Source organism: Myxocyprinus asiaticus, chromosome 3 (genome assembly GCF_019703515.2).
Source record: "Myxocyprinus asiaticus isolate MX2 ecotype Aquarium Trade chromosome 3, UBuf_Myxa_2, whole genome shotgun sequence".
NCBI lineage: Eukaryota > Metazoa > Chordata > Actinopteri > Cypriniformes > Catostomidae > Myxocyprinus > Myxocyprinus asiaticus.
The window spans coordinates 52448522-52520610 of record NC_059346.1 but is presented as its reverse complement, the minus strand read 5'-3'; the positions used below and the strand labels follow the sequence as shown (position 1 = coordinate 52520610).

The 72089-nt window shown below is 38.3% G+C and overlaps 5 protein-coding genes across 6 annotated transcripts; 3 read left to right on the top strand and 2 right to left on the bottom strand.

Annotated features, from left to right (window-relative positions):
* The first annotated feature begins 5056 nt into the window (after positions 1–5056).
* On the top strand, positions 5057–8633 carry LOC127426983 (V-type proton ATPase subunit G 1-like). The gene is made up of 3 exons (XM_051674239.1): positions 5057–5263; positions 6124–6224; positions 7896–8633. The coding sequence occupies exons 1-3, from the start codon at positions 5182–5184 to the stop codon at positions 8067–8069; spliced, it is 357 nt and encodes a 118-aa protein (XP_051530199.1). The 5' UTR covers positions 5057–5181; the 3' UTR covers positions 8070–8633.
* Positions 8634–11875: 3242 nt separating this feature from the next.
* On the top strand, positions 11876–37419 carry slc31a1 (solute carrier family 31 member 1). Of its 2 annotated transcripts, none has more exons than XM_051674173.1 (5): positions 11876–12022; positions 30735–30868; positions 31220–31292; positions 33335–33503; positions 35841–37419. In XM_051674173.1, the coding sequence occupies exons 2-5, from the start codon at positions 30752–30754 to the stop codon at positions 36040–36042; spliced, it is 561 nt and encodes a 186-aa protein (XP_051530133.1). In that variant the 5' UTR covers positions 11876–12022; positions 30735–30751; the 3' UTR covers positions 36043–37419. The 2 variants fall into 2 exon arrangements, with proteins under 2 accessions (XP_051530133.1, XP_051530125.1); XM_051674165.1 differs by lacking the exon at positions 11876–12022 and adding an exon at positions 27066–27212.
* cdc26 (cell division cycle 26 homolog) lies at positions 37377–42208 on the bottom strand. Its single transcript, XM_051674252.1, has 3 exons — positions 42132–42208; positions 41538–41643; positions 37377–40121 (listed from the first exon to the last, which is right to left on the bottom strand). Exons 2-3 carry the CDS (start codon positions 41616–41618, stop codon positions 39936–39938), a joined length of 267 nt encoding a protein of 88 aa, XP_051530212.1. The 5' UTR covers positions 41619–41643; positions 42132–42208; the 3' UTR covers positions 37377–39935.
* Positions 42209–43988: 1780 nt separating this feature from the next.
* prpf4 (PRP4 pre-mRNA processing factor 4 homolog (yeast)) lies at positions 43989–53012 on the top strand. The gene is made up of 14 exons (XM_051673931.1): positions 43989–44139; positions 44342–44512; positions 44832–45018; positions 47106–47190; positions 47299–47378; positions 47510–47603; positions 47711–47805; positions 48023–48081; positions 48221–48344; positions 48425–48514; positions 48775–48897; positions 50315–50422; positions 50513–50631; positions 52482–53012. The coding sequence occupies exons 2-14, from the start codon at positions 44350–44352 to the stop codon at positions 52673–52675; spliced, it is 1521 nt and encodes a 506-aa protein (XP_051529891.1). The 5' UTR covers positions 43989–44139; positions 44342–44349; the 3' UTR covers positions 52676–53012.
* A 150-nt stretch (positions 53013–53162) lies between these two features.
* rnf224 (ring finger protein 224) lies at positions 53163–66653 on the bottom strand. The gene is made up of 3 exons (XM_051674183.1): positions 66422–66653; positions 65158–65368; positions 53163–54970 (listed from the first exon to the last, which is right to left on the bottom strand). Exons 1-3 carry the CDS (start codon positions 66499–66501, stop codon positions 54689–54691), a joined length of 573 nt encoding a protein of 190 aa, XP_051530143.1. The 5' UTR covers positions 66502–66653; the 3' UTR covers positions 53163–54688.
* Between the last annotated feature and the right edge of the window lie 5436 nt (positions 66654–72089).

Sequence of the window (72089 nt, the reverse complement as noted above, 5' to 3'; positions counted from 1 at the left end):
TTTTTCAGGGTCAGGTTTGACACCATCAGCAGTTAGCAGGTGACCAATGTAATGGACCGAACTGACTCTGAACCTGCATTTGTCAGGGTTGAGTTTCATGTTAATGGCACGAATTTTGTTCAGTACCTGTCGCAAATGATCGTCGTGTTCTTCATGCGTCCGGCCCCAGATGAGAATATTGTCAACTCAATTTCACAAGGCTGTCCAGCAAACAATTGTTCCATTGATCTCTGAAAGACCTCACTGCCTGTTGAGATTGTATTGGGCTCAAGATGGCGCCGAGTATGGCTGCTGCGTTGCGAGCTCCGACGCAACATGGTAGTGTTTTGTTTGTTTTGTTTACAATTCTTATGTTTTTTGTCTTGGATGTTGTCTGCCTTATTGTCTACGACAGACAAACACTTTTGGACATTGGTTCAGCAATTACACACCATAAACCGGACTTCAAATTCCTCAATGCTGACCCGCTGTTTACAAACACGCAAGCGGAGCCCTTTGTCTGGTCTGCACGGCTGCGGAAACGCAGGAGGAAAAGGGGAAATATGGCGTTCTCATCAGAGTAAGACGCTGCACAAATCGACCCCCGCTACCCAGTACTCTACTGGCAAATGTTCAGTCTCTGGATAACAAGCTCTGTGAGATGAAAGCGCGGATCTCTTTCCAACGAGAGACGAGGGACTGCTGCATTATCTGCCTTACAGAAACTTGGATATCTGCGGAGATTCCAGACTCAGCCATTGAACCTGTGGGGTTCTCCATGCACCGAGCGGACAGAGCGAAAGACCTCTCAGGTAAAAGCAGAGGTGGTGGTGTATGTTTTATGATCAACAAATCCTGGTGTGATCAGAGGAACGTACATTCTATCAAGTCTCTCTGTTCTCCTGATCTGGAATTTCTCATGCTTCTGTGTCGACCATTCTGGCTAACGAGGGAATTCACAGCGGTCATTATCACAGCTGTGTATATCCCACCACAAGCCGACACAGACCGGGCACTCAAGGAACTGTATGGGATTATAAGCAAACAGGAAACCGCGCACCCTGAGGCCGCATTCATTGTGACCGGGGACTTTAATAAAGCCAGTTTCAAATCAGTCACACCAAAATACCACCAACACATTAGTTTTAACACACGAGGGGACTGGGTTTTGGACCATTGCTACTCTCCCTTCCAGGATGGCTACAAATCCCTCCCCCGCCCACCATTTGGCAAATTGGACCACTCTTCCATTCTGCTTCTGCCCGCTTACAGGCAGAAACTGAAACAGGAAGGACCCACCCTCTGAACGATCCAGTGCTGGTCGGACCAATCAGACTCTACGCTACAAGACTGTTTTGATCACGCAGACTGGGAGATGTTCTGGTCCGCCTCTGATGACGACATCGAGCTTTACGCTGATATCGTAATGTGTTTCATCAGAAAGTGCGTAGAGGACATCGTTTCGACCAGAACAACACGGATCTATCTGAACCATAATCCATGGATTAATAGCGATGTTCACACGGCACTTAATGTGCGGACCTCCGCTTTTAATTCCGGGAAGGCGGAGGAGCATAAACAAGCCAGTTATGCCCTCCGAAAAACTATCAGAACAGCAAAACGCCAGTACAGGAACAAGATTGAAGGACAGTTTAACACCACCAACTCTAGAAGCATGTGGCAGGGAATTAACATCATCATGGACTTTAAAGGGAATAAAAACTCCGCCGTGAACACCACTGCCTCTCTCCCGGATGAGCTAAATACTTTTTATGCTTGTTTTGAGGGAAATAACACCGCCCTCGCGGAGAGAGCTCTTACAGAGGTTAGTCCACTCTCTGTCTCTGTAGCGGATGTAACCCGATCCTTCCGATGGGTGAATATCCGCAAAGCCACGGGTCCAGACGGCATTCCGGGCCACGTCATCAGAGCGTGCACGAACCAACTGGCTGGTGTTTTTACAGACATTTTCAACCTTTCCCTCTCTTTGTCTGTAGTCCCCACATGCTTTAAAACGTCCACCATTGTGCCTGTTCCAAAGCTTAAATGACTGGCATCCTGTTGCTCTGACCCCCATCATCAGCAAATGCTTTGAGAGACTAATCAGAGATTACATCTGCTCTGTGCTGCCTCCATCACTAGACCCATTGCAGTTTGCTAACCGCAACAACCGCTCCACTGATGATGCCATTGCATCTACACTACACACTGCTCTCTCCCACCTGGAAAAAAAAACACTAATGTGAGAATGTTGTTTGTAGACTACAGCTCAGTATTCAACACCATAGTGCCCTCCAAGCTTGATGAGAAACTCCGGGCTCTGGGCTTAAACAGCTCGCTGTGCAGCTGGATCCTGGACTTCCTGTCAAGCAGACGCCAGGTGGTTAGAATGGGCAGCAACATCTCCTCATCACTGACCCTCAACACTGGAGCCCCACACTGCTGTATTCCCTGTACACACATGACTGTGTGGCAACACATAGCTCCAATGCCATCATTAAGTTTGCTGATGATACGACGGTGTTAGGTCTGATCACTGACAATGATGAAACAGTCTACAGAGAGGAGGTGCACACTCTGACACACTGGTGTCAGGAGCACAACCTCTCCCTCAATGTCAGTAAGACAAAGGAGCTTGTGGTGGACTTCAGGAGAAGAGAGAGAACACAGTCCCATCACCATCAATGGAGCACCAATGGAGAGAGTCAGCAGCTTCAAGTTCCTGGCCACATCACTGAGGAACTCACATGGTCCGTCCACACTGAAGCCGTTGTGAAGAAAGCTCATCAGTGCCTCTTCTTCCTGAGATGGCTGAGGAAGTTTGGAATGAACCGCTACATCCTCACATGGATCTACACCAGCACTGCACTTTATTACTCTTATATCTCACTGTCTCTGACTGTCATAAATTATATTATTATTATATTATATTCTCTCTTAACAACACACTGGCAACTTACTATCAACCGACAGCCTGAATGTCAATACAGTACAATACAACCTACTGTATATTTTATATATACTTTATATACTATTTTTAGTGTATAATGTGTATTCTATATTGTGTGTATTATATACTGTACATTGTATTTTATTATTTGTATATTGTGTTATGTGTAATTATGTGTATATTAGACTTTAATTGTGTTGTGTAAATCTGATGTTTATTGTAAATTGGTATATGTCTCATCACTGTCACGACTACTATGTTGCTCGGAACTGCACCCAAGACTTTCACCCACTGTTGCACTTGTGTATATGGTTGTGTGACAATAAAAGTGGTTCGGTTTGATTTTGATTTGAGGAGACTCACTATGATCTCGTCATCCGGGGTACCGGTGACTTAAAGAGAAATACCACATAACTCTACACCATCCATTACATTCCCAGTCTCCTTAGCTTTTTTAATATTTTACACTTTAACACTAACACAAGTGCTTAATCTCTGCTTGGCAGACCCTTCCTTGGGCTATACATGTCCATCTGGTGGTAATTCCCATCTTCACTATGTACATACAGTGTACAGGGAGCTGTGTTACTGTTACGCCCCCTATCTGTTATATACGTTTATGACACGACACCGATCTCGTGCAGTCACGTGATTTTCGCCAGCGCTCCATCATCATCACAGCGTGACGCTCAGTCAGCTGACGCTCAAAGTTTAGAATCTGATATAAGAAAGACTCAGGTCAATAAAGAAGTATTAATTGGAGTGTTTTTAGATGTGGAAAAAGCGTATGATGTGGAAGGAAGGACTTTTAATCAAACTGGGTAATATGAATATTAATGGAAAAATGTATAATTGGATTAAGGATTTTTTAATTGATAGAACCATTCAAGTAAGGGTGAATACATCATTCTCAAAGATATATGCAATCTGAATAGCTTTGGATGGAAAGCAAATAAAGAGGCTCAACAAATTGGAATAAGTAACTGTGCTGTTTGCCCTACTGTAGTATTGCCAGCAACACCCCCATGGCTATTCCCAATGCCTGCAGTTGACTTTCAGTTTCTAGTGAGTATAAATGATAAAAACAGACAAGAACCTAAAGAAACAATAGTACATAAATATTTGGATCAGAAATATGTATCAGTAATATACAGATGGATCTAAAGATCCTGAAACAGACATACAGCATCAGCAGTGTATATACCAAGGTTTAGGAACAAAATAGCAAAAAGAACATCTAATCATATATCAGTCCATAAACAGAATTGCTTGCAATATTACTGGCAATTCAGTGGGTGGAAGAGATCAAAATACCTGAAGTGGTCATATGTTCGGACTCTTTTGCAGCAGTATTAAGTCTAAAGAGTGGAAAATCATCAACTAGGAAACTAGGATATCTTTTATCAGATATTTTACAAAGTGTGTTCAGAATACATCAAACAAGAACAACAGTTATCTCATTTGTATGGGTACCCGCTCATATAGGGGTAGAAGGAAATGAAGTGGTGGATCAAATAGCAAAACAAGCATTAAAACACTCAGACATAGAGTTGAATGTTCCAATGAGTAATTTGGAAATAAAAAGGCTCATTAAAGGATATGTAGCAAAGAAAATGGGACAGTGAGAATAAAGGACGTCATCTATATAATATCGAGAGAGTAGTTGGGAGCGAGAGGAGAAGTTTTGGGTATAGAAGGGAAGACAGTATAATATCACGTCTCAGAATTGGGCATTCTGCTCTTAACCAGTCACTACATATGATTGGAAAACATGTATCCAGATGTTGTGTCAGATGTGATCTTCCTGAAACAGTCGAGCATGGTTTAATAAAGTGTAAAGGTTATGACAATGAAAGACTACAACTTGTAGAAGCACTTTGAGATATAGGAGTTAATCAGCTTTCACTGCAGAATTTGTTAAACAAAGATACAACTGTAAGAGTGTTCAACATTTTTTTAAATATCTCAGACACAAAGTTAAGGGTTAGGATTTAAGATGAACATGTAGTTTGTTGGTTCCCTTTTATATATATATATATATATATATATTAGTTTTCCCTCTACGTCAATGCTCCACACTCCATCCCAGTAGGTGGAGGAATATGCACCAAAAGCTGGTTTGCCAACCGCCATAAAACGTCCAAGAAGAAGAAGACGCTCGCGCACTCAGTCGACCTTCTCCACTGCTGGAGATACACACAGCAAAACACCAGCATCCTCCGCAGTGTTTCACGTACACCCCGTATTCAAGCATGGCGAGCCAGTCTCAGGGCATCCAGCAGCTGTTGCAAGCCGAGAAACGAGCGGCAGAGAAGGTCGCAGAAGCCCGTAAACGTAAGTGTTGTTTTTGCATGTCATCGCTTCAGACTGGAGCTCAGCTAGCACGAGCTAACTTCCTCTTGATCATAATATTTCCACTATACTTAGATTTGAATGATGAGGCTTCTCTTTATTTGCCTTTTGCCTCTGCCTCAGTGGATGTCAGGCTGGCCAACTGCTATGACCAGGGCCGTAGCCGGGTATTCTGGGGCCCCTGGCTTTATATTGCTTTGGGCCCCTTTCCTATTAAAAAAATACAGTTTAGAATTTGTTGTGGGGCCCACCTGGACCTGTGGGCCCCTAGAATCATTACCACCTTTCACCCCTACGGCCCTGGCTATGATTAATCATTTTACTGAATATTTGAAAAACGTCCTAACTGCAGTATTTCTTATGGCCCATTTACAGTGGGGACATTTCTAATGGTGACTCATTTTTAACATTTATAATAAGATGTTACATAAAAACATGCACTTAGGTGTGGAATTTTACACGTTTACACAATGATATACCTGTTATAAATGAACTCTTGTCCTTGCCTTTAAAGAATTTAATAGCTGCGTTCAATTCAGTCTTTAGTTTTGCTTCTTGTTTCTTGTAGTGAAGGAAATTCTGACAGTATTCAAGATCTCGTATGCTGAAATGTCACTGTGACATTGACTCACTGCTCATTCACACAGTTCCTGTTTAGAAGATTTTCTGCTGCCAGTTTAGTTCTCATTTCCTACATGCAAGAAATTCCCTTGCAAATAAATATGTTAATATGTAAATGTTCAGTTTTCAACACAGGGGAAATCCTGAGTATACATATTATTTTTCTTTACTATTAAAGTTATATTTCAATAATGAGCATTTTGTGCCTTTTTTTTAAATAGGGAAGAATCGGCGTCTGAAGCAGGCCAAGGAGGAGGCGCAGGCCGAGATCGAACAGTACCGCCTGCAAAGGGAGAAGGAGTTTAAGACTAAAGAGGCTGCGGTGAGATTTATTTGTGTGGATTCAAGGATAATTGTTTATCCAAATGTGTACTTTGAGTCTACAGTTTATTAGGCAAAACCATTTTGGTTCAGTGCTTTAAGGAAAAGATTTTTCATGGTTACAAGTGCCTGGTTATTGGTGGTTTAATGATGTCTTTTTACGATCATTTCAGAACCTCTACTATTTATTACATTTTATATGAGACCATTAAAGTCTTTCAGTTTAGATCGTTTTAAAGTCGCTCAGTCATTTATAGCAAGATTTTTTTTTTTTTCTTTCAGATTAACACTTTCTATTGATTCACACATTTGAAACAGAAAAGCAAAACATGTATTCATAGAATCAACTATAACCCCCATTATTCCCTTTCCCCCCTCCAAATCCCACTCTGACCCTCAACAAATATCCCTGTGGTCACAACTTATTTAATAAAAAAATGGGGCTGCTATTTGGCCTTTTTGGATGATATACACATTTAAAATTGCACTTCTCTCTCCACTGCCCCTCCCCGAGAGCCCTCCAAAAAGGCCAAATAGCAGCCCCATTTTTTCTGTTAAATAAATCTAAGTTGCCTAGCCTTCTACATGACATTTCCTCGAATGTCGCTACCCTCCCCTAAGAATAACCTGTCTGCCGATCATAACACTGGCCAGGACCCAATTTTTTATGCATTTATCCCTTATATTAATGACCACCCCATTGCCTAAAATACAGAGTCTGGGGCAAAATGAAATCGGAGTGCCCAATACGTCACACACAAAACTCTGAACCTTCAACCAAAATTCTTGGATCTTAACACACCACCAAAAAACATGGGTTGTGTCTCTATCTTCTGATTGGCATCACCAGCAGGTGTGTGTGTCTTTAAGACCAAGCCTCTACAATCTAGAGGGGGTCCAACTGAATCGATGTAAAATCTTAAATTGCAGGTTTTAATGAAAAAAGAGGTTTCTTACCAGAGGCACATTTGCTGGCTCTGCTCTTGTAGAAACACTTCACGGAAATCAGCGTCATGTTGTTGTGTCACTTGACTCAATGCACCAGAAGTTTAACCCTTAAAAGAAAGTCTAGATGTGAACAGTATTCAGTTGGTTTAAATTAATTTAAAGTATGTGTTGCATATAGCGAAGCCAAAATACAACATCCACGCATGTGGACGCGAGGTTACACGAGGTTAAGTACTCCCTGAGATTTTAAGAACAGTAACATTACAATAAATACAACATATAATTAATTTAATAACTTTAGTTTCGAAAATAAGAGTAAAATAAAGCAAATGTGCCACTCTGTGGGTGAAAGTGATTTTTACTATGGGAGCATACCTATTGAAACAAACACCCTTGAGTGACTTATTGCTTTTACAAAATGGTGACAACACCAATCTGACAAAAAAACACTAAAGACAACAAAAAGTTATATTTTTGTATACATTTAAAAAATTATGTTTTTTCACTTTAATTTTGCATTGACATTTCTATAACAATCTCATAAACCCCATGCATTTCCGTCATGAAGCCCTAGGGGTGTGTGCACCCATGAAACCCTGAACACCATTCTGTAATTTGAAAAAAGTAACTCATACATTACCATTAGTATTAGTTCTGGATCAACTGAGGATAAGGGAAAATATGCTATCCTTTAAAGCTAATGTCCCATTGTATTGTCCATTAGGCCCTAGGATCCCATGGAAACTCAGCTGTTGAGGTGGACAAGGAGACCATAGATAAGATGAGCTGCATCCAGAACAGTTATCAACAGAACAAGGAGGCTGTGCTTGCCAACCTCCTAAAGATGGTGTGCGACATTAAGCCAGAGATCCACGCCAACTACCGTGTTGCTGGATAAACACGTCCAATCGGCACATCCATTACAATCCTTAAATGCCCACAAAGCACTGAGACAAAGACTGCCACTGGACATAACACATTACAATATTAATACCTGATGATAAATGGCTGGATTCCAGCATATACACACAGATTATGATACCATCCTCTGACCAGTAATTAATGGCGCATGTACATTTTAATTGTTTTCTGCATTTTTTGCTTGTAAATCATTGGTATGGTCCAGTAAAAGTCTTTGTCTCTGTGATCTTAGTTAACTGTTGTATTATCGAGTTTATCAGAGTGAGTTTCTTTCTTTGTGAGTAATACATTGTGTTTGTGTGAGTGTCTATATCTTGATGCTACTGTATGTTGTTAATTTATAAGTAATCAGATGTTATTGTTTTATCTAATCGATGCATACAATATATAATTTTTTGTGACTAAGCTCATAATTGGCATCTTAATGTAGTAATAGCTATTAAATTTGCTCCACAATTCCTTCCTGTGCTCTTGTTCTGTATATGTAGGTGACATTCCATTCTGAAGAAAAAAGTAATAAATGTCTTGTTGTACACATTAATCAATTGCGCCATTCATTTTCAATTAGAAATCTCTAGACCAGTCTCTCTGGACAGTGCTGGTCAATTAGTGGATATATTTAACTCTTATCTACTTAATGCTTATATCAGAGAGCTGGTTGTTTATAGGTTTTCATTACAATTGTAATTGGAAATGACCAATGCTATGTGCCACAAATGAGCTATAATGGTTTCTGCCATCACAATGAATTTCAAAACCTAAAATTAGACCTGCTTTGGCCTTTTTTTCACAGGCACTCATACACAGGGGCGATGGACCTGAGTAACGGGCCTTCACTGGCAGTGTTGCCAACTAGTTTCAATGGAAAATAGCTAAAGCCTGCTCGAAAAGTTGCTAAATGTTGCTAGATGACGTCATACGCTAATTAGCATATTCGTGACGTCTCATTTGCATTTTTCATGGTGTCCGCCCTTTACATGTGTTTGCTTCTCTGTGCTTACCGTACATACTGTAATACCCTATTAATTCCCTATATCTATCAATCACAAAAAGTCGCCAGATTTGTCGCTAGGCGCTTTTGAATAAAAGTCACTAAAGAGGTCTGAAAAGTCGCTAAATCTAGCGACAAAGTCGCTAAGTTGGCAACACTGTTCACTGGAGGGGGGCCCACAGAAAGGCTTCATTGATATTCCATTATTTTATCATTTGTTTTATATATATATATATATATATATATATATATATATATATATATATATATATATATATATAGTAATATTCTATTGGTTGGAATAAAACAAAGCAAATCTCTGTTTTCCACCTGTAAAAATGAGGAGCTCCCCTATATCTGCCTTGTCTCCTCCCATGTTAGTGACCCCCCTGGTTCATCAGCGGTGTGCGGTCCAAACTGAGTACACATCATGATGTCATTTGCTTACTCCATTAATGTGTAGCTACTTAGGTGAATATTTGTTTGATATTCATGTAAACATGGTCCAAAATTAACACCTAGCACGTGCCAAATTTGGTGATAAAATAAAAGGGAAATATTTACCAGGTGGTAGTTAACATTATTAGCAACTGCATCATTACATGCTTTTCATTTAACAGCAAATAAAAATCAGAAGCTTGCTTAATAAAATGACAATTTATGCATGTAAACAATAAACATGCAACAAATACATGTGCAAAATAATAAATGCAGTTTCAAGACATTTATTGATGAAATATAATGAATTTTACAATGTTTCAAAAGCTAAAATGCAACAAATATGATGAAAAACTGACAAAATATAATTTGTAAAAGTAATATTTTCAAATTGTACCAAAAAGGTTACCTAGAAGGTCCCTTCATAATTAACAACATGAGCTGAGACATAATTATATATTTATATAATTATAAATACATAATAATTATTTTATATTTAAGTTAAATGGAAATTGTAACAAAATATACCTAGAATCTGGAAACCTGTCACAACACCCAGGCCAGCCCTAATTTTAAGTTAATTTTGCACCCTGTGTAAATATCAGTTAAACAGTTAAGACTTTCGAAAACTACCCAAGAGCAGAAATGTCTCAGGATAGACCGAACAACCTGGCACTCATCTCATTTCAGAAATGTGATGGTGACTTTGCCAAAAAGAAAACTAATTTACACTTGTATAATTTATTTTTTAGTAGGCTTTTTTATATAATATTTAGCTTGATTCAAATAATATTTGCGTTTGAAAATAAAAATGTGTGAAATAGCACTGTTAAATATCCATCTTAAATGTTTATACTGGATTTTATCCCCCACCACAAACCCAAATTGGTCAGGGGGCCCTAAAATAGTTCTATGCCCAGGGCCCAAAATTTTGTGCTACGCCCCTGCTCAAACCATAAGACAAAGAATTGAAAATGATTACAGTACTTGCCCATTTTACTTCCATATTCTATTACGAGATCTATTAAGTATATAAATGAGAGATCACAGGGTCAAATGGGGTAACCTCCTGTGATCGCTATAATGTGGTTCGTTCTCGGTGGGGCGCGTGGTGAGTTGTGTGTGGATGCTGTGAGCAACGTGCTCAACAAGCCACCTGATAAGATGCACAGGTTGATGGTCTCAGACGCGTAGGCAACTGGGATTTGTCCTCCACCACCCAGATTGAGGTGAATCACTACAGGACCAGGAGGACTTAAAAGCACATTGGGAATTGGGCATTCCAAATTGGGTGAAAAAGGGAGAAAAAAAAGAAGAAGAAAAAAAAATTAAATAACAGAAAATCCATTAATAAAACTACTCCTGGAATAAAACATTTTATATAAATAACAAAAATACTAATAATATATATAGAGTGAGAGAGAGCGCTTTTCAGATTGTAGTCTAAAAACCCGAAACCTTATTTTTATGGTTTTGTTTTTAATTTGTTGCTACATAATGTGTCTGAAAATATATGTGAAACATCAAACACTTCACTAACATCTTGAACAACTTGCCATGTGGCAACGGAAGCAGAGAAAGTGCTAATTAATTGCGTCATACCACGTGAAACCTCAAAGTGAATATGCCACAAAAAGCGACGGAAGTCTTTCAAAATAGTAGTTGTCTTTAAATTTTCTCTCTCTATTTTTTTATTTTTTTATTGAATATAATGGACAATCTCCCAAATACTATCCTCTTTCTTGGTTGATGTATATGAAGGATTGGTGGAGAATGCTGATAGAGAAGTTTTTTTTTTTTTATTATTTTTATTTTATTTCTTTAATTTTATTTTATGGAGAAGTTATTCGATCATATTACAAATGCAAGCAGGCTTTAATTCTGTATTTTGTAACGATTTAAAAAAAGATTCCGGGTTTAATACAAGTTAGGCTCAATTAACAGCTTTTGTGGCATATTGTAAATTTCCACAAAAAATAATTTAAACTCGTCCCGCCTTTGTTAAAAAAAAAAAAAAAAAATAGTGGTTACAGTAAAGCACTTACAAACAGTGTTAACTGACTGGCCCCATTCACTTTTATTTCTGTTTAAAAAAACAAAGCGGGACATAATTTTTTGTGGTGCATTGTGACATTATGCTCCAAATGCTGTTGACTGAGCTCAGCTTGTACTGAACCCGGAATATTGACTAACTAATAATATTAAGACATTGTAAGAAACATTTTGTGTGTATATTTATTTATTATTAGTTTAGTGATCAACCGAGAACCTCCTCTGATCCGTTCCCTCAGAGACGTCGGGACTTTTATTGTGAATTATATTTGAGTTTTGCAGTTGACTTCACACCTTATTCGTGACGTCACATGATTGGTCGGAGCATCTACTGCTGGTCAGTGGTCACAGTGCAAAGATCAGATGAAATTTCTCCTCTCATAAAACTGATGGTGCGCAGTCCATATCAAAGAAACTAATTTGTGGACTACTCGCTGCGTGTTTTAAGGGTGAGTTTAAATGTCTTCTAGCAGCTCGGTGATGTTAGAAATATTTTCCCCCGTGAGAACTCTTGCGTGACCTCTGTTAAAGACATTAATACAGTATAGCAAAAAATAAAATAGCGACTTCACAAACGTTATGATGTGTGTATCATTGTGGACAGCAGCAGATGATTGCGCATTGTAAATAAGTTCAAGAGTCTGGTGAAATTGTCCTGAGATTCAGTTATGTTTCAGAGATTCACATCGGTACTATAAACTGTATAATATGTTAAAATAGTTAGGAATTCTTGTTGGTAATGCAGGTCATTCATGATTATTAGAATCAGAATTCATTTGCTTTTCAGCAACTTGAGTTTGATATGAAGCTCAACTGACTGTGTTGAGAACCTCTGATAAACTCAGTAGGGAGAGAGAGTGCATCAAACATAATTTAAAGCCCAACATTTAAAAGAAAAGATTTTGTCATCATATACTCAACCTCATGTTGTTCCAGACCTGTATGGTTTATATGTCTTCCGTGGAACAAAAAAGATGTTTTGAAGAATATCCTAGCTGCTGTTTTCATTACAATGAAAGTGGATGGGGACTGGGGCTGTCAAGCTCGGGGGAAAAAAAAAAGCATCAAACTAAAAAGTAGTCCATACAAATCTAGGGCCCTATGATATTCCGCAATGCGGAAAGCACGGACGGAATTGCTGAATCCAGTCATAAAACAGAATTAAATAATAAACGTGGAATGTAAGGGAATTTGACATATTTGGGATCAGATGAATTTATTAAAAGGTCATGAAATGCTCTTTTTTTTAAATATATATATATATATATATCGTTTTGTTATCTTCCCTGAGATCCACTGATAATGTTATTAAAGTTTTTTTTTTTGCATTAAAACATTCATAATTTAGTAATAAATGATCATTTTCCACCCTGTTTTTAGCCCTCTGTCTAAAACGCTCGGTTTTGGCCTAAGCGCCTCCTTAAAACTTCAACACTCACTGTTATGATTGGCTAACACCGTGCAGCCCCTCAAATACAGCCATTTTTGAAACTCAGTCGTAAGACAATGGACCAGCTCCACAACATTATAAAACTAAATGTCAGGGTTTACACATCCAACACATTGCATCCGAATATATTAAACTGTTCATTTCAAGCACAACTGTTAATACTCACACCCTGTTTACACCGGACGCGAGAGTTGCATCAAAAGCAATAGAACCCATTATAATCAATGATGCTGTCTTCCATCGAAGCGTCCGTTGTGGTTAGGGTTGCAGTGGTATGAGATTTTCACAGTACAATAACCGTCTCAGAAAATATCACGGTATATGGTATTACACAATTATTATTATCAGTTACAGTGACCCTTAAAGGAGTGAAAACTTGATTATTATTATTTTTTTTTTTGGTTGAACAAACGCTTTATTATAATTGAAACTTGAAACCATTTTTTTTTTTTTTTTTATGTAAGTATGTGTAAAAAAAAAAAAAGTCTCCCTTTTGAAAATAAATATAATAAATAAGAAAGCTAACTGAATTATAAACATGATAAAAAAAATAACATGTAACTATAACATGTTATATAACTAAAGCATGTTAGTTTACATGTTAGCATGTTTAACTACTAAATGAAAAATATCATCAGCTGTGTGAGCTTTAAAGTAATGTCCTATGATTATTAACAATTAACATATACTGTAGGTGCGCGACAGCGCAGCCAGACTGCTCCTCTCTGTACCTTTAACTCACTGGTTCTCAACTAGTTTTGCTTCGGGACCAGATTTTACATCGGAAATCAAGTGGCGACCCACCATAGTAAAAACATAACCTGTATTTAATTTATACTGGGTCGCATTTCCTTTTATGTTGCATAGTTTTGTTCATGGTTTTCAAGTACAAGGACATGCATCAAGTGACATTATTTTTGTTGTTGACATCAACAGCAAAAGCGACAGAAAGTTTTCTCTCCCCCCTTTTAAAAATTGAAGAGCATATTTACTTACATGAGCCCATTATTATCCCGTTAGTTTCTAATTTCAAACATAATTCAAACAGAACATATTACACAGGAGGAATGGCTCCTCATTACCTTGGTTAGGTCAGTCTTAAATAATAGTAATAATAATAATAAATTATAGTATTTATGAAAAAATTAGTACTAGCTGAAACACATTTTGAAACTTTAACTACATCTGCCACTGTTGATATAAAATGAGGTCAAATAGATTCTACCTTTAGATTATTTCATATGAAACTATATTTATATAACTGTAACATTTTGTCAAAACATAAGTTACTTTTACTCATGTGGCTGCCTGTTTGATGGGTTTGACTTGACTTCCTCCGTAACACTTTAAACTAGAAAAGTCTCACTAAAATTTAAATTGGTCACATCAGTTTTGAGGTCTGCGCTCCGCAATATCGAGGGAAGCCCGGTTGTTGCACGCGCGCACCAGAGAGAAGAGCATATCGCGAGCTGGTTCCGTTACACTTGTGCGAAAGTGCAGATGAGAAGCCTTAAGCTGATTGCAAGATTATCATTAAATCTGCCTCGGCAGTCCTAAATAGGCTATCACTTGGACGGCTGCCGAAATATCTTCAACGGGAGAACCATGTCATTGTTCTTTCCCTGCTGTCCATGACCTAGTCCGAATAGACCAGTGACCCACTTTTGGGTCGCGACCCACCAGTTGAGAAACACTGCTATAACTCACACACACACTCACTTATGTCAGACCCCCTCGCCTCGCTTCTCTCTGACATTTTCTCTGCTGCACGTGTGTGTGTGGGGCAAGTTGACGAGTCTGACAGACAGTTGAGGAGGAAAGGAGATGCGCATGCGCAGGTGAGATTCTCCGTCTGGTTGCATTTTTTTCAATACTGTAGATAAGCAAATGTACATGGTATGATAACCGTCAATTTTCATACCGTGGTATACCGTGAAACCGGTATACCGCTGCAACCCTAGTTGTGGTGCGTCGTTTTGTAACAGTAAACAGGTGTCCCGTTCCATTTTGCATTGCACACGGTGGTGCTACTACTGCCAATAATACAAATAAAAGGTTTAGAAATTTTGTGTAAACACGCCCAGTGTAAACAGGATTTCAGCACCATAAACTATCACACAGTCATGACATATGAAGTGTTCATGAATTAAATTGTTTACACGGTTTTTGCGACCGCATGTTTTAACTGCCCCTTCCTTCAATAACTGTTCCTGTGCAAAGCTTGAATGAGTATTATGACTGGTATGATATGAACCGAACATTCAGTCGACTCTAAAATACACTGAAGACACATCCACATCCAGTTTCCAGTATCATTCTATCATGTTTTCATACACCAACAATTAAAAATAGCACAGATGGGTGCACAGACGTGTCCGTGACGCATTTGTGCTCAGCTGGATGAGAGAGAGCTTCTTCTCTTCAGAGTTGTAACTTGACACCGCGTCTTTTAAAAGCGGCCGATATATGTATCAAGCGGTCAAAGATGTCTGTCTGTGCACGTTTATGTAGAAAAACATTTAAATCCAGACAGGCACATGAAGGTGTCCTGTGTAAGTCCATTTAGGATGAATCTCAATAACACCTCATAAGCATAAGCGTAATGTGTGATTTGTATTTGTAATAGATTACAGACAGCAGAGTGCACATTAAGCTTGAGGAGTGCAGCACGTGCAGACTACTGTATACAGTTGTGCTCAAAAGTTTTCATACCCTGGCAGAAATTGTGAAATTTTGGCATTGATTTTGAAAATATGACTGATCATGCAAAAAAAAAAAACTGTCTTTTATTTAAGGATTTAAATTGCATTTAGAGTCTGTGTATAAATAGTCAATGAGTTTGTTAGCTCTCACGTGGATGCACTGAGCAGGCTAGATACTGAGCCATGGGGAGCAGAAAAGAACTGTCAAAAGACCTGCGTAACAAGGTAATGGAACTTTATAAAGATGGAAAAGGATATCAAAAGATATCCAAAGCCTTGAAAATTCCAGTCAGTACTGTTCAATCACTTATTAAGAAGTGGAAAATTCGGGGATCTCTTGATACCAAGCCAAGGTCAGGTAGACCAAGAAAGATTTCAGCCACAACTGCCAGAAGAATTGTTCGGGATACAAAGAAAAACCCACAGGTAACCTCAGGAGAAATACAGGCTGCTCTGGAAAAAGATGGTGTGGTTGTTTCAAGGAGCACAAAACGACGATACTTGAACAAATTGAGCTGCATGGTCGAGTTGCCAGAAAGAAGCCAATGCCAAAAAAAGCCCGGTTACAATTAAGGATGTGCGCTACGACTAATTTGACTGTCGTTTAAATGGAAGTTTTGTAACCGACTAGTCTACAGAGAAACCAACCTTCAGAAAACAGTAAAAAAAAAAAAAAAAAAAAAAAAAAATGTGTTTATGCGACCCATTTAAAATACTTAATCTATTCCAAATCCGATGCTAAATTCCACTGAAAAGGGGTATTTATCTGTGACGTGCTCGTCTTGAATTATGATCATTGTATGTTAAATATAGAACATGATGCATATTCACTGAATCAACATTAGCGAATTTAATAGACATATTTATTGAAAACAATTGAATGAATAGTGCAGGATCAACGGAACAACTGTAAAAGCCTGTTCTAAACAGAAATCACCAAGTAAAAGTTACTTAACATATTAAAACAGTCAGGACATTGTTGAAAATAATTAACAGGTAGACTAAGCCAAATCTATGAGAGAGAAAAAAAATGCGCTGAAAAGTTGTGCGTATTTCACGACGTACAGTCGTGCATTAACCATTGATCTAATATGACAGCTGTTCGGTAAAGAACGTCAACCAATTACAGTTACGATATAATAAAAGAAAGAAAAAAGTAGCTATAGGATAGAAAAAATAGGCCTGTGATGTAGCCTGCAATAAACCTAATGTATTCTAAACATGACGTGCACACAGAATAAAAGATAGTTTAACTCGTTAAGCAGTCGGCACCTCGTTGAAAATAGCCTTCTTGATCGGCAGATTAAAAAAATGGCATAACTAGTCTAAAACAGTTATTTTCTAGGCTACGTACTCAAAAGCATAATTTTTTGGATGAGCAAAATTAACCCGTCGACATGGTCCGGTGAAAGACGGGACTTGACTCACCTGAGGCGTCTTTCCTGCGCTTGAAAAAGCCCGCTCAGTGGAAAAATAACATCCAAGCATGCACAGATGTAAAGAAGACTCAAATGCGAAAACATCCATAGGGACTTTCAAACATTTGGAAAGCCGATTCCCGCACTACTGAAGTGATTTCATAACTACTTTGCTGAGTTTGCTTGTCTAGCGAGAGGCCATTTTCCTGCGTGCGCCGCGAGTGAGAGGGAAGAAGCAAACGCAGACTGAGGTGAAATTAAACTCTGTATCTGCTCCAGAAATCCTCTTTTTTAAATAATATTTGTATTATTAATTCTATTTAAAATATGTAACATTAATATGACAGTAATTTAAGTGCAGCCTCTGTAAAAATATAAAACTAAACATAAATGTGTAAAAATTATTATCAGTTTAATGGGGGGAAATATTAACCGTAATTCCAGTGTCGACTAGCAGCATCAGAACCGTTTAGTAGACTAGTCTCGCACATCCCTAGTTACAATATGCCCGACAACACCTTGACATGCCTCACAGCTTCTGGCACACTGTAATTTGGAGTGACGAGACCAAAATAGAGCTTTATGGTCACAAACATAAGCGCTATGTTTGGAGAGGGGTCAACAAGTATTGTGCTCCTTGAAACAACCACACCGTCTTTTTCCAGAGCAGCCTATATTTCTCCTGAGGTTACCTGTGGGTTTTTCTTTGTATCCCGAACAATTCTTCTGGCAGTTGTGGCTGAAATCTTTCTTGGTCTACCTGACCTTGGCTTGGTATCAAGAGATCCCCTGAATTTTCCACTTCTAAATAAGTGATTGAGCAGTACTGACTGGCATTTTCAAGGCTTTGGATTTCTTTTTATATCCTTTTCCATCTTTATAAAGTTCCATTACCTTGTTACGCAGGTCTTTTGACAGTTCTTTTCTGCTCCCCATGGCTCAGTATCTAGCCTGCTTAGTGCATCCACGTGAGAGCTAACAAACTCATTGACTATTTATACACAGACACTAATTGCAATTTAAAAAGCCACAGGTGTGAGAAATTAACCTTTAATTGCCATTTAAACCTGTGTGTGTCACCTTGTGTGTCTGTAACAAGGCAAAACAAAGGGATGTAAACTTTTGATCAGGGCCATTTGTGTGATTTCTGTTACCATTATGATTTAAAAAGGAGCAAAAGAACTATGTGATAATAAATGGCTTCATATGATCACTATCCCTAAATAAAAGGGATAGTGATCAGTCATATTTTCAAAATCAATGCCAAAATTTCACAATTTCTGTCAGGGTATGCAAACTTTTGAGCACAACTGTATATTATTAGATTGGAGCAATTTGCAGTTTAATAAGCACATTTAAGCCATATAACAAACTGCTTATCCTGTGGTGTAAAGCTGTCATCTAAAATATACAAACTCAAATTGCTTAATTTGGCTTTACGCCAAAATAAAAGCTCAAATTAACTAGACACGTGAAATTGAAGAAATTGCAACAGAAATATACTACTACTGTATAGTAAAATGTAATATTTAATGTAGTAATAAATAAAAACAATTAAACAATATTACATTATATTTAAGCAATATCTCACAAGCAAGAATTCTGTTGTACTGAATGAATGTTTTCATCAAAGATTTCATTAATCTGTGATGCTCTTCTGTGCAGCACTGTATTTGACAAAAAAATGAAATAATAACTCCAAAATTGTTTATTGGATTATGCTGTAAGGATCTGTATAGAAGAAATTAATTTTGTAAAAATAATGTAATGGTATTTTGAGAGATAATTGTTTTGTTTTTCATTTGATTAAAATTCTATGAATTCATTTTAATTAGATTTTTTTTTTTAAATTTTTTATGATACATTTGAATTAAACTTTAAAACACGGAATTCCGAAAAAATAAAACGGAAAACACAGAATTTGGGAAAAAAATAAAACGGAATTTGGAAAGAAATAAAATGGATTATATAGTGCCCTACGACATCCACTAGCCTGTACTAGTGCACCAGTGCAAGTTTTTTAAATCCGTACAATCGCTTTGTTTGAAGAACAGACTGAAATTTTAGTCATCATTTACTGAAAATTTTCCCATCCTCCCATAGCTCTCAAAACTCATTGGGGAAAATAAGTAAATAGCAGCTTGGACATTCTGCAAAATATCTCAAAGTATGAAAATTTGGGGTTTGTTAAATAATTTTAACAGTGTAGAATGTTCATTTTACATTATTCCTTTTAACATTATTGTCAATTATTTATTTTGTCCTGTAAGAATTTATCTGAAAACCTTGCTTGAATTGTGTGAAAAATTTGGCAAAATATTAGTTGAGAGCTGCAAAGTTAGACCACAAGGAAAAGATTCCTTCGATCACATTCTCGGACTTGCTTTTGTTGCTGTATACTAGTGATGGGAAGATCGGATCATTTTACTGACTTGAATCTTTGAGTCTCGTTCAGCAAAATGAACAAATCTTTTTTTCAAGTCATTTAGTTCATTTCGTTCATTTTAGCGGAATTCAATTAAAATGTTACATTTTCAATAGCCAAATCCCCCCCAAAAATGTCTACTTACGCTTTGATTATAGTCCCAATAAGGAAAAATTGATAATGCAGCCAAGGACAAATTATGAGAAACAAATGATTAGTTCACCTCTGGAATCTTCTTTTCATTCTTTTGTCACGTAACAGCTGTATGTGCATAGCGTATACGGCTGTCACGTGACAAAAGAACGAACGACTCGGACCAGAAGACTCGAGAGGTGAACTAATCAATTCTGTTTCCTGTACAGCACCTATGCGGTTTTCACGTATCAAACGAATGGAGGTTGCGCAATGCACATACAAGAAAGGAAGGTCCCTGGATTCAATGTGCATGTTTATTTATAGGTTAATTGTTTTGCTGAACTAGAAAACCAGTTATTGAAACCCGACTCCGTAGTTGCATGAAGTCCTGTGCCATATTTTTCTCTGAATTGGCCAAACAGTAAAAGTAAATTTCAGGCTGTACTGATGTCACACAACTACTAGGTATAGTTTATCTTGGGTTTTACCTCTCTAAGAAATGCTTAATAGAGTTAAGTGCTTTGATTTGTCTCTGTAAGAAAGTGCACTAGCAAGTCAGGGCAACAGTACCCCATTGTCTCATGGCAGTCTTTGTAGAGCTCGTTTTAAATCCTCTTCCTGATTATGTAATTTAAAATGTCTTCCTTCAGGCTGACTGTGCATTATGTACTAGAAATATGTGCTGGTGACACAAGGCCAAAACTTCCGTCATTTTCCTAATGATCTCTCCATCTATATTAAGTTCACTGTCAGAGAAACAATAATTATTATCGTGGCTTTGTAAGGAGAAATCAGCTGGCTGAAAGTATTTACTGATGTACAGTATAGGCTATAGGGATTCAAATATGTCAGAGGCTTTTAGTCCATGTTAGTCAGCTTAGAGGTAATCTATATGCTAGTAGGGATGGGCATTTTGGTCATTTTATCTACTCGAATACTCTGACTAATTACTCGTCGAGTACTCAATGGGCAATGACGTACATAACTGTGTATATATAATAAAATGTCTGACAAATGTCTTTGGCTGCTGCATTGCATCTTGTTGTTCCAGTGTATCGTCTATTCATTATTATAGACTGTTATAAAATAATCTATTACAAAATGTACAAAAGATTGCATAATCAAAATATAATGCATCATATTTTGTCATTATGTGAAGATTCGCTGCCCAGCAAAATGAAAGAATGTGCACAACGTGCGTCTGTCTGTTCTTCCGTCAGGTTACTGTAGTAATCTTAGTAAGCGCACACCAGTTTTTTTAGTGACTGTCTGAACCGTCTGTTTTCAAATCGCTGTTGCCTTAACAGGAGATGCCATAACCATCGTGTTTTTAATATGCGTGTTAAGTTGAATTCAGTTTTGAAGACGCTGCATTCTGTTCCATTTAGCTGCGCTCTGTCTAGCTGTTTGAAACACTCGCAGCACGTTGAGTCCACTGTCACATGCCTGGTGTGTGTGTGTGTGTTCAAGTGTCCGCTCCTGTGGGGAAAGCCTCGATGCTCCGTATTGTTGTTCCTGTGATGATTCAAGAAGCGTTCCATTCAACTCGGAGTGTCTGAATTCCCACCTTTCAACTGGGGAAAGTGCAACGTAATGACACATTGTGTCGGACTTTTAACTTGGAATCTCGTGTGAAAATCTTCAACTCCCATTTCGTCGAGATGCATGTGTGTGTTACGTCACGCAGGGCAGAGAGGTTTACAGTCAGTGACAAACATTCACTTTTATTAAATAATATCCATTAACAAGTCAAAGTTCTTACATTAAATGATAATAAAACATGTTTAGCAAACGTTTTGCAGAGACAGGTGTTCAAAACACGGTTTTCTCGCCAAAAGCTTATGGCTGATGTACAGCATCAGGTGCTTCTCCCCCTCGACCACCTGGGACAACATGGCTCCCAACCCCCTGTCCGATGCATCGGTCTGTACAACAAAAGGGAGAGAAAAATCAGGAGCATGTAACAACGGCCCACCACAAAGTGCAGCCTTCACCTGTATAAAAGCCTGTTGGCATGACTCCGACCACTGGACTGGGTCTGGGGCTCCCTTTTTAGTGAGATCAGTCAGCAGGCTGGTGACGTCCGAATAATTAGGCACAAACCTTCTATAATAGCCAGCCAGCCCCAGGAACTGTCTCACCTCCTTTTTGATCTTGGGTCTCGGGCAGGCCGCAACTGCTGTGGTCTTATCAATTTGGGGGTGCACCAGCCCATGACCCAAGTAGAACTCCAGATACCGTACCACCACCCGTCCAATTGTGCACTTCTTGGGGTTTGCCGTGAGTCCCACCCGTTGCAGCGACCTCAGAACCACCCTCAGATGCTGCATAAGCTGCTGCCAATCATTACTATATATAATGATGTCATCTAGATAGGCAGTGGCGTACGAAACAAACCGAATGGAAGGGTCACGATTTGGTGCAAGCCAAACGGTGTGGAGAAGGCTGTTTTCTCACAGGATATTGGTGTTAAGGGGATCTGCCAATAACCCTTCCTTAAATCCAGTGTCGAATAAAAGAGAGCCGCGCCCAACCGATCGAGCAGTTCGTCAATACGAGGCATTGGATATGTGTCAAATTTAGACAACACATTGACTTTTCTGTAATCCACATAGAGTTGGACCGAGCCGGTGCTCTTCGGAACCAGCACCACCGGGCTGGCCCAGTCACTGTGGGATTCTTCTATTACCCCCATATCCCTTAGTTCCAGTGAAAGGAACTCTGAATGCTTCAGCATACCAACAGATTTTGGACAATTCCATGCTCCCAACTTTGTGGGAACAGTTTGGGGATGGCCCCTTCCTGTTCCAACATGACTGGGCACCAGTGCACAAAGCAAGGTCCATAAAGACATGGATGAGCGAGTTTGGTGTGGAAGAACTTGACTGGCCTGCACAGAGTCCTGACCTCAACCCGATAGAGCACCTTTGGGATGAATTAGAGCGAAGACTGCGAGCCAGGCCTTCTCGTCCAACATCAGTGTCTGACCTCACAAATGCGCTTCTGGAAGAATGGTCAAAAATTCCCATAAACACACTCCTAAACCTTGTGGAAAGGGTAGGCCGACGTCATATTAAACCCTATGGATTAAGAATGGATGTCACTTAAGTTCATATGCGTCTAAAGGCAGATGAGCGAATACGTTTGGCAATATAGTGTATCAATAACTAGGTTGTATCTTCCTTTGAGTATCCTGCGTCACTCTATACAATTGGTCATTTATAATAGAAAAGTACGGATAGGCCAGTGCAGTGTCTGGCTGAAGGTGGTGACCATCCACGCACAACTCACCACGTGCCCCACCGAGAGCGAGAACCACATTATAGCGACCACAAGGAGGTTACCCCATGTGACTCTACCCTCCCTAGCTGGAGTCAACTCAGCACGCACTGGATTCGAACTTGTGACTCAGGGGGTGGTAGTCAGCATCTTTACTCACTGAGCTACCCAGGCTCCCTTTCAGGGTTTTATTAAACCGTTTGACCACTCGGAAAATTATTAAGAAGAGTGCCTCCACAACACTATGTGCTGAGATGTGTAAATGCACTGCTTCCGGATATCGCGTTGCGTAGTCCACCAGAACCAACACAAAGGGCTCTAATGGCCTGACAAGGTCCATACCAATTCTTTCGAAGGGGACTTCAATCAAAGGAAGTGGGCGCAAATATACTCTTGGGGTGGCCGGCGGATTCACCAGCTGACATTCATGGCATGTCGCACACCATCTGCGAACATCCCCGTGAATGCCCGGCCAATAGAAACGGGCCATTAGACAGTTCAGTGTCTTTTCCTGCCCTAAGTGACCCGCCATCTTATTATAATGAGCAGTCTGGAATAACATTTCCCGACGGCTCTTCTGTATCAATAACTAATATCAATAATTGTATCTTCCTTTGTCTGAGCATCCTGCGTCACTCGATACAACCGGTCATTTATAATAGAAAAGTACGGATAGGCGAGTGCAATGTCTGGCTGAAGGCAGTGACCATCACTTGGTCGAAGGTGTGCCTAAGAAATCCCCGGTGGGGAATCCTCTAAGGGCTGGGGAAGCCAAGACTTCCCCCACCTTTACGTCATCCTGACACAGAGCTGACGTAGATGGCCCCGGCTCTGCCTCCCTAGCCAGCACATCACAAACCCCACACCGAGACGCTCTGTTGCAGGACCAATCTCACAAATTTCCCTTAATAAAGTGGAAAAACACTGGCCAATTCGTGCCCAAAATTAGCGGATGAATACGCTACCAAGTGGTCCTCTGCCAGCTGGATGGCCATTTGGAATGACACTGGTCCCACTCCCTCTCAGAAGTCGAGCGATGAACTGCTCTAGTACCACCAGATCGAAGACCGCTCCGACGTCGCATTCTCAGCCAGCAAACAACTCCGGCAGGCGTCCTGGAGCTGTTGGGCGAACGGGCAGCCGTGCTCGCCAATGGTCATAGAGCGGAAGTGTTGGCGCTGCTGCTCAGATGTCTAGCCGACCTGTTGCATATATATATATATATATATATATATATATATATATATATTCCACTTTTCAGTGGTCACACTCAAATTAATGCTTTTCAGCACAATACAAATCGCACTCTGGAACACTCTGCTCGGTGCAGCTCTCTCTCCCCCTCACTGGCATCTGGCTCGCTTTTAAAATCCTCTCTCCAGTCTCACTGCAATGACAAACAGCTGTTAGAGACAATCATTGCCAGGTGATGATCCTTACCATTCTCATCTCCTGATCTCGCTCCCCATTCACAAACATCAAACTTAACCACCCCCCACCACCACAGGCATGTTGCCCCGTCCAGGTTTCATTGCTTGCTTTCCTGTTTTTTGACTGAGGATCATGAGGCATGAACATTTTAAAGATCAATAATGATTGACAAAATCCCTGTCAGATGTGCTATCTATTTCAACCAAAAAGGGCTGAAAATGTAATCATGAATAGACATTACTAGTCACTTTACAATGTCTACATACAGTAGATAGAGACTTAGTTACTAAGTTACTACATAGCTAAGTTACTACATTGGAATGGAAATGGTCAAGCTATTTCTTTTTCTACATCTTGACTTGTGTGAGATGTGTCTGTCTTCTGGTGCAAATCACACTTACAGACGTAAGTGTGTGTCTTCTTTCAATCATATATTCCAGTCTGTCACTCATCTATATTTTTTTTTCTAATTAGCCCTGCGGTTTCTGTCTTGGGATAACCGGTATATTACAGCAGATACTATTTGATTACAGTCCAGCAAGAGCGTGCACGTTGTTTAACAGCAGCTGCTTAGAAGCATGTGAACAAAACACCTTGTTTCCGTTAACGGCAGCTAACTAAACATTGCCGGATGATAATACATCTGTGATGCGCAATCTCTTTGCTCAAAAATAGCAAATACAAAACGGGTTAAGCTGGTGGCATTAATGTGTCTTTATCACTGGCGCGAGACAGTATTCTGTACACGTACATGGAATGAAAATTTAGGGGATTCACTCCCGCATTTAAATTTGCAAGAATTGTGTCATCTATGGCCACGTACACACTACAAAGTTTAGGGTAAACACCCTAAACTTTGTAGTGTGTACGTGGCCATAGACGACACAATTCTTGCAAATTGTTCCCAGGTGACTGACAGGGAAGAAATAGTGAGAACTTGTGATATGCACGTGTTCTGCGAGACAGCTCACACCGTGCAATAAACCTCTAAACACGGCGAATCAGACTGATATTTTGTCGTCTGTTCCTCAAAATATAATTACGTTTGCTTCTTCAAACACGCGTCTTTGTGTAAAATGGCATTTCTTGTCATATGTCACTCGGAGATGTCTACAGTTCGCCTGCCACAGTGTCGGTTGGATGAGCAAAATTACCAGCCACTGCGCATGATTTACCCGCATTTGGCAGGTGCTAATTTCCTACCCTGACTATAATGTAATCTCATTCTCTTTACTGTAATGTGAAATAATAAAGATATAACAATGGGTATTCATACAGATTTTCCGATTCAATTCTGATTCGATTCGAAATTGGTTCATATGGGTATCTTTCAGTTATAATGTCCCTTTTGCTTGCATATGAAAGAAATTTTCTCCCAGCTTATGCTGTTAATTAATACAGGGGACCTTCTAACTAGTTATATTAAGAAATATTAATTTGTCTAATTATATTTTATTAGTATTTCATCATTTTGGTCACATTTTAGCTTTTAAAAATGAACATCTGTATATTCAATCTATAAATATGATAATATATTGAATATATTATATTTTGTTACATGTTTATTGTTTAATAACATAATTTGTACTATTTACAGGTATTTACATTGATTTGTTGAACACGTGTTAAAAATCTGCACTGTCTCTTTAAGAAAGACATTTCTGTAAACAGAGTCTTTAAATGAGCGCATGTTAACGAGAGAGGACTCAAATGGCTGTATCTCATCTGTCCTATGTGTGATTAGAATTAAATGGTTCTTTTTTGTTGTTTTTGATCAACAACTGACTGTAGAGAACTGAAAGGGTATTAAAAGAGACATTATTCAATGACAAATGGGTTGCGTGGATCTCTTCTTTGGACACACATCACACGGAACAACTTTTACTCTCAACACGCAGTGAAAGGATCTCGATGCTGAATACTCCACCACAATACTACACAAGTACTGCTGAGTGAAATGTAAACATTTACCTGCCAGTTGCCAAAATATATAAATGTTTAGTCACATAGCGCGAAACTTGGTTGCTAATGCGAGTGATTTCCACTCATTGTAGTGCAGGGTAAAAGATCGATCTTGGGATTTAAGAATCGATATCGAGATTGTTTAAATGAAGATCACGATGCATCAGAAAATCAATATTTTTACCCACCCCATATAATAATATTGTAAAGTACAATTGTAAGTAGACAACATGTTAGTATTTGCTGCACTGAATTGAGGTTGATGTTCATTTTAAAAAAGTAACACAGTGTCAGGTAGGATTATTTGAATAAAATGTACTACAGTAATGAGAAATCTAAATGATCATAAAGATAGGCTTAATTTTCTTTGCTTAACATACCTGAAAAGATGCTTTGATTTGTTTTGGTCACACTTTATTCCCATACTTGGATAGTTTTGACGAATTTATCATTATTCTACAGTGTGGAAAACAGTAATAATAAAGTAGTAGCTGCTTCGAAACTTTTCGCTGGCACTAGTCTTTTAATGCGTTGAAGGTTTTTATGTAGTAGGTCTTGCTGTGAGTGTGAATAAAGCCTTGTGATTGGATTATTGGCAAGAGGGGTGAAATGAAAGGCAGACGAGAAGTCACATGAGAAGTCAGCTCTGTGCGACTAGCCACACATTATATTCCCATCTAGATCTCTCTATCTATATAACACTTCCATACACACATTGACCCTGTATGATGAAAGATATACTGCGCAGTCAAAGGTAGGACTGATAAGAATTACTTTTACATTTTGGACGCCAACCAGGTACGAAACCATCTGAGTGAGGTGACGGATTTTGCATGGGTGAGTTAAACTGGAACAAAGCATTATTTATGGGGAAATTTTAGTTTTGCTTTTATCATTTTTTGTTTCATTGTTGTTGTGAATGGGATTTAGTTGGCAGTTTTATTATTTGTACCAGTATCAGTATATTATTTATATATTGAATGCATTTAGCAAGGTAGCCTCGTTTACAGGCACAAGTTTGTGCAAAACCTGATGATCATGTTATTCAGCATGATTTGAGAATGTTCCAAAGATTATCTTGTGTGATTCGATGGAAACAAGGAAATCTGACCTCTTGTAATAGACACATGGTCAGTGTCACAAATTTGTTTATTTCATAAATAAGAAGAAATAGGGCAGAATCTTAAATACGTCTTCTTCATTTTACATGACTTTTTTTTGTTTTAGATTTTCAAAATCCTAAAACTTATGACTACTAAGAAAATCATCAAATTTGCTTTTTATCCATGCCAAGTCACAGGAAAAGTGTATACAGGTCAGGAGAAGCACAAATAATGCCAAATTCGACTTTCGCTGAAACGTAAATATATTTTATCCAAGATTCATCTCTGATTCATCTCTGGCGAGTGATGTGTGACCTGCAAGTACACACGCCTTTCTGTGCATTAACGTTAACATCTCTCATTTATAAGTTACAAATGTTTGTGTTGTTTTCTGGTCTGATTTGATCACAATAGTACAAAACGCCTGTGATAATCTCATCTGTATAAATGTAAGAGCTGCTTTTAACTTATGAAGAATACACAGAAATCATCCAAGGCATATTAGTGTATAAGACCAATATGTTTACATTGTAGTCTGGTGGTGTGAATAAAGTCTGTCCTTCATAATTGGAGAAATGAAGCTGTCACTTGAAAGATAACATTTTGTTGAAAGAAAAATTACATTTTGGCTCTGGTAATTAATCAGCAGTATCACTTTTTTCAAGATTTATAAATAGAAACAAAAATGTAGCTGGCTTTTGCCCACAGTGCTGCACACTGAAAGTATATGAAATTTTGGTTACAAACGTGGTGGCGTGGTCATACAGTGACGTCACATGAAACAGGTCAGTACCATTGTACAGAATGATTACCATATTCCTGCACCATGCTATTTAATGCCAAGTATGCTTACACATACAAGGAATTTGTCTTGGTGACCGAAGCTTCCAGTGCACAAACAATATAACAGAAAGACAGAGATAATAATAAAAATAAAAAGCAAATAGAAAATATAAGTATATATAGAAATACACAATAAGACAAAATATATACAGTATATATATATATATATATATATATATATATATATATATATATATATATACACACACACGCACTTGCGGCCAATAGTTTGGAATAATGTACAGATTTTGCTGTTTTGGAAGGAAATTGGTACTTTAATTCACCAAAGTGGCATTCAACTGATCACAAAGTATAGTCAGGACATTACTGTTGTAAAAAACAGCACCATCACTATTTGAAAAAAGTAATTTTTTGATCAAATCTAGACAGGCCCCATTTCCAGCAGCCATCACTCCAACACCTTATCCTTGAGTAATCATGCTAAATTGATCATTTGGTACTAGAAAATCACTTGCCATTATATCAAACAGTTGAAGGCTATTTGGTTCATTAAATGAAGCTTAACATTGTCTTTGTGTTTGTTTTTGAGTTGCCACAGTATGCAATACCACCCCCCCCCCCCCCCCCTTCTCTTTTCTGTGAGCAACCTCTGAGAAACAGGTTTTGGTCCTAGGGAAACCAAAAAGTAACTACATTCACTTAATCAATGGTGAGCGCCATACTGAGGTTACATTTTCCCTCTAAGTTTACATTTTTACTCCACTGACGGGTAGGTTTAGGGTTGGGGCATATGATTAGTCTAATAAAAGATGCATTCCTCTTCACTGTATTACTTAATTTACAATGAATACAACTCACTTTTGGTGCCACTCAGTGGACATTTCACCTGAAAAATGGAGCTCACACGTGCCAGTATGTTCAAAAACACTTCCAGCTTTGGGCCTTCAAGCCACTGGGGGCCAGTGATACAAATTCCAGTAAGAACGTTTGACCTCCTTTCGCCAAATTCTTGGTGCGATCAGTTTGTATGATGTGTGTATGCATGCATGTGTGCATTCATGAATATGGAGATATCGATAGGGAATTCTGATTTTTGCTGCAGGGTAATGCGCTTGTAACTGCTGTTCTAAGATCAGTTTTTCCACTCAAATGCAAAACTTCATTACTAGTGAGAAGGGAAAATCTGACTCTAGATTAGTGGCTGCGGCTGAATTCCTCTTATATTGCTTGAGTGTCTGAAGTCAAATTCATCTTGCAAGGGAAATGTCTGAAATAATTTTATGTTTTAAAAATAGTGCAAATTTTGGGATTAAAACATATTTATTAGATAATAATAGTATTAAATGCGAGATCATCCAAATGTTACTTTTTTAATTACATCCATTCACATTTAAATCGATAAGTTTCCCAATGGAAACAAGCAAGCACTGAGATGACTTTGGTGAAGTAAGTTCATCAGACTCATTCCAGGCTTCCTCCACTGGATTTTATCATAACTTCCAAAACTTTTCAAGTTGGCTGGCGCCATGCATTTACCCTGCAGTTCGTTCACCCTCCTCCGCCATTGATTTCTTCTATTACAGAAATGTCTTTTACCAATGTGCAAAGCTTTTTGCGTTTTACTTTGACAACAGTGCACATGTTGGGGGGGATTGGGGGGGCTTAGTCAGTTAGGTGGTTATAAAGACAGGAAAGGAGCAGACATTTGCTCTTTCCCATCTCTCATTGCTGTCTATTTGACCAGGCTTGATGTTATGATTCAGGACTGAATATAAGGGAATATTTCATTGTGTGTGTGTGAAAAGAGAGCAGTTATATGCAAAGTCTGCTTAGAAGGCATAAATTAACATGGTGACTAATGGTTAGTACCAATCTATGCATGTCACTCTGATAATCAGGTTCATTATGTCCATATGGATTGTTTTATTAGTGCCTGCATGTCACGTACAGCCATTTCTGATGTGTACTTTATCCCCCAGGCTGTCCTAAACCTTTTGTAAAGCAAATCTGCTTCTCAAATTGGGGAAATAATTGTTTTACAGAGGTTGATATCAGATTAGCTGGGCAATGTTCTTTAAGAGAAAAGCCTGGGGTTGTCTGGGCATTCGATTAGTGAAGGTCTTTCTTTCCTAGATACTCGATACTCAGAATGTCAGGGGCTTCACTTTATACGCAGCATACAATGGCTCCAAACAGTATTTGGACACCTAAGTCACACTTAAAAATGCATGAATGTCATTTCAAAAGATAACAAAATACATTAGCATATACATCGCATTATACCAACTGCAAAGAGTTTCTTATCATTTAGGGACTCTAAAAATGTTCAGGGTTTTGCCACTGATGCTTTCCATACTCTGAGATGTCTCTGAGATGTTTTGGGATGTCAATTGGAAGCATAACTTTTTAATCACAAGGTTTATGAATTGGTTTTCTTTGCTCTTTACCTCAGTACCCTTGTGCAGTAAGATGAATATGTCACATGCACCCCACAATCACCATAAGGACATGACCATGTCACCTCCAATCACAGGCTCTCATGGAGACCATGAGAACCCCGACACAGGCCATGGAGATATGATGATGGTGAGACAACCTTGAGATCATTTAGCTTTTGTTTCAGTATCTGGGATGTTGATACATAAATTGTCCATAGATTATTTTTTATTTTTTTTTTTAGGACAAATATTACATGCAGTCTTGCAGTAAATACGAGAGATAAAAATGCATGCTTAATCATTATTATAAAATGATTAACAAAATGTTGTTTAAATAGTTTTAAATGGAGTGTGTCACAGTGCAGAACATATCAACCACCCATTTAGAGATTCACTAGTTCTAAATCCATTTAAGCAAAAAACTTAGTTATCTAATGTATTCTTGCTTTATTTACTTTGGAAAAAGTTTGGTTGAAAAATGATTTGTTGATGCTTTCAGCAAATGACTTTCTACTTTGGCTACAAAAATGTTGAGCTGCTATTCGCTGGACTTGTCATCAACACACCAGGAGGTAAGAGCGCTCTGTGGTTTGCTTATCTTTCACTATTGTTGACATGGTGGTATTTTGGATATGCTGTTGTTAGGGCTGCCATGGTTATGAAATTTGGCTGACAATTAATTGTCATACAAATTGTTATACATCTTAAAGTATTTGTTCACCCAAAAAATTTAAATTCTCTCAGATTTACTCACCCACATGCCATCCCAGTGTATGACTTTCTTTCTTCAGAAGAACGCAAACAAAGATTTTAGTAGAACATTTTTGCTTTGTAGGTCATTTCAATGCAAGTGAATGGTGGCCAATATTTTGAAGCTCAAAACAGCCCATAAAGGCAGCATAAAAGTAATCTATAAGACTCCAGTGGTTTAATCCATGTCTGCTGAAGAAATACGATAAGTGTGGGTGAGAAACAGATCAATATTTTAGTCCTTTTTTTTTTTTTTTACTATAAAGCTCCATAATCTCCTTGTCCGATATGCACAAAGAATGTGAATTGCCAAAAATGAAAGAAGAATGCGAAAGTGGAGATTTTTGACACTGTGAATAATGTAATGGAGTCGGTCTCCCTTCACACTTAAACTACTTGTATATTTGTACTTATCTGAATATTTTGCAATAAATGCCAAATGTATTGTTTCTGTATAATCAACAACCTAAAATCAATTGTTTTATATGTTCACATCGTTTTTTAAAACCTGACGGCTGAAAAAGTGGGCGGGCACTGTTGCGCTCTATTGCAATCTCTTGCGTTTACCCTCTCTGTTCTCAGACGCAACATCCCCACTGAGATCATTGCATTTGCAGCATTCTCTATAAGCGCCCTTAATCTCACCATGAAATTACAGACAAAAATGTTTGTTGATGGAAGTTGTTTTTGATTTTGTTAACGATAACAAAGACGTGACAAAAAATAGAGCTGTCGAAAAGAACAGGTTAAAGCTTTTTTTACTTTAAAATGTTTAACACGCAATTTATTTATTTTTTTACACAATTAACACATTCTGACATTTTATTCAGCCGTGAGAGTTCTGAACAGTGGTTTGAGAAGGTGGCATTCTTTGCAGCACTGTCATAAGATACCCCCTTACTGTAAAGAGCAAATGCACTGGTTGCACAGGTTTGACAAGATTTTACAAAGAAACTAAAGCAGTTTAATCAAGCTGACACATTTAAATTATGAGAACAAAGAAGAATTCTTTTGCAGGAAGTCTGTTGAAAGAAATACTTGTAGTTCACACTAAAATAGAAATTCTGCCATAATTTACTCACCCTCATGATGTTGCAAACCCAAATGGCTTGTGCGTATTCTTATGTGGAACTCAAAAGATGTTTTTTTGGGTTTCTCCCAATTTGGAATGCCCAGTTCCCGTCAACCCATGCATCTTATAACGTGGCTTGTTGAGTGTGTTGCCACAGAGACATAGCGCGTGTGGAGGCTTCGCCATCCACCGCAGCATCCACGCTCAACTCACCAAGCGCCCCACCGAAAACGAACCACATTATAGCGATCACGAGGAGGTTACCCCATGTGACTCTACCCTCCCTAGCAACCGGGCCAATTTGGTTGCTTAGGAGACCCAGCTGGAGTCACCCTGGGATTCGAACTAGCGAACTCCAGGGGTGATAGCCAGCGTCTTTATGACTGAGCTACCCAGGCCCCCCCCACAAAAGATGTTTATCGAGGTCCATCTATTCAATACAATAACATTTAGAATACATTCACTTTAAAGCTTCAAAAGGATTCAAAGGATCATAAAAGTAGTCCATGCAACTCGTGCGTCATATTCCAAGTCATTTTGACATGGTTTACACCACTTGAGTCATTTGAATTACCTTTATGCTGCCTTAATGTCCTTTTGGGACTTGAAAGTTTGGACCCCATTGACCCCATTGTATGGATATTTTCACATTACATATCCATCAGAACAAATTTCATTTTGCTTTGCAGTAGAAAGTCAGTCATACAAGCTTAAGATGGCATAAGGGTGATTAAATGATAAGAGAATTAAAATTTTTGGGTGAACTATACATCTTTTCGTTCTCGTTTCTAGAGATGGCAGGCGCGTGCATCGGTGTGTTCCTGCTGGCTGTGTTCTACGAGGGGCTTAAGATCGGTCGTGAGGTCCTGTTGAGAAGGAATCAGGTGAACGTGCGTTACAACTCCATGCCTGTCCCTGGAGCTGATGGCACCATCCTCATGGAGACCCACAAAACAGTCGGGTCAGTGAATATTCTAAAATATAATATGTTTTTAAAGCACTCAGAGTGTAGGTCTGCATGGGAAAATTTTTAAATTTTCTGAAGAAAATGTGAGTGGTGCTTGTCTGTGCATAAATAGGCACTACGTCCAAAGTATACTTCAGTTTTCTGTGTGCCACTACGTCTCGTGCACAGTGCATATGATGCAAATTTTGTCATCTGCACCGTATGTGTGGACTGTTCACTTACAGCTTAGTTTTTCTAAACAAACTTGTCCATAAGGGCTCGCAGTCAAAAACGTGTACTTTGAAAATCTGTGCATTCAATAGTGCATGAGACGGAAATGGAGTATACTCTGGCCTTCCCCAAGTCTCAACGACATGGACCTTTTTCACAAACTGTGATGATGCGTTTCTGTTTGTTTAGCAGCATAAATTTAGCAAACTATTTTATATTTTCAATTTTTAATTTAGTGTAAATTTATAACATTATACTTTGAGAAGCTGAACCATGCACACTTGAGTAGCATGTTAGAGTAGCACAACTTTTGAGGTATTTTTCTTGTTAACAAGAATATGTTACAATAGTAGCCTTTAGGGCTGCCCCCGACCAAAGATTTTCCTAGTCGACTAGTAGGCGTTAGTTTATGCCATTAGTCGACTAGTTGTCCCACGTTTATGATATTAATTTAATTACTTAAATATGTATATTTTGGGGGCATCAGAAAATGGTTTGAGTTCTAGAGCTGAGAATGTTATAAGTAACATTGCTAACACTGTTCTACATTACAAAGAAATACTAAACCGTAATAATGAGCCTTTAAAATATAAATTTTACAAGCACACACACGAAGCGAGCCGCAGCGACACCGGCAAAAGCAGTAATGATTCTGAATGTGTCAGAAAAACCAGCAAGAAGACTGTCTGAACATTGTGTTAATTTATAGAGAGAAATGCACATTAGGGTTTTGCAGACAGATGATGATCTCGGGGATCGATGATGGTCAGAGTGATCACTAATAGCTGATGCCTTTGACGATGTCAAGATGATATTTGGCTCGTTTTCCCATTAATGTGTTAAATTATTATTATTATTGTTATTACTATTATCAAATTAATATTACAAATAATTTGCCTGTAGACACAGACACGCGCTTGAAGAAACACTTTATTATATTATTAAGAACAGATGACAGTAAAGCCGTCTCTGTATGACACGCTGTTTGTACAGAGGCGTGCAGTCTCGTGGAACACAGACATGTAAAAGGTTCTCACTCTTTCTTTGTTTCTGTCTTCTGAATTTTTTTTTTTTTTTGCAAGAACAGTATCGTCTATGAGTGCTGCAAATGACTTCAGACATCTCAGCTCAGGAGGTGCTTTGAGTTAATTTTTTTCCACAGAACAGTTCATTGTGAACGCAACTCTGCAGCCCATACATCTGTGATATCTAATCAAAATAACAAAATATGCATTGAAATATGGATTCATATTTTCAGTGATGAAAGATTTAGATCTCTAGAGGCCGTTGTTATACTGTACAACTAAGCCGTTCTTGCTGTAGAATCCTCCAGCACCGGCCACAGAGGAATAAACAACAACAACAACAAAATATCAGCAACTATCGATATACATTTTTGCCGATAACCGATAGTTCCATAAAGCAACTGTCGGCACAGATTAATCTGTAAAACCGATATATCGGTCCATCTCTACGTCAGAGTACCTACGCTCAGTTCAGTGACAATACTGCTGTTTATAGTAGAGGTCCACCGATAGTGGATTTTGGCAATACTGATAACTAAGGTGGTGGGAAAGGCCGATAACCAATTAATCGGCCAATAGTTTTTAAAATTGACTTATAGAATGTCAAAAAGAAAAATTATTCTGTCTTTACTATGGCGGGCAAAGAAAAAGATTCCAAAATGACAAATCCCAGAGCAGTTTTTTGATCAACCAAAATCCCAATAATAACCAGTAAAAAAAAATCAAGATTTGGTGCATAATGCAGGACTTTTAAATGTAAACAAGCCCGAAACACACTGGGGACTCTTATTTTGAAGTGACAAAATGATGAAAAAAATATTGACAGATTTTTGCAGATAACCGATAGTTCCAAAAAGCAGCTAGAGTAGCATTGTTCTCTAATCACTGATGTTTAAATGATGAGGTCAGAGAATAACAGGCAAACATGAATTACCCTTAATCCTGTTTACACTGATGTAATCAAAGCACATATGTAGTCATTACCACAAAAGTTGACCCTTTGGGTAGTAAACATGCATTTTCTGTGTTTTCTTCACGCTGATGACCTGACTTTCTGTAATCCTGTAATAAATCCTTTTTCTTTTCTGTACTCTAGCCAGCGAATGGTGAGTGTCGCGCACTTGCTTCAGACCGTTCTGCACATCATCCAAGTGGTGGTCAGTTACTTCCTCATGCTGGTGTTCATGACTTACAACGGTTACCTGTGCATCGCCGTCGCAGCGGGCGCAGGGGTCGGCTACTTCCTGTTCAGCTGGAAGAAGGCAGTGGTGGTGGATATTACTGAACACTGTCATTAACCTCTCTACAAACCCCACGGCTGATCATCCCACTATATAACCTCAAAAACCAATCCAAACATACATCACAACAACTCTATGTATGTAGAGCACTGTATGAATGATCTAATTAATTTTGAAAAATAGTGTGGGCCCCATAGCTCCACTCATTTTAAAGCTTGGCTCTATTTTGATCCTCTTCGTTTTATACAAAATAAAGTCCCGTCACCATTTTGGTCACTTTGACAGTAGCATGTCATTTCCTCTGTAATGCTGAAATAGGTGTACATGGCCTAACTGTCTACCTCCACGGTCATAGTACCTTATCTGAAAGTGAAAGGTCACAAGTCACTTTGTTTAATATAATAGTGTCTGCTGTCCACTTCATATTAAGGTGCTTCTGGGTTGTGTGATAGAGCCTTACTAACCCCTTTGCCTTAAATGAGGGAACACACACAGACACCCAAGAGGCCGACTATAGACTCTAAAAGCCAAACTAGATCTGGTAGAGCCAGTATAAAAGCACTAGTGATTTTATTCAAGGTTGGGTTGGGTTGCTATGGCTGACTATTCTTTATTTGAGCTGCTGGGGTAATCAATGAAACATCCGTTAATGAGTGATCGTTGTTCGACACTGGATTGAAATGTTGAATCCTGTTGTCGTATGATGTTTGCACAGAGAAAGAGTGGTTTTCTGCAACTCTGTGTTGGCAGAGTTGAAGTCGAACTTTGCTCCTTTAGAGTGCTTTAAAGTAAATATCTGGGGGGATTGTTGGAAAATAAATTATATCTGATGCCAGTGTCACCGTCAATGTTTCTTTTTATAATTTATATTTTTAACACTACTACTTAAACGACAATGTACTTGATATCAAAACCTTTTTTTTTGGCAATCTGTAGATCCTTTTAGTTTTCTAATATCTTTTAAATGATTGTGTTGTATCACAAGAAGGCATGAACTTGAGCAAATCATGAGCTATTACAAATATTAAGGTCACTACTCTGATAGTCCCTGGGTCCTAGAATGTGAACGTTATGGTTTTTGATGATATTTACTCTCTATAATAGTAAAGGGGTGTGCCTTTGTCATACTGGACCCAATTAAATCCAATTTAAGTGCCCAAGAAAGCCTGTTCTTTTTTGCTTAGTGTAATTAATTTTCTGTAATCATTTTGGTAGACTTGTTTTAGTTAAAAGCTGTTTTTATAATTTCAGAAGAAAATGTAGTCATGTGTTTGTACCAGTCATCAATTACAATTTGTGGCACTGGATTTTAGGATCCATAATATTCTCCATCACAGGGCTTTGACATATTAAATCTGGGATTGTTTTAAACAATATAGTAGCAAACTGTGTTTGCTTTGTCTTTTTTTTTTTTTTTTTTTTTTTTTTTTTTTTTTTTTTTTTTTTTTGTAAACAGGTTTCACATTTTGGCTAACACTGAAGTGGGACAGCATACAAGCCCTTGTGTAGAAGAATGTAACCTTCTTTCCAGTGTTGCAGTAGTGTTAACATTTCCTAGTCTGTTTACAGTACAGTCATGTCTGTAGAGCTTTTACATGTAAACATTACTGCAATCGTTTAAAGTAAATGGCAAATAAATGTCTAAATAAATTGTATGATTCGAAGGATAATTGTTGTGACTACCTCTTCTGTCATTAATCAACCTATATATTACTAGGGTTGAACACCAAGAACCGGTTCCATTTTTTTTTTTTTTTTTTTTTTTAGATATCGCTAACGGTTCTTGAATGTGCATCACTGTGTTAAAATACTTTTGTAGTGTTTTCTGTGCTACCATTTAGTGCATTGCAACACCGCTACTGAATCTACAGCGTGAAACATACAGCAAAAACAGTGTAGTGCGATTCCTCAACGAAAGACTCTTATGAGACGATTCTTTTGAATCTACAGCGCAAAACATACAGCGCGACCAGTGTAATGCGATTCCCCAAAGAATGACTCTTATAAGCTGGTTCTTTTTAATCTACAGCGTGACCAGTGTAGTGCGATTCCCCAACAAATGACTCTTATGAGATGATTCTTTTGAATCTACAGTGCAAAACATACAGCGTGAACAGTGTAGTGCGATTCCCCAATGAATGACTCTTATAAGCTGGTTCTTTTGAATCTACAGCGTGACCAGTGTAGTGCGATTCCCCAAAGAATGACTCTTATGAGATGATTCTTTTGAATCTACAGTGCAAAACATACAGCGTGAACAGTGTAATGCGATTCCCCAATGAATGACTCTTATAAGCTGGTTCTTTTGAATCTACAGCGTGACCAGTGTAATGCGATTCCCCAAAGAATGACTCTTAACAGCTGGTTCTTTTGAATCTACAGCGCGACCAGTGTAGTGCGATTCCCCAACAAATGACTCTTATGAGATGATTCTTTTGAATCTACAGTGCAAAACATACAAGCGCGACCAGTGTAATGCGATTCCCCAAAGAATGACTCTTAACAGCTGGTTCTTTTGAATCTACAGCGCAAAACATACAGCGTGAACAGTGTAGTGCGATTCCCCAATGAATGACTCTTATAAGCTGGTTCTTTTGAATCTACAGCGCAAAACATACAGCGTGAACAGTGTAGTGCGATTCCCCAAAGAATGACTCTTAACAGCTGGTTCTTTTGAATCTACAGTGCAAAACATACAGCGCGAACAGTGTAGTGCAATTCCCCAATGAATGACTCTTATAAGCTGGTTCTTTTGAATCTACAGCGCGACCAGTGTAGTGCGATTCCCCAACAAATGACTCTTATGAGATGATTCTTTTGAATCTACAGTGCAAAACATACAAGCGCGACCAGTGTAATGCGATTCCCCAAAGAATGACTCTTAACAGCTGGTTCTTTTGAATCTACAGCGCGAACAGTGTAGTGCGATTCCCCAATGAATGACTCTTATAAGCTGGTTCTTTTGAATCTACAGCGCGACCAGTGTAGTGCGATTCCCCAACAAATGACTCTTATGAGATGATTCTTTTGAATCTACAGTGCAAAACATACAAGCGCGACCAGTGTAATGCGATTCCCCAAAGAATGACTCTTAACAGCTGGTTCTTTTGAATCTACAGCGCAAAACATACAGCGTGAACAGTGTAGTGCGATTCCCCAATGAATGACTCTTATAAGCTGGTTCTTTTGAATCTACAGCGCAAAACATACAGCGTGAACAGTGTAGTGCGATTCCCCAAAGAATGACTCTTAACAGCTGGTTCTTTTGAATCTACAGTGCAAAACATACAGCGCGAACAGTGTAGTGCAATTCCCCAATGAATGACTCTTATAAGCTGGTTCTTTTGAATCTACATCGCAAAACATACAGCGCGAACAGTGTAGTGCAATTCCCCAATGAATGACTCTTATAAGCTGGTTCTTTTGAATCTACATCGCAAAACATACAGCGTGAACAGTGTAATGCGATTCCCCAAAGAATGACTCTTATAAGCTGGTTCTTTTGAATCTACAGCGCAAAACATACAGCGTGAACAGTGTAGTGCGATTCCCCAATGAATGACTCTTATAAGCTGGTTCTTTTGAATCTACAGCGCAAAACATACAGCGTGAACAGTGTAGTGCGATTCCCCAATGTAAGACTCTTCAGAATCTTTCAGAAATAAAATAATTAAAAGGTATTGAAATCAGAACTGGAATCGTTAAATTCCTTACAGGTCCCATCCTTATATTTGTTCTGCTCACCTAGGCATTTCCCTTGTCTTCTTTTTCTATCATACAGTAAAGTGAAAAGATTCATGTTCCCCCATTCTACTAGTAAGATTTTATTTACTTGGTAGAAAAATAGTATTTTTATCACAAACAACCTTAATACACATCAAAACAATGTGTGTGTTTGCAACTGAAATAACAAAGTAGACCTCATAGTCCATTTTCAGGTTTGCAGATTGTCAAAACTGAAGGTTCCCGAAAAGTGATGGTAATGTGTTAGGCTTCGGGTGAGGTTTGTATCCAATCCGCTCGTGGATCATCTGCACTCTGGTTTTCCCATCTGTGGCTCCACCTGATGCTCCACTCATCTCGCTGGATGTGGCTACACCAACTACATCCAACTCATCCCTCTGTTTTTTTCGACTCTGAATTGACATGGAAATTAATGCTGATATTAAGATGACAAGATCAATCTCTATTTGACAGTTAATTCTATGTTGCTGTTCACACCACATGTATGCTAAAATAGACCACATTTCTCTTTTTTAAAGGCATAGTTCACCAAAAAAATTAAAATTCTGTCATCATTTACTCACCCTCACGTTGTTTCAAACCCATTTAACCTTTTTCTTTTGTGGAACACAAAAGATTACGATCGACTATACCGATACCTGTTTTTTGTTTTATTTTGTCTGAATTGCATATTCAACAGTTTATTTCATTTAGACTTTAAAATGATGTCTAAATAAATAAATTCATTAAAACTTTAATCAAATTAAAATCGAACTTAAATTGAGCTTTCATTTTGGCATGAAGCCCTTTCCATTTCTGTGACAGCTCCGGACATCAGATTGCTACGTGATCCAATGTGATTATTAAATTGCAACAGGCTGCTATATAATTAAATAAATATGTAGTCTGTATGTGCTGCACACTTCATAGTGAATTAGCGCTCTGCTCGCTGTCATCTGCTACAAACAGAGCATGCCATTCTCATGATGGTGTTTTTTTTTTGTTTTGTTTTTTTCCTTTTTCTCTCAATTTGGAATGCCCAATTCCCAATGTGCTTTTAAGTCCTCGTGGTCGCGTAGTGATTCACCTCAGTCTGGGTGGTGGAGGACGAATCTCAGTTCCTCCCGTCTGAGATCGTCAACCCGCGCATCTTATCACGTGGCTTGTTGAGCGCGTTGCCATGGAGAAATAGCGCGTGTGGAGGCTTCACGCCATCCACTGCGGCATCCATGCATAAGAGATCCTTGGTATGAGCAGCTGGCTTCACATTTACATTCAAACATTCATAAAACAAGATCCATTCACTTTGAAGTGCACAGCACGTGCAAACTATATATTTACCTAATTAAATTGCAGCCTTTGCAGTTTAATAATCACACTATGACATAACGTGATTTTAGTTTGTGTGCTGAATGTTTCCACAATGACATTCGTATGTCAGATGGTATCGGTTATTGGTATCGGAGCATTTTCCAATACCAGTATCGATATCGGGACATCCCTACAAAAGATGTTAGGCAGAATGACAGCTTCAGTCACCATTCACTTTCATTGTATGGAAAAAAGGAATGAATGTGAATGGTGACTGAGGCTATCATTCTGCCTAACATCTCCTTTTGTGTTCCATGGAAGAAAGAAAAATAATTTGGTTTTGGAACAACATGAGGGTGAGTAAATGATGACACTATTTTCATTTTTGGTTGAACTATTCTTTATACTCTGTTGTTTCAGGGTTCCTGCAATTCATGTACTGCAACTTAATTTGGATGACGACCATCTCATACCAAATAAACTCAACTGACACATTAAAGTACTGTAAGTGGGTTTACCTCTAGTTCTTTTTTCACACTTTCAAACTCCTCCGTGTCATCCAGCTTGAGCTCGAGGCGTGTGGGTTTCCTGCGCAGCATCTTCACGTCACCTGCTTCTCGTTGCCTGGAAACGTGTTAAGCAGATGCTGGACAGCTGTTATCGAGTTATTGAAGCGCAATAATGCTGATGTCAAAATGCTGACTTGTTCTCATAATTATGTGTTGGACAAATGTGATGCATTTCATAAGGCATTTAAACATGACGCTTAAACCAACTGAAACCATGTCGTGGCTAAACTGCAAGCCAGCATTTGCGATCTTAATATATTTGCTTTAGTCCACAGCACATATTTATGTAACTATATTATTGATACCTAATGTTTAACGGTGTCAATGTAATGAAACAACTTCTGCAGCAGCATAAACGTTATTGTTTAGAAGCTAAATGCTAAGGTTAATCCAGTAACTGCGAACTCAGAGTTTTGAACGGTTCACAGACAACAGGATAATGAACCATAAAGACGAACGAACGATACTTTATTCAACAAGTTAGATGAATGACAACAAATCGGGGCTGAAATACCTTTTACTCATTCATATTACACCACTTACCGCGAACACACGCTTGCCCTCCACAGGAAGTTCAGAGTGGAATTGTGGGAAATGTAGTTGAAAGCACACTGAAAATCCCGAAGCGCCATGATGGAATAAAGTGGGAAACGTTTGTTTGTTGTTTATTTAAATTCCGAAACAGGAATTATAATGGAGCATAAAGGAGTAACCTTACCTTCATAATAATAGCAGAAAAAATAAAGTAAATAAAAATTATGCATTTAGAGAAAGAGCTTCAAATATTTTATGGCTGTTCTGAGCTTCTGAATTTAATGCTTCAACTCTCTTTTATATTTTATGGATGTCAGGTTTACTATTTACCTATAGTTCTGTTTATGCATATAGTATTTCCATGGATAATGAATATATTAATCCAAATTGTAACAGTTTTTCAGTACAAATTAAAGGGGTCATTTTAAAACCAATTAAATTGCGAGACAGTACTTTTTTTTTAACAATTAATTATTTTTTTAAACAATAGAAATATATATTTATAAAGGCAATTCAAATGTGAATGAATAGACAGTAAAACAAGGCACATACATAAAATGTCAACATTAATACCTCAGTACAAAGGTATTAAAGGAATAGTTCACCCAAAAATGAAAACTCTCTCATCATTTACTCACCCTCATGTCATCCCAGATGTGTATGACTTTCTTTCTTCTGCTGAATACAAACAAAGATTTTTAGAAAAATATCTCAGCTCTGTAGGCAAGTGAATGGTGACCAGAACTTTAAAACTCCAAAAAGCACATAAAGAAAGCATAAAAGCAATCCATACGACTCCAATGGTTTAATATATGTTTTCTGAAGGGATGCAATTGCTTTGGGTGAGAAACAGATTAATATTTAAATCCTTTTTTATTTAATTTAAAATTTTTTTTACAATAACTCTCCACTTTCACTTTCACATTATGAAAGTATAAACCACTGGAGTCGTATGGATTACTTTTATGCTGCCTTTTGAGCTTCAAAGTTCTGGTCACCGTTCACTTGCATTGTATGGACCTACAGAGCTGAAATATTCTTCTAAATATCTTCATCTGTGTTCAGCAAAAGAAAGAAAGTCACATCTGGGATGACATGAGGGTGAGTAAATGATGAGAGAGTTTTAATTTTTGGGTGAACTATCCCTTTAACAAAACTGATAGAAGAAAAAAAAGAGGGGTCTTTTTATTCATCTTCTAACAAATTAAGCTCTTGTATAATTTTGGCAAATTTACAGGCTTGTTTACTTTTCTTACATCTTAAGGATGGAAAATGTTTACAAATAGTATCTTTTTAAAAAACGCAAAAATCAGGCTTTGTCTTCATACTTACATTTAGTTATTTAGCACAGTGGTTCTCAACCACTAGGGGGCCTCAGCACACTTCCTGGGGGGCCTCAACATCTCTTAAAATATGATTGATTATTATCATTTTTATGCAATTATTATAATTCAACTTAATAAAAATGCTTAAAAAAAACAGTGTAATAACATCCGTCAACATCTTGCTTTTTATGAAGAATATACAGTTCTAGACATTTCTGGAATCACAAGTTTTAAGGAAATATCTTATTATATAAATATCTAATAGCCTACATGGGGGGCCTTGGAGTCAAAAAGGTTGAGAACCACTGATTTAGCAGATGCTTTTTTTATCCAAAGCGATTTATAAATGCGAAACATGGCATAGCAATCAATTTACACTTGCATTTCTGAGTTAAATAAACTTCATTACATTCATGAAAACTCACCCAACAACACGTCAAATACAATATGGTTTCTAGGACATGACCGTTTTTCCAATTACTGTGCACTGATATCCATCAGCTATTTTCACCTCATTTCAGCCACTAGATCGCACTGTTTATTCGAGAAAGCGTCAAATCGGCGGATATGACGACATATTGTGCGCCGTGCAGCCCGCGTCGTGTGGACGTGTTTGTAGTGCACATTAGCTTTCATTAAACAAGCGTTTTGTTTTTAAACGAAACCATTCTGCATTTGTAAGAAAATAAGGGGTGAGTAAACCGTTGAATGGGCTAAATGTGATTATGACTCATAAAGTTCTATTAGTTTAGAATAATTAGGTTTACTTCACAGTGGCACGGTAATGCCATTGTAAGTATGGTGTCCATACGTGATTTGTAAGTCAAGTATGATATGGTGCCTCAAAAGATACTTATTTTTAAATAAGATACTTCTTGATTGCTGTACAATTAGTTGCAAAGATGTCCGATGAAGACGAAGCCCCCGTTGTGAAAAAGGCCAGGATCTTCTATGGAAGTCTTGAAGAAAAGGAGAAGGAGCGTCTCAGCCGTGAAGGAACATCCACCACTGTCAGAGATGCTGTTAAAGCTGGAATTGAAGCTGGGAATATTAATATCTCCAGTGGTAGGTTTCCATGACACTTCAAAGCAGAGAAACTTAAATGTTCACTGAGTATTTTCTATACCCCCTCATTAACATGTACATATAAAGATAAATGATATTATGAACTATGTTTAAAAAGATAGTACTGTTAATGAATACATTTGAAAAGCGATGTACACTCACAAAAACAAAGTCATATCATCATGCTAATAAAACCTGTACAAAAATGACTGAGTGCAGCTGTTATATACTAACTCAAATAGTTTTGTGAGAGGTCGTCTGTGGCAGTAAATGAGGTTTCGTTTGCTGTCTGAGTTGTGTGATTTGTGTCTTTCCTCAGGTGAGTCAATGGAGATGGAGGAACGTGTGAGTGAGCGACAGGCTGAAGTTCTGGCAGAGTTTGAGCGCAGAAAGAGAGCCAGACAAATCACCGTCTCCACTGATGATGCTGAGGTGAAGGCCTGCCTCCGAGCTCTTGGTGAGCCAATCACGCTGTTTGGGGAGGGGCCTGCCGAGAGACGGGAGAGGTGAGTGGCCACGTATTCTCATAAAGCCTTTTGACTATTGGCATAAAGTGTGGTTCACTTTAAAGCTAATTTCGGCCAAAAACTGCCCACTTAAGCCAAGTGTACACTACACGACTTGCAGTCGGCGTCCTGCGACACATAGTTCGGTTTTTCGTCGTGCTGGTGCGATCACTTCAGGACTGTAGTGTATCAACTACACGACCACTCGTCCCCGACTGAGACCATGTGTACTCCTGGTATTAAGATGAGTTTTGGGTGATCTGATCACAAATGTACATGCGAGGCATCACCGTTACACCTGGTCGTCTCTTTTGACCACTTGTGTTTGGATTTCGAGGAGACAGTCTCTGATTTCATGAGGACAGACATCAGTCATTACATCTGTGTTTTACTGAATGATAATAAAGCACAAAAACGTAAAAGACGAGAGCACAGTTTCTCTTAATATTCCCAAACATGATGTTTAGAGCGGAATTCTGAGTTATTTTAGTGCAATACCTGTTACTGAGATTCTAATGTGCATGCTGCTCATTTCTGTATCCCTATTGTACATGTTCATGCATTAAAAAAAAAAACGAACCGGCGAAAAACCCGCCGTTACAGCTGTCTTTAGTGTCGCTCTGTTTCAAACGGATCACCAAAAATGCATCTTAAAATGAAGGTAACGAAATTCATTCATAAACTCGCACAGTTTATTCTTGATACATGTCAACAAACTTGACGCGCTTTATTGGCACCATTTGCAAAGGAAAAAATAATAAAAACAGCTGATATAATAAAGCGAGTAGGGAGATGTGAGGTTTTATTTTCTTATTATTTTTCTCTCATTCTACCCAATACCTAATTGCTCTTCTTTCAACAAACAAGAAAGAAAGTCTCGCACATTTTTCTATTTGCAAAAGGAAACATTTAAGAAAAACAGCTGAAAATAATAAAGACAGCGGTTTGGGAGATGTGGGTGAAGTTTCATTTTATTTTCTAATTCTTTTTTTTGCCTTCTGCTTCCTGATGCCTTGCCCTCCTCTTGCGCTCTGTTTAAGATTGTTCTCTACAGTCAGTTGTTGATTTAAAAAAAAAAAAAAAAAAAAAAAGAACCATTTAATTCTAATCCCACACAAGACAGATGAGATACAGCCATTCGAGTCCTCTCTCGTTAACATGCGCTCATTTAAAGACTCTGTTTACAGAAATGTCTTTCTTAAAGAGACAGTGCAGATTTTTAACACATGTTCAACAAATCAATGTAAATACCTGTAAATAGTACAAATTATGTTATTAAACAATAAATATGTAACACAAAATGTGCAATATAATATCATATTTATTGATTGAATACATGAATTTTTATATTTTTAAAGCTAAAATTTGACCAAAATGATGAAAAGCTAATAAAATACAATTTGTGAAATTAATATTTTCGTAATGTACCTAGTTAGAAGGTCCCATGTATAATTAACAGCATTAGCTGGGAGAGAATTTCTTTCATATGTCAGCAAAAGGGACATTACTGAAATATACCCATATTAAACAATATTGAATCGAGAGCTTGTGAATTGGAATCGAATATCCAGCCGTAAATACAACAAAAGCACTATATTGGGGAAAGTTCACTATATGGAGAAAGAGTGAAAATGAGTCAACTTGGACACCGCTGTAGACTACTGCACACTATGTATAGGTTAAATATTATGTCCTAAATGATGGGGGGAAAAAATACTTGATATCCAGTTTTTTTTTTTTTTTTAATTCTGATAAATTTTAATCAGATTTCAAAGCATGTGATTTTGATCTGTTAATAAACACAGATGCATTTTTTAGCTGTTTAGAGACCACAAACAACTAAACAGATTTTAGTCAGATATGCCGAAAAATTAGATCTGAGCTTCCTGTCTGAACAAAGCCAAAGTGCCTGAAACAATACTCAGTGTACATGCTGGTTAGATTTAATGCACAGGAAAATCTTGAACAAAATATGGCCTATGCTTAGATATACGTAGATATTCTTTTTCTTGTCAGTGTTAAATTGTCATTTCATTATTGACAGATTTTTTTATGATTCACTGGTTTATTTTCCTTTTCCTTCTCAGATTGAGGAATGTTCTTTCAGTGATTGGTCCTGATGCCTTGAAGAAATCAAAGAAAGATGAAAAAGCGAAACGCAGTCAAGATGAGGTAAGAACATGTTTCAACTGTAACTCTTCCAGTTTTGAACAATTTATTCATAGCTACAGTGGATTTGAATGACACGTGGAAAGTGATTGTTTGGCATGTGTTGTGCAGTATCAGCAGACGTGGTACCATGAAGGACCTTCCTCTCTAAAAGAGGCACGCCTTTGGTTGGCAAAATATTCACTGCCCAGGTATACACAACTAGTTCATTAGATGTTAAATAATAATAATAAAAAATACCTGTTATACCTCATTTTTTTAAATAAACTGTAGCTAACAAAATGTCTGTTGAGTATATTAAAAACATCTTTGGTGTCCCCAGAGCAGTGCAAAGGTTAGATGCTGCAAGGGCCTATAGAGAGATTCCAGAATCTACACGAACAGTTCGACAGCAAGAGCTTCACAAAACTCTTCGGGTAGGACAGCATGCTTAGAAAACCAATGATTTTATTATGTGTTGTCATTTATTTCTCCTGATATTATATATTTTTTTGAGATTATGATGATACTTTTTTGTATTTAGAATCTAAATAACTTCTGCAGTCAGATTGGTGATGATCGTCCAATATCCTACTGCCAGTTTAGTCCTAACTCTAAACTGCTGGTGACTGCGTCTTGGTATGTTTTGTTTTATTGCTTTGTTTTATTCTGTCATTGTGTATTATTTTTTAGAAATATCTATTATATATTACTGTAAATTATTGAATTATATTAGAATATATATGTATATGTGTGTGTGTGTGTGTGTGTGTATATATATAGAGATATGTACATACATTCATAAATTTTTCTCATTTTGTACTATTTTTATGCTTATTTATTGTATCTGTTATAGGAGTGGCTTGTGTAAATTGTGGAAAGTCCCAGATTGTACACTTGTTCGCACATTAAGGGGTAAATATAAGCACAAATGTTCTGTAGTGTTTATTTTGGGAGTCTTGTCAAATTGTTGTCCATTTTTTTCTTACTGGTACTCTTATTTAACATTTTAATACCACTGGACTTAAATTGAAAGTGACCTCTTTATCTTCAGGTCACAATACCAACGTAGGAGCGATTAGCTTTCACCCTCAAGCCACGCTGACACTGGAGGAGTCGGATGTCAGCATGGCCTCCTGTGCTGCTGATGGATCTGTTAAGCTGTGGAGTTTAGACAGGTGTGTATTGGTAACACTGTTTTACTTCAGAAATTGAGACAGACAATATTTACAACGTTCATGTGTTCTTTCCTCTGTAGTGATGAGCCAGTAGCAGACATTGAAGGGCACTCCATGAGGGTGGCTCGGGTCGCCTGGCACCCATCTGGGCGTTTTTTGGGCACAACTTGGTATAAATATTTATATATACATGTGTATATATATATTTTTTTATTTTAAGTGACCACAAAAATCTGACACAATTCAATCTTTAAAAAAAAAAAAAGAAGAGAGAAAAAGGAAAAAACCCTGAAATAATCTTTCATATCTTTTTACAAAATAAAGACTCAAATCAATAATTGAAACTTTGAACATCATTCATTCATGGTATTGAATATTTTTGTTGAACAAAATTTGTCATGCTAAAAGTTCTGTATTGTTTCTCTTTGAGCTATGATAATTCATGGCGACTCTGGGATCTTGAGGTCCAAGAAGAGATTCTGCATCAGGAGGGTCACAGTAAAGGTGTTCATGACCTGCATTTCCATCCAGACGGCTCACTTGCAGGAACTGGGTAAGAACCTAAAACTGAACCCTGAGGCACTCCACTGTGTTGTAAAGGAATAGGCATAGCACTGCATCTAAATAGTTACTTTCATGCATTTAAAAGTCATTTAGAGTGTCTTAAATAGCGATGTGCACAGAGATAGTCACTTGGTAAAAATCACTATTAAATATTCTATATATAGAATATATATATATATATATATATATATCTGCAAATGTTTCGAGCTGGGTATATTATAGTGTACGTGCTTTTCCCTTTTCCCTCTATACTTCCAGAAATGTTTAATTTTTCCATTGTGTTGATTTATGTTGTATGGCTCCATCCTATTATGTTTGTTATTCGGACTGTTCACGAACATGCACACTCTTCAAAAACCTGTAAGAACGGTGCTTATGCGTCAGCATGACCACATAAGCCGCGTTCTGGAGGAGGAACCCAGGTGTGTCAAACCGCTTTTTCTTAATCCCTTAAAAGGCGTAAAGAAATCGGCGTTCTCATTTACATTTCAGAATGCCACTTTCTGCAAAAATCCTGGAATAAACCGTTTTCTTAAGTGCATATAAACGTGGTCATGATGCACCTCTCACGATCGCACAGAGCAGCACGTTACCCATTCGCTCTGTGCGTGCACTATTTGTTCACATCAAAGTCACACAGCCTTTTGTGGTTTAATATTGACATATGACTACATCGTGATTCTGATGTTATTTTGATTAATTGTGCAGCCTTGAAGGATCGTGAGCAATTGGAAAATGAGTAGATGGTATGCACTAATAAAGACTTGTTCGTTCTTTCTAGCAGTATAAGACACAAAGACAAATTTGGTGTGCTAGTGTGCTTTTATTGAACTTCAAGTGAAATACTGTATTCACGGCATCTCTGCCAGCAAATCCTAATAAAAAGGGGTTTGTGTGGCATTCACACTTTTCTGATGGAGTGAGCATCAGTCGCTAGTGCACCTCTTGAGGCCAGGGGAGTGAGGTTTACACATACCGCACAGCTGTCACGTACCAGCTGGCTCACGTTACATGAGCTCTCACGGTTATCCTGAATATAACAAACAGTTACCATGCACATTCCTAGTCAAGGGTTGCACGATATCAGTTCTAAAACTTCAAAATACCGGTGGTGCCACTGTTTTTCTAAAAAAGCGCTAAAGTGCACTTATACTCTCGAAAGATGTTAGGGGAAGCTAGGGCGTACACGTGCATACCTTGTTCTAAATGTGGTCATAGAGTAAGAAAGTTATTTCATCATGCCCACAGCATCCCTGCGTTCCAAATCGCATAAATGATGCCTTCAGAGGGCACTTCGAAGGGAGAACAGTCGTAAAAGTCATGCTGTAAAATCGCTAAACTGAATTTCCAATAAACTCTCATAGTGGGGCTTATTAAGATGTTATTCATTATTGCTCCATATACAGCGGTCTGGATTCCTTTGCCCGTGTCTGGGACCTGCGGACTGGTCGTTGTGTCATGTTCCTGGAGGGCCATCTGAAAGAGATTTACAGCATCAACTTCTCACCAAACGGGTAAAAAGAAATAAAGGGCACATGAATATTTGCTTTCCCCCTCATTAGATCTTTCTTTGATATTTTAACCCTGAAATCTTTCCTGTTTAGCTTTCACTTGGCAACAGGCAGCGGAGATAACACCTGTAAAGTGTGGGACCTGCGGCAGAGGAGGTGTATGTATACAATCCCTGCCCATCAGAACCTGGTGTCTTCTGTGAAGTTTCAACGTAGGTGTTTAACTCTAGAGTGTGAGGCTAATTTAACAGCACTGGATATAAGTCAACCATCCAAGTCAGAGTCTTAAAGCTGAAGTGTGTCATTTTTGCGTCACCAATCGGAAGTGCAAAAAAAAAAAAAAACTTTCCATGTGCCTCAATCAGCTCCCTATGTGAATCAGTATATCGTGAACACAAATTTGGGCACTAGCAAGAGTACTGATCCAGTGAGAATTGGGACACTTATGACACGATTACAATTGCTGTATAAATGAAACGCACCGTGTTATTATGAAAGATAAAGGACATAAATGAAGAAATAAATATATGAAAGTGTATTTTAAATGTTTTTCTAACAGCTCTAATATTTAAAAGATTGTTCCCCTTATATCAATATTATGAATAAAAAATAATTATCTTTTAAAGGGAACATAAGGCTTTGACATCGTATATTTACACTTGCGTTCGTCCTCAAAAGACATGACGACATTTCCAGTAAGGGAACATAGTGAGCAACGGCGCATTCTGGGAATTTTTAGGGAGCGAACGTTTCAGTGCACTAGAACGATATTGCGAATGGGACAGCCCTAGCAGTGACTGACTGTTCAGTGCCCTAACTACTGAACTAGGGAGCTGATTGAGAAGCAAATACAGTTTTCAAACAGCTTTCCTAAATACTCCCTCGGTCTTCCATTGGATGAACAAACAGGTAGTCCCAAACTTGAAAACATCCCAAACTTGCATCATTGGTTGAGTCAATGTTACAGTGTCTGGCTGGTCAGTACACTCTAACAAACAGAGTAATATTTTGAAAGAGCTACAGTGTTTACACTTTTTGGAAAAATCAACCTACGAATGGTTTACTTGGTTGTATCTGCATATTAAGCTAGTAGGATAGAGAAGAAAAAAATTACATAGAAAAAAATGGCACACTTCAGCTTTAATTCAGTGACTGCATTCTTAAAGGGATGCTTACCCCAGAAGTTACCTTTCTGTTCTCATTTCTTCACCCTCACGTCATTCAAAACCCATATAAACTTCTGTCTTCCATGGAACATAAAAGGAGAAATTTTGCATAATGTCCAAGCTGCTTTACTTTCATACAACCAAAGCTGAGAGTAAGCAGACCCAAAAAGGACAAAAAAGCACCATAAAAGTAGTCCAAATGACTTGTGCAAAATATTCTTCTGAAGCCATGTGATAGCTTTGTTTGAGGACCAGAAGGAAAAGTCGATAAATCATTCTTCCCTCTGCAGTAGTTTTTAGATCTTGTGCTTGTTTCAGAACAATCCAGCGCATTGTCATGAGACATTTAAGAACCAGTGGCATTTCTTATCATACAAGTCAAACCTTGTGCTTTATATCTTGAGGTGCCAAAGTTGAACGTGCACAAGAACTTTTTTTGTTTGTTTTTTTTTTTCATTTTTGGAGCTTGACTGCCCCTGGTCACTGTCTACCTTCATTTTATGGAAAAGAGCAGCATACACATTCTGCCTAACACCTCTTTTTTGTGTTCCATGGAAGAAAGTTTAGAGCCACATGAGGTTGAGTAAATCAGTGGTTCTCAAACCAGTCTGGAGGCCCCCCAGCACTGTCACCGTTTTCTGACACACCCAGTTTAAGTCTTGGAGTCTCCACTAACGAGCTGATGAGTTAAATCAGGTGTGTTTGATTGAGGAAACATCCAAAATGTGTAGTGTTGAAGGACCTTCAGGACAGGTTTGAGAACCACTGGAGTAAATGATTTTCATTTTCGGGTGCTATTCTTTTAACCTTGTTTTCTGAAATTGGTTACATCTTTGCGATATTAACAGTGTCGATTAACTTTGAGTGTCAGTATTAACAGAGTTTCTTCCTTCTAGCTACGGATGGGCATTACTTGCTGAGTGGTGCTTATGACAACACTGTCAAAGTGTGGACTCATCCTGGCTGGTCTCCTCTGAAGACTTTGGCAGGGCATGAGGGGAAAGTTATGGGGCTTGACCTCTCACCTGACGGACAGCTCATCGCAACCTGCTCCTATGACCGAACCTTCAAACTCTGGATGTCAGAATGAGATGAAGATTGTTCATATTCTGTGTGAGAGTGTATGTAAAAGGCAAGATAGACTGATTGTGAGAGTGCTGTCTTTTGTTTTTAATGATTATCAGTTTGTCTGGTAATGTACTTGAATACCATATACTTTTTCACCAACATATAGGATCTAAAAAGCTAGAACTGTCTGAATTGTCATTTAAAAAACAAAACAATGGATTCAATGTTACTTTTAGTTTAATTATTTAAAGTACTTGGGCACAACACAAAAGATCTTTAAACTCTATTTTCATGCAGACATATTGTTGTCCTTTTGTCTTTAACAATTTGATTCTATTAAAAACATGAACACAATAACATGTTCTCTGTAGTTTTGGTTGTGTTTGAAAAAGCGGATGCCTTGATTATCTGACATAATTTAAAAACAAAACTCCATCATAAATCCATCATATTAAAGGTCAGTTATGTCCAAGTGTTGGGCCCGTCCTATTCTGGATGAGCCCATGCAAACTTTTGGAAGACAGAAGTAGCAGTTCTTTAGTTTACGGCCACACACACATACCCCTTTCCACCATGCTGCTCATATTAGGGCTGAGAAGCGATCACAGTATCGGCCAGCTTCTCTAAAAACTTTGAGAACCAAACAATGATCTAACTGACAACATGAATCCATAACCAGCCCACAAATGCACACAGCACATTGTGGTCTTTACTTACGATGAGGCTAGAGCTGTTGTGCAAGTCAAATGCAGATAAAAGTAATATATCCATGTTTTTAATCACAATACATAAAGAATAAAGAAAATTTACAGTGGCAAGAAAAGTATGTGAACCCTTTGGAATTACTTGCGTTTATGAATGAACGAACGTTACATTTATATAGCGCTTTTCTGACATTACACTCAAAGTGCTTTACACAGTGAACAGAAGACTCTGCTTAACAACCACCAGTGTGCAGAATCCACCTGGATGATGCGACGGCAGCCATAGTGCACCAGTACACTCACCACACACCTGCTATTGGTGGAGAGGATACAGTAGAGTGATACAGCCAATTAATGGATGGGGATTATTGGGAGGCCATGATAGAAAAGGGCCAATGGGGGAATTTGGCCAGGAAATCTGGGTTACACCCCTACTCTATTTATGTATAAAATTGTCTTAAAATCTGGTTTGGTCTTCATCTAAGTTACAATAGAAAAAACAAACAAACAAAAAAAAAAAAACACCACAATCTGTTTAAACTAATAACACAAATTATTGTATATTTCTTGTTCATATTGAATACACCATTCACAGTTTAGGTTGGAAAAGTATGAGAACCCCTAGGTTGATGATGTCAACAAAAGCAAATTAGAGTTTGCAAACCTGGCATCCAATTAATTAAACAAAATTGGAGGTGTGGGTTAGAGCTACTTTGACTTATTAAAAGCACTCAAACATTTTGAGTTTGCTATTCACAAGAAGCATCTGCTGATGTGGACCATGCCTCGCAAAAAAGAGATCTCGGAAGACCTAAAATCAAGAATTGTTGCTTTACATAAAGCTGGAATGGGTTACAAAGTTATCTCGAAGAGCTTAGATATTCATCTGTCCACAGTTAGACAAACTGTCTATAAATGGAGACGATTTAGTCCTGTGGCTATTATCCCTAGAAGTGGCCGACCAGCCAAGATGACTCAAAGTAAAAAAAACACAGCAGAATGCTTAATGAGGTAAAAACAAAAGAACCCTAGAGTGACAGCTAAAGATTTGAAGGAACATATTTCAAATCTGCAATAAAATCTGACAACGACTGTATTGTAAATATTACTACTTTAGCTGAAGTCACAATAAAAAAATTGTTTTTCAGACTGGTTCTGGTTCTAGAGGAACTCAACTATAATGCAATTTTGATGGAAAGTTTGGACTTCCATTCCTACAGCCGCCATAATGATCGTTTCTCTCATTCATTCCCAGTCATTTTTCTACAAGTAGTCCATACTCTCCTTTTATACTGTCTCTGGCAAGAAGCAGATGTATGAGCTGAATTAAACTAGCACCACCAGCAGCAGAGCAGACAGTGTTTGCAGCATGGACACCTCTGGAAACGGTGTTCCGTCAGTGCTACATTGGCCCAGGCAGAGGGAGGTTGATCTGTGATTGGCTGCTTTATAAAGGAAGACTTGGTCTCCATCTGTACTTTCTGGGTGTACGTTCGCTGGTTTTCCACCTCAGCTTTAACGCCCAGAAACGCGGCCAGGTCCAAGTCCAGTCCAGTGGCGCCCCCGCGAGGTAGGGGAGTGTTTTGCCTGCATTGTGGGCAGGGGATCCACATCTATGGGGGAGATACATAATAATCAGAAATGTCTACACAGCAGAGGTGTAATACATTGTATCAACGCATTAGAGAAAATTATGAGAGAATTTTAATTTTTGGGTGCACTATCCCTTTAAGAAACATTTGTATGTTATAATGTCAGTACTTTCTTCAAAGTTTCCTTTTCTTGTTTAATTTATACAATAAAATAAAATACAGAATGAATGAAGAGGATCATTTTAAAGGTGAAGTTAGTTAACTAAAGTAGTTAACTAAAAATAATGATGATACTAACTTAACTACATTTTTCAGTAGCGTGACAATAGCTCAACTATTTTCAGAATAGTGTAGCTTTTATAGTAAAAAGCTACATTTGTCACATTGTGTTGCGAATGCAGCAATGGAGTCGAGGGAATAATTAAACATGCTCATTTAAACTGTCCTCTCACTAATACATAGTGCTGGGAAAACCAACGCTGCGTCCAAATATCCATACTTCCCTTCCGTACTTCCCTACTATATAGTATGGCAAAAACAGTATGCGAATGGAGTAGTATGTCCGAATTCATAAAACAGTAAGCGAGAAATACCCAGATGAACTACTATTTCCGATGAGATTCTGACGTGTGCATCCACTGGATATTTTATTATCCCATAATGCCCCGCGAGCTGAGGAGACGTCACCTTCAAAAATCTGGATTTTCTTTTAAAAACCAGAGAACTGCGATCCATTTCAGCTGATATATATACCCCAAAGGTTGTTACTTGTGCTGAAATGATGCTTTTGGTTGTTGTTATTACATTGTAGCCTACGTATATTCAGGTCACGGGACAATACCCTCATTCCCGAATGTAGTATGTCCAGAATCTGTTCATACAACTCACATACATACCTAAAGAATGTACTGTTTTACTGGCCGACAAGTTTGTCCTTCATTAAATACAGTACATACTCTGACAGTACATGATTTCGGACGCAGCTCAAATCATTTAAAGGGGTCATGACCTACTCTTTTTTTATAATTTTATTATCTTCCCTGAGGTCCACTTATAATGTTAGTATAGTGTTTTTGCACAAAACAGTCATAGTTTAGTCATATATAATAATTTTCCACCCTGTCTCTGACCCTCTGTCTGAAACACTCGGTTTTAAGATGTCTGGCCCTTTAAGACTTCAATGTAAATGCTCAATGTTGTGATTGGCTAACATCATGCAGCCCTTCCAACGCAGCCATATGTGAAACGCCATCTGAAGAAAATGAATAAACTCCACAAGACCACAACATTTATAAAACTACATTTCAGGATTAACCCACATCCAGCACATTTCATCTGAATATTTGAAACTGTTTAATCAAGCAGCACCATAAACTATCAAACAGTCATGACATATGAAATATTCATTTTCAATTAAATTGTTTACTTACGGATTTCCAGTAAAAAGAGTGTTTTAACCCCATCCTTCAATAACAGTTTCTGTGACTGGTTCACAAGCAATCACGCTCATAATATGAGCCGAAAACATGCAGTCCTCGCTGAGATGTTCTGAATACACGAACGTAAACAGTCCATTGAGACATTGGGCTGCCTCCACCTGCTTCAACAGGCCAAAGCAGAGATGCTGTTCTTCACATCTCACATCTTCCATGTTTGTTTACACCAGGCACGAGCTGTGGACTGTGAGACTGGGCAAGCATCAAAGATTTTTAATACACATTATTAAATGCTGTGCCCAAAACACATTATACGGGTGACAGTAATGTCGCGGAAATGTTATAGACATAAATTCTTGCGTTAGAACCCACCAGACAATGTAAACAATTATGTCACAGTAATATTGCTCATATCACACAAAGTAAAGATTGTCATACATTGAGCCGAGCATGTTTATGTCCATTAAATCATACAATGAACCATAGTGCCAGAGGAGCTTTTTTTGAAATACGAAAAAAAAGAGAAAGATAGCCAGTTACTAGTTCCAACATCATAGGCCTCACACGTCACTCTTCCCACAGTTCAGAAACACTGGAATGGACAGCAGCAATGAACTAATCTGACCACCAAAGACAACAATCTTAACCTGAATGCACAAGGCAAATGTAACGTAGACACTGCAGTCTACATCCCTTAATATGTTTTTTAAACAGACACTGCGCCCTAACGTTAGAACTATAAAACAGACATAACACCAGAAGGAAATGATTTCCAGATCACCACTTCATAGCCTCAGACTAACCAGAAACAATGACCTAGTATTAATAACACAGATTTTTAATAAATATATTGTTTTACCTTTACTTGAACACAAAATCCATGCGTCTCTCCTTGCGAATGAACATCTCAGTCAGTTTGTTTTAAAAGTTGACCGCTTGTTGAAGTTTCTATAGCCTCTCTTTCTCGATTTTTCATTGAAATTAATTTAGCCAAATCCACGTAGGTCTTCGATGCTTACACTGCAAATAGTGCTTAATAATGCATTAATTATGTGAACTTGAACATGTTGACACAAAACTCAAATCTGACTGAAGGAAGGAGCTTCTGATTGGCTTACTAATTTTGGTAGGCATGCTTACCTTGGCCATTTGTAGTAGTGGGCGTGACTTTAAATGAACATAAGTTGAAAGAAAGGGCGGTACACAATGCTTTGAATCAGAGAAAGCATAACATAAATAGCTTATTCCTGAGGGTGGTGCCAAGGCGAATAAACGAATAACTGTCTGTGCTGCTTAACTGAGATGAAAGAATTTGAACAAAAACAGTAGCTGATATTTAAATATTTCATAGTGTAGTTTTTCTTTTCACCCTTCTGCTAGGTAAGCACTGCTAACCTTGCTTATATGGACGGCATGTCCCTGTTTTACACACAGGACTGCGTGTTTCTCCCAATCAGTGGCAGCAGCAGAATGACACGCGTCTTTGAAAGTTGTGTTTGTACCGTTCTTTTTTAAATTTCTTTTTTTATCCCCTTTTCTCCCAATTTGGAATGCCCACTACTTAGTAAGTCCTTGTGGTGGCACAGTTACTCACCTCAATCCGGGTGGCGGAGGACAAGTCTCAGTTGCCTCCGCTTCTGAGACCGTCAATCTGTGCATCTTATCACGTGGCTCGTCGTGCATGACACCGCGGAGACTCACTGCACGTGGAGGCTCATGCTACTCTCCGTGATCCATGCACAACTTACCACACGCCCCACTGAGAGCGAGAACCCCTAATCACGACCACAAGGAGTTTACCCCATGTGACTCTACCCTCCCTAGCAACCGGGCCAATTTGGTTGGCTGGAGTCACTCAGCATGCCCAAGATGCGAACTTGCGACTCCTGGGGTGGTAGTCAGCGTCAATACTCGCTGAGCTACCCAGGCCCCCTTGTTTGTACCATTCTTAAAACGTGGCGCACATTGCCAAAAACGCAATGGGAGTTAAAACTTGACACCGCGCCTTTTAAAAGCGGCGTGAAATGTATGATAACAGTAAAAGCTGTTCGTCTAGTGCATGTATATGTAGAAAAACATTCAAATCCAGACAGGCACATGAAGATGTCCTGTTTAAGTCCACTTTGGAAGAATTTCCTATGACAGGCCCATCTCTCTCCTCTTCACCTGTGTGACTGACTGAGAACCTGTGAGCGGGGCCAAGGGTGCAATGACGGACAAATATGCGTTGCATATGCAGATGCATTTGGTCCTTGTGACGTCACAAGTTCCACGAATTCCAAATGAGACGTTTTTGCAGCTTGGTTTAAATAAATACTCTTTTTCTATTAAGAAGGAAGTTTTCAGTTCTGAAACTTACAGTATGTTTTTATCAGGGTTGGGAGGGATACTTTTAAAATGCATTCCACTACAGCTTACAGAATACATGCTGTAAAATGTAATTTGTAACGTATTCCGTTAGATTACTCAATGTCAGTAACGTATTCTGAATACTTTGGATTACTTATTCAGCACTGGAGGTTTTTATCACTTGTTTTAACTATAAACAAGTTAATAACAAGTGAAAAAAACATCTGCCAGTAGTAAGACAAAATACACTTATATATATATATATATATATATATATATATATATATATATATATATATACAGGTGCATCTCAATAAATTAGAATGTCGTGGAAAAGTTCATTTATTTCAGTAATTCAACTCAAATTGTGAAACTCGTGTATTAAATAAATTCAATACACAGACTGAAGTAGTTTAAGTCTTTGGCTCTTTTAATTGTGATGATTTTGGCTCACATTTAACAAAAACCCACCAATTCACTATCTCAACAAATTAGAATATGGTGACATGCCAATCAGCTAATCAACTCAAAACACCTGCAAAGGTTTCCTGAGCCTTCAAAATGGTCTCTCAGTTTGGTTCACTAGGCTTCACAATCATGGGGAAGACTGCTGATCTGACAGTTGTCCAGAAGACAATCATTGACACCCTTCACAAGGAGGGTAAGCCACAAACATTCATTGCCAAAGAAGCTGGCTGTTCACAGAGTGCTGTATCCAAGCATGTTAACAGAAAGTTGAGTGGAAGGAAAAAGTGTGGAAGAAAAAGATGCACAACCAACCGAGAGAACCGCAGCCTTATGAGGATTGTCAAGCAAAATCGATTCAAGAATTTGGGTGAACTTCACAAGGAATGGACTGAGGCTGGGGTCAAGGCATCAAGAGCCACCACACACAGACGTGTCAAGGAATTTGGCTACAGTTGTCGTAGTCTTCTTGTTAAGCCACTCCTGAACCACAGACAACGTCAGAGGCGTCTTACCTGGGCTAAGGAGAAGAAGAACTGGACTGTTGCCCAGTGTTCCAAAGTCCTCTTTTCAGATGAGAGCAAGTTTTGTATTTCATTTGGAAACCAAGGTCCTAGAGTCTGGAGGAAGGGTGGAGAAGCTCATAGCCCAAGTTGCTTGAAGTCCAGTGTTAAGTTTCCACAGTCTGTGATGATTTGGGGTGCAATGTCATCTGCTGGTGTTGGTCCATTGTGTTTTTTGAAAACCAAAGTCACTGCACCCGTTTACCAAGAAATTTTGGAGCACTTCATGCTTACTTCTGCTGACCAGCTTTTTAAAGATGCTGATTTCATTTTCCAGCAGGATTTGGCACCTGCCCACACTGCCAAAAGCACCAAAAGTTGGTTAAATGACCATGGTGTTGGTGTGCTTGACTGGCCAGCAAACTCACCAGACCTGAACCCCATAGAGAATCTATGGAGTATTGTCAAGAGGAAAATGAGAAACAAGAGACCAAAAAATGCAGATGAGCTGAAGGCCACTGTCAAAGAAACTTGAGCTTCCATACCACCTCAGCAGTGCCACAAACTGATCACCTCCATGCCACGCCGAATTGAGGCAGTAATTAAAGCAAAAGGAGCCCCTACCAAGTATTGAGTACATATACAGTAAATGAACATACTTTCCAGAAGGCCAACAATTCACTAAAAATGTTTTTTTTATTGGTCTTATGATGTATTCTAATTTTTTGAGATAGTGAATTGGTGGGTTTTTGTTAAATGTGAGCCAAAATCATCACAATTAAAAGAACCAAAGACTTAAACTACTTCAGTCTGTGTGCACTGAATTTATTTAATACACGAGTTTCACAATTTGAGTTGAATTACTGAAATAAATGAACTTTTCCACGACATTCTAATTTATTGAGATGCACCTGTATATTCTGAAAAAAGCCTAAATATCTATAAGTAAATTTATCTTGTTTTAACCATTTTTTAAAGATTTTTTTTTTTACAGGAAAACAATTCAAACATTCTCATCAAAAATCTGATTTTTAGCAGTATATCTTTGTCCTAATATAAATCCTCTTACTAGAGAAAAAAAATGTATGATGCAACATGGATTTAAAAAAAACTGGCTGGTAACAGGTTCATGTAAATGGCTAGAAATAGCATTTTAGCTTAGCATAAAGCTAAATATTCACTTGACAAATTACAATAGGTTAAATATTTCTGCTTCTCCAAACTTATGCTGCCTTCAGGTGCTATCGGAATTATCCTACTTCCCACTTCTGAAGTGGTAATGACGAGTATGTCGTGTTCAAGTGCTTTGTTGTCGGAAAGAATAGGAAACATGGACGACACCAGGTTCATTCATGAGGAACTTTTATTTTGACACCATAATAGATATCACTCTTAGCTTGCTGATGATAATATTTTGGTCAAATACAAGCTATTTTCAAATGTACAACATGTATAGAATGTTTGCTGATATACATAAACTAATATGACCAAAACGGCAAGCGCTAACAATTAGCTGTATTTCAAAAATGAACAAAACCTGTCATTCACTTCAGAAACTGTACTCTCCTCCGCCATGTTGAAAGTTATCTTGGAAACTCAGGTATCAAAATTATCTCAAAGTTTCCCAGTCGTAATTACGACTTGAGGGGTCATTCATGTGCAACTTCCGAGTGGAAAACTCATATTTACGATAATTCCGATAGCACGTGAAGGCAGCATTACTTCAAACCCCCACAGTGTACACAACCACATCTTATTCCTCAATGACATCATATTTACCTTTTCACTCATGACATTGCGAGAGCGCCCTCTGTCTGCATGTATGAATGTGACACTTAATAAGAAATGTCTTTCACCACTGTTCAAACGCTCCTCAGAATGCATCACATATACGGATAAATGTTTTCCAACTGAACAGTAAATCATTTAGCTAAGTTTTCAATGGTAGCAAACTTAAGTGCTTCTCTTTCGCCATGTGGCCCCGTTTTTTGGGGGGCCAAATTATTTACTTATTTATTTTTTTAAAAAAAATTCTTCCCTTTTCTCCCCAATTTGGAATGCCCAATTCCCAATGCGCTCTAAGTCCTCATGGTGGTGTAGTGACTTGCCTCACTCTGGGTGGCGGAGGACAAACTGGCTACGTGTCTGAGACCGTCAATCTGTGCATCTTATCACGTGGCTTGTTGAGCGTGTTACCGCGGAGACATGGTGCGTGTGGAGGCTTCACACTACTCACCACGCTACTCACCACACTACTCACCACACGCCCCACCGAGAGTGAGAACCACATTATAGCGACCACGAGGAGGTTACCCCGTGTGACTTTACCCTCCCTAGCAACCGGGCTAATTTGGTTGCTTAGGAGACCTGGCTGGAGTCACTCAGCACGCCCTGGATTCGAACTTGCGACTCCAGGGGTGGTAGTCAGCGTCAATACTCGCTGAGCTACCCAGGCTCCCGATTTACTTATTTATTTATTTGTAGCAAGTTGTTGCACATGATGACGTCACAGTGGTGCCATTTTTTTGTTTACAAAAAGTTGTAGAAGTACACCAAAAATCGTGCAAAGGCCTTTATGCACTTTTAAGATATGAGCAATCAAACATAGAGTCCCCGTTTTTTTTGGGGGGGGGGGGGCCACCCTGTACATTTGTTCAATTAAATGTTGCCACCCTATTTATTTAACCCTTCAGGAAATTAACCATGTTTTTACTTTAGTAATATTGTAGTAACTGTGATGGTAGTAACCATGGTTAATTTGTGGTTACTATGGTTTCTGTTGTTAATTCATGTCTAATATTCATAAAGGAATGCCTTTACAACATATATTACATGTATAACTTCTGAGTGCAGAATTAAATAATATGATCCGATTTCTGATGGAAATCTGAGTGGTGTTCGCCCTTGCAAAAGATGCCGCCATGATGCAAGGGTGTTGCAGGTGGTTGCTAGGGTGTTACCATGTAGCTGCGACAGTAGCTGAGTCCCAAATGACGCAATATACACTGTGCACTTACAATATACACTATGCACTCAGCCATGTACTGTATGAATTTTCAAAGTGTAGTATCATCCCAAATGGAACACTTAACATAACATTTTTACTAGATGGAAGCATTCGCCATTTAACTGCTGACGGAAGTGACGTTTTGCATGTGTTGCAGCTAGCTTTAGCACGTTGGCCTACCTCAGTTCAACTCTTGTATCTCAAACAACGTACATATTCACACAGTGTGGGGTGATGGTAAAGCATTCAACTCACATTTGTAAGGTGCTCTCTTCACTGAAGTTTCACTAGTTACTATATTCTCCATTGTTTACAATTGTTTTGTCAGACTAGCAATGCAGCCCGGTAATTTAATTATAATTATAATTAATTATAATTATAATTATAATTATCTTTATTTATCACACATTATACATTTGCACATATACAGTGAAATTCTTCTTTTTCACATATCCCAGCTAGGCTGGGGTCAGAGTGCAGGGTGCAGGTAACTCCACCCCTTCCGCTATGTACGCTGAGTGCATGAAGTGTCAAAAATGTAACTCTCTGTTTTGACGGTTGAAGAAGTGCATCATCCGTGCACTCATCGTGCACTCTTTTTGATATTCTGTTCCCTATTTGCCTGAAGTCCCTCCTTGAATGTATGGTGAACTTTTTCTACCCATGGCCTGCACACAGTCTGTGAACTAACTGCTTTACTCAAAGGTCTGGCTATGCAAAACTATGGATTGCCTTATCAAGCGCCACTAATAACTGTTTCCAAACAGGTTTCCCAAACACTCCTACTGCCCTGTGTGCCCCGCCCCATCTACCATTGGTTCAGACAAACAGGTAGTCATGCCCCCAACTCACAGCACTGGTTGAGCCACAAGTTGACATGTCGAGTCGCTCAAACAAACTGAGTGTTTAGATTCTTTGGGGAAAATCAACTTCAGGGATTACTTAGGTGTCCACATTAATCCGGAAACTGTGTTTTAGTTTTCGAAAATGCTCTCCGACCATACTGCCATTCTCAAGTGTTTTCCAAACATTGCTTTTCCACACTTTAACCCATGAAAACTCTTAAATCCCCTTACTGCCGAGGGGGTCTGGGTAGCTCAGTGGTAAAATACGCTGGCTACCACCCCTGGAGTTCATTAGTTCGAATCCCAGGGCATGCTGAGTGACTTCAGCCAGGCTTCCTAAGCAACCAAATTGGCCCAGTTGCTATGGAGGGTAGAGTCACATGGGGTAACTTCCTCGTGGTCGCTATAATGTGGTTCATTCTCGGTGGGGCGCGTGGTGAGTTGAGCGTGGATGCCGCGGTGGATGGTGTGAAGCCTCCACACGTGCTATGTCTCTGTGGCAACGCACTCAAAAAGCCACGTGATAAGATGCGCAGGTTGGCGGTCTCAGATGTGGAGGCGACTGGGATTCGTCCTCCGCCACCCAGATTGAGGCGAATCACTACGTGACCACGAGGACTTAAAGGCACATTGGGAATTGGACATTCCAAATTAGGGAGAAAAGGGGAAAAATCCAAAATAAATAAATAAATCCCCTTACTGCCATGCAAAAAGTCACCGTTCCATGTATGGTTGTCTTTGTGTTCCACTGCAGGACAGAAATTCCAAAAAACTTTCTGTCGCATTTGAAGGAATGCAATGTGAAGGTTGTACAAAGTAACATTTATCTTTACCAACGCTATCAAAGTGAATAACAGGCACAAAAATGCCACTTCAACATGGGCCGCCATCTTGATTATTTTTAGTTGAACTGATCACATGACTACAAAAGCATCACATGACAACAAATACGTTTTCCCTGTCCACACTACAATGCAAAGAAGGCATTTTCAAATGTATACACTTGGTAGAGTATTTCAAAACGTCTGGACATGGCCTTATAGTTGTCACACTAAAATGGGAAATATTTTGAAATATTTTTAAACACTTTACCTTTAAATTTAGCTTTAGTTGCCAATGGTGCTTAATGGGAATAGAATGCTGCACCACAACAATACAAAACTATACAAAAATAGCTGTGGAAAATTTTGTTAGAAGAATTTTAGCGGAAGGCTCTCCAAACCTAAAGTGATCATTCTATTTATTATAAAAATAAACTTTCCTGGCTAATTACCGCTTTGGTAATGTTCCGAAAACCAAAAACTGGTGTTCACAGAACGTTCTGGGAAACAAATATTGTAAGTTGTGTGTGTGTGTGTGTTTGTGTGTGTTATTTAAAAACTGAAAAATGTGAAATCGACTCAATTTCACCATTCCTTGATACAAGTCATTCCATTCGACAGTAGCCATGTTATCAGTGATATCTGACTGCATTTTGTTAGGGACAGATTATAATCTGTTTACCAAAGTAATATTATGCAAACACCAAGCTAAGCAATCTTCTACGTATTCACACTTGGAAATAAATAGGTCAAACAAATATTTATGGTAGTGTGAACTGCACCTGCTCATTGATGAGTGTGTCGAGACGCCTCAGACAGGCCTGGCAAAATGTGTGTCCACAGTACAGTTTCCGAGGGAGTCTCTCTCCCAGATTATACGCACTGTAGCAGATGATACAATCGAGTTTACGGCTGTCCCTGGAGTTCTGTGCTCCAGTCTCCACATCCCCCTCCACAGGAACGTCAGACACAGGAACAACCACATCTGAGATCCTAAAGACATGATTTGAACTCTCTGTATTTGTCTTAGATGATTAGTGCTGTGTTTGTAATGATTAAGATTATTTATTCTCACAGTAAACATGATTGGCATGAAAGCTTTAGGTACATTGGCCCCAAAGCTAATTTGATAATGCTAAATATCAAAAGTGGCACAGCAATTCATAATAAGATATTAGTTGAGTTTTAAATGATAAAACAATAGATATACTGTTCAGTATGTCGACACTTTCTGGTTGTCAAATGTTAGTGGAACGTGTCTATAGTTAATGATGTGGTTACTCTGCTAGAACACCTGTGTGAACTTGAAGAAAACTGACTTCAGACATCCACTAAAAATGACAGTTTTTAAGGAATTGCAAAAAAAGTTAGATCTAGAGAAAAGGTCTAGCGTCATTTGATTACAGATGCCACTTGGTTTGATATTTTGTTATGTAATGCAGTTAGATTCATACATTTTTAAGTATGTCTTAAAATACTTCAGGGCCAGTGTACTGCATATTTTATTTGTATTTTTCCCCCCACAAAATATGGCTCAGCCAGTAACACGTAAGGTCAGTTGGTAAAGAGTGTGTAAGCTGAACCGGTTGTATCTGTTTACCATCAGGAGCCGTGCAGAAATTTAATTCATATGGAACATTTTTATTAACTAACTGCAGGTTCAAACAAGTGCAAACAAATACAAAACATAGCCATGAACATAAAATGTGCCCAATCGCCTAATGAGAAATAGGCTATTTGATAGAAAAGGTTTTATTTGCATGATTTTCCAAAGTGATTTCATTGTTTGGACTGAGGGCATAATGGAATGTAATTTAATGATTTCATAAATTCAGTATGATCTATAGAATAAATAAAATTTACAGAAGAACTTATACTCTTAAGAAATCATCTTAAGAGTTTTGCCACTTCTTCTCTGAGACCATTTTAATCAAGCAAACACATGTTATCATAATATGTCTTAATATTTTAATATTATATAAATCATTTCCTGTAACTTAAAAAAAAAAAAAAAAAAAGTGGATCTTTTCCATGAAGAACATGTACCTGTCTTCTTCCTCCCTGGATCTATTCTGTAGACCACCTGTCTCTTGAAGTTCTGATGTCCCACTCACAGTTTCATCCATGTTTAATGTCCGAAAAGTCCAACTTCTGTTAACATTTCATAACCAATTCTGTCTTGGTTTCTCCATGGTTCACCTCCTTGTCAGATGGTTTAACACCTGAGTGCACTCTCTCTCTCTCTCTCTCTCTCTCTCTCTCTCTCTCTCGTTCTCTGAAGTTGTCCTCACAGTTCCCAGCAGCTTTTGTTGCCGTTTGCTCTCTCCCAACCAACCACAACTGCTTCTCTGAAATGGAGGGCAAACAATGGTGTGCTTTCCCAGAACGTTTAATATTTAAGTACCGCCTGTCGCTGTGAACCTATGCTTTACACACACACACACACACACACATTACTGCACGTTCACCCTCCTGAGAAAAAAATAAAACTAGGTGATTGGGGCCATTGCATCTTGTTGATAGAGCTGCAGTCTAGTCTAGTTGTCTCAGTCAGAAACAAAGTGCTTAAAACAATAGTTCACGAAAAAGAAATTTCTGTCATCATTTACTGACATTAACATTGTTCCAAATCCATATGACTTTCTTTCTTGTGTGGAACACAAAAGAAGATGTTAGGCTGAATGTTAGACTCAGTCACCATTCACTTTCATTGCATTTTTTCCCATACAATGAAAGTGAATAGAGACTGAAGCTATCCCTATCATTCTGCTTAAACAAATATTCCGTGTTCAATACAAGTGAAGCTCAATCGACAGCATGTGTGGCATAATGTTGATTACCACAAAATATAATTTCTACTCATCCCTCCTTTTCTTAAAAAAAAAAGCAAAAATCGGGGGCCTGGGTAGCTCAGTGGTAAAGACGCTGGCTATCACCCCTGGAGTTCACTTGTTCAAATCCCAGGGTGTACTGAGTGACTCCAGCCAGGTCTCCTAAGCAACCAAATTGGCCCAGTTGCTAGGGAGGGTAGAGTCACATGGGGTAACCTCCTCGTGGTCGCAATAATGTGGATCGTTCTCGGTGGGGCGCGTGGTGAGTTGTGTGGTTGCCGTGGTGGATGGTGTGAAGCCTCCACACGCGCTATGTCTCCATGGCAACACACTCAACAAGCCACGTGATAAGATGCGCAGGTTGACGGTCTCAGACGCAGAGGCAACTGGGATTCGTCGTCCACCACCCAGACTGAGGCGAATCACTACGCACCCCACCGAGCACTTAAAAGCATATTGGGAACTGGGCATTCCAAAATTGGGAGAAAAAGGTAAAAAATCCACACACAAAAAAAAAAAAGCAAAAATCAAAGTTACACTTACAATGGAAGTGATTGGGGACAATTTTTTGTTGGGTATTTAAAGGCAGAAATGTGAAGCTTATAATTTTATAAAAGCACTTACATTAATTCTTCTGTTAAAACTTGTGTATTCTTTGAGCTGTAAAGTTTAAATTGTCATTTTTACTGTCATTTTAGGGTTTGAAGTTTGTTGACATTACATCGTCATGGCGACGAAATTGTACAATTGGCTATAACTTTACACAGAAAAGGTTTATAAGTGATTTTATCACATTAAATTCATGTTATCATGCATATTGTTTACATCTTGTGGCTATACTTTTGAAACAGTGAGTATGTTTAAAGATTGGCCTCATTTAGAGACCTGCATGGGCCATAAAATGAAACCCGAACCCGACCCGTACCCGAGACCGTTTGGCCCAAATGATACCGTCAGATTTTAAGCCCAAACCCGACCCGAACCCGAAATCACTCAAATGTTTTTATAATTTATTTTCCTAGAAAGTACTGTTGCAATAGGCTGTATTATATGTAAGCATATAGGCAACATTCGTAACAGTACTGAAACAGTAAACACAACAACAACAAATAAAACAGAGCGCAGGTGTCTTGACAAGTTTTTTTGAAAATGTGAAGTTCTTTTTGACTTATACGGTGTTTAAAATGTGCCGGTCCTGCGCTAAACGCTGAACAAACAGCAAGACGCGGTGCAACAGTTAAAGACATTCGTCCAGCATGTGTTTACATAGGAAAACAATGGGGCAACAGAACAGGACGCATGTCTGTGAGTGAGAGTGCATGCACGAAACAAGTTCAGTAGGCCTGTTTATTTTTCATTAATAACAAACCCAACCGAACCCGAAGTCCTACTTGAAAAACTGACCCGAACACGGCTCGAAAAACCCGTTGGGTTCTCGGGTTCCGTCGGGCCCTGTTCGGGTAGCAGACCTCTAGCCCCATTGACTTCCATTGTAAGTGCCTCACTGTAACCCAGATTTTTTTTGTGGTAATCAATATTATGCCACAAATGCTGTCGATTGAACTTAACTTGTATTGAAACAGGAATATTCTTTTAACATCTAACTATTCCTTTAACTATCCCTTTAATATATTTTCATGTAGCTCAACTGTTAGAGCATGTCTCTAGCAACGCTAGTAAGGACTGTAAGTCACTTTGGATAAAAGCAGCATCTGCATAACTGGATAAATGTAAATTACTTCTATCTTGCATATATGAGACTGAAGAAAAAAGCTCATTCACAGTCTGACAGCTAAGAAACGTGCCACATAGAGTGGTCTGTGAGTATTTTGTTTACATTTTGTGCAAAAAGACTGAAAAAATGAAAAAATGGAGCAAAGTTTGTGTAGGAATGAGAGAAGGCGGGCCTATCGCTTTACAGTCACCAAAACAGACTCCTGAAATTCAAGCCTAGTCACCCACAGACAGTCTATCATCAACGGATCCCTGCAGCCCCCCACACTACAGCTATGGTATGCTCCTATTGGCAGATAACTATTATTTTTGGCTAGAGGAAAGCAATGTCATGTGTGATGGCTGAATTAGTATCAAGATTCACATTACAAAAACTTCTTTGTACTAGCACCTATTAAAAATGGAAATGTATATATATATATATATATATATATATATATATATATATATATATATATATATATATATATATATATATATATTTCCTAGAGCAAATAGTTTTCCTAAATAAAATAGTTTTTTTTTTACAATTTTAGAACAGTTCTGTATCCAATGGTGGACAGTAATGAAGTATTTTTACTTCAAGTATCTGTACTTAATTTGGTAAGTGTTAATGTTTACTCCACTACATTCCAAAGCATAATATCCTACTATTTTACTTTTTACATGTTGTTCCTTGTTATTTTGATGTTAGAAAAAAAATAATAGCCATTTGTCAGCTCATTCTTTTGAGCTGATTATTTTTAATGCACTTGTTGAGTCAAATGGACTAAATGATTTGTTTGTGATTCGGACCGATCCGGTCACAGCGGCTCTTGAGTAAACGAATCACTGACTCAATAAAAATGGTCGGCACGGGTCGTAAGTTAGCAACTCTCTGAACTGGTTTTGCATGTTGCTGTCTAGTAATTAGCTAAGAACTGAGAGCAATATGATCCTCAGAGCTCGAGTTTATTGAATATTTGGCCAATTGAGTGAGAAGTTACCATAATAGCTGAATGCAGACTATATGTACAGGAAACATGTTTACAACTTGTTCGGATGGCAACCCATAAAGTTTGCGTCTTTGTGCGGCATGTTTGAACAGCCTATATGTGATTGAGATTTGAAAGCAGGCGTAGGGGAAGATTTTCAGTGAATAATTACTTAAATTGAATCTGTTCTTCACACAAGCTGTCGTATGTCTTCAGAAGACTTGGAATTTATTACATAAGTGCACCTTTTCAGATTGCAAAAAATAAAATTAATAAATGTTTTCAGAGTCTGCTGTTTCCTGTCTTAGAGTGACATGCTCCATGCACTTTGCACCACCAGATGGTAGCACAGAGTACATTTTCTTGCAGTAGTTACAAACTAGAGGATTGCAATTCACAAAATATGTATAAGAATTTTCATGTCTGCTTTGCTATCCTAATATTGAAGCTATATATATTGAGCTATATTGCATATTGATATAACAGTGGCACTCTGTTTTGTTTCCAGGATGGGTCAGAAACAGGTGAGAACAGCAGTTTTGGTTTCTGCAGCATGTTTTCCCCTCTCTAAATTTCACGTTGGCCGTGTAGAAAAATAATTCCTAGTTCCCAGTGTGCTTCTGCAAGCAAAATGAGGGCAATCAGACCTATCAAGCCTGTATTTAGTGTGTGTGCTTGTATCTGCATAATTTGTGTGTTTGTCCACACATGGGAACTCTCCTTGAAGCACACCAATAGATCTCAACTTTCCCATGCACTCTTGATCTTTATCTCACATGTGAAGTTTTGTGTTGCAGTAGGCAGTGATGACACATGCAAATCCCACGACATTGCAAACACAGAAAAAGGTAAGGATTATTTTGTCTTGTTGTAGATGCTTCTAGAGGCTTTGAATAAAAGTAGAGAAACAAAGTTGTTCACAAAGTTATCAGAAGTGATTTGAAAGTGAATCCAGTATGCTAATATCCCCACCCAGTCATCTGGCCACTCCAAGTATATCTTATTTAAAAAAAATAATAATTTTTTTAATCTATTATGAACTTAACTAATATGAACAATGACATCTGCTCCGATATAACTAGGAATGGAGACGTTCTTTCTTCTGCAGAACACAAACTATGATTTTTAGAAGACTATTTCAGCTCTGTAGGTCCATAGAATGCAAGTATATGGTGACCAAACATTTGAATCTCCAAAAAGCAGATACAGTCAGCATAAAAGTAATCCATAAGATGTATGTCTTCTGAAGTGATCCAATCGGTTTTGGGTGAGAACAGGCCAAAATATAGCTCCTTTTTCACTATAAATCTTGCCATTGCAGTCTCCTTGGCGATCATGATTTCAAGCTCGAATACATTTCCTAGTGCTCTGCGTATGCATCAAGCACTAGGAAGTGTAATCAAGCTGGAAATCATGATCCTGCCTAGAGACTTCAATGGCAAAATGTACAGTGAAAAAGGAACTATATTTTGGTCTGTTCTCACCCCAAACCGATTAGATCACTTCAGAAGACATGGATTTAACCACTGGAGTTATATGGATCACTTTTATGTTGACTTTATCTGCTTTTTGGAACTTCAAAGTTCTGTTCACTTGCATTGAAAGGACAAACATAGCTGAAACATTCTTCTAAAAATCTTCAGCAGAAGACAGAAAGTCATACACATCTGGGATGGCATGAGGGTGAGTAAATGATGAGAGAATTTTCATTTTTGGGTGAACTATCCCTTTAAGCAGACAAATTAATTGCAGAGGTTTAAATGGGTGATATCAGAGGTGTAAATGGGTGTAACTTCTCAAGAAAATGCCCTGGTCCTATTTTACTCCAAAATCAAAAGAAACAAATTAGAAATTATATTTTGTGTATAGAAAATGAGACCTTTATTGGCACCACTAAGATTACATTGTACCATTATTTTCATGACAGTTATGCCCATATATCCCCCAATTCTCATTAACGCAACATGGATAAAGATGGTCATTGTGACATTCTCATAACTGCAATGTGAAAAAATTTTTTTAAAAAAAAATGATACTATAAATATTATTAATGATATATTATTTAAATTTTAAAGTAATTATATATCATAGTAGTACTTGGTACTTTCATTTTTGCTTATTTTAATATAAAAATTCATTGCATAACAGCATTGTTTTTCCTGTAATACAGCATAC

Coding starts and splice junctions, on each gene's coding strand:
- LOC127426983 (XM_051674239.1), top strand. CDS start 5,182: ATGGCGAGCCAGTCTCAGGGCATCCAGCAGCTGTTGCAAGCCGAGAAA. Junction 5,264..6,123: donor GGTCGCAGAAGCCCGTAAAC/GTAAGTGTTGTT, acceptor TTTTTTAAATAG/GGAAGAATCGGCGTCTGAAG. Junction 6,225..7,895: donor TTAAGACTAAAGAGGCTGCG/GTGAGATTTATT, acceptor ATTGTCCATTAG/GCCCTAGGATCCCATGGAAA.
- slc31a1 (XM_051674165.1), top strand. Junction 31,293..33,334: donor TGTCATCAACACACCAGGAG/GTAAGAGCGCTC, acceptor TCTCGTTTCTAG/AGATGGCAGGCGCGTGCATC. Junction 33,504..35,840: donor GAGACCCACAAAACAGTCGG/GTCAGTGAATAT, acceptor TCTGTACTCTAG/CCAGCGAATGGTGAGTGTCG.
- cdc26 (XM_051674252.1), bottom strand. CDS start 41,618: ATGCTGCGCAGGAAACCCACACGCCTCGAGCTCAAGCTGGATGACACG. Junction 40,122..41,537: donor GTGTGAAAAAAGAACTAGAG/GTAAACCCACTT, acceptor ATGTCAATTCAG/AGTCGAAAAAAACAGAGGGA.
- prpf4 (XM_051673931.1), top strand. CDS start 44,350: ATGTCCGATGAAGACGAAGCCCCCGTTGTGAAAAAGGCCAGGATCTTC. Junction 47,191..47,298: donor CGAAACGCAGTCAAGATGAG/GTAAGAACATGT, acceptor TGTGTTGTGCAG/TATCAGCAGACGTGGTACCA. Junction 47,379..47,509: donor GCAAAATATTCACTGCCCAG/GTATACACAACT, acceptor TGGTGTCCCCAG/AGCAGTGCAAAGGTTAGATG.
- rnf224 (XM_051674183.1), bottom strand. CDS start 66,501: ATGGATGAAACTGTGAGTGGGACATCAGAACTTCAAGAGACAGGTGGT. Junction 65,369..66,421: donor TCCAGGGAGGAAGAAGACAG/GTACATGTTCTT, acceptor TCATGTCTTTAG/GATCTCAGATGTGGTTGTTC. Junction 54,971..65,157: donor ACACACTCATCAATGAGCAG/GTGCAGTTCACA, acceptor TCTCCCCCATAG/ATGTGGATCCCCTGCCCACA.